A 72,089-nucleotide genomic window follows, 5' to 3' on the forward strand; every position below is an offset into this window, starting at 1 on the left:
GCAATTCAGCCGTTGAATCTTGGTAAAAAGTCATGATTTTGTAGATTTCGTGCTCTTCTTTGCGAATTCAAGCAAGAAAACAACGAAAATCGGCGAGAAATCGTCGTTTTGCATCGAAATATGCGGTTTTCTCTACGAATTTTGATGATTTCGTGCAGAATTCTGCTGTTTTCTTGCAATTCAGCCGTTGAATCTTGGTAAAAAGTGATGATTTTGTAGATTTCGTGCTCTTCTTTGCGAATTCAAGCCAGAAAACAACGAAAATCGGCAAGAAATCGTCGTTTTGCATCGAAATATGCGGTTTTCTCTAAGAACTTTGATGATTTCGTGCAGAATTCTGCTGTTTTCTTGCAATTCAGCCGTTGAATCTTGGTAAAAAGTGATGATTTTGTAGATTTCGTGCTCTTCTGTGCGAATTCAAGCCAGAAAACAACGAAAATCGGCGAGAAATCGTCGTTTTGCATCGAAATATGCGGTTTTCTCTAAGAATTTTGACGATTTCGTGCAGAATTCTGCTGTTTACTTGCAATTCAGCCGTTGAATCTTGGTAAAAAGTCATGATATTGTAGATTTCGTGCTCTTCTTTGCGAATTCAAGATAGAAAACAACGAAAATCAGCGAGAAATCGTCGTTTTGCATCGAAATATGCGGTTTTCTCTAAGAATTTTGATGATTTCGTGCAGAATTCTGCTGTTTTCTTGCAATTCAGCCGTTGAATCTTGGTAAAAAGTTATGATTTTGTAGATTTCGTGCTCTTCTTTGCAAATTCATGCCAGAAAACAACGAAAATCGGCGAGAAATCGTCGATTTGCATCGAAATATGCGGTTTTCTGTAAGAATTTTGATGATTTCGTGCAGAATTCTGCTGTTTTCTTGCAATTCAGCCGTTGAATCTTGGTAAAAAGTCATGATTTTGTAGATTTCGTGCTCTTCTTTGCGAATTCAAGCGAGAAAACAACGAAAATCGGCGAGAAATCGTCGTTTTGCATCGAAATATGCGGTTTTCTGTAAGAATTTTGATGATTTCGTGCAGAATTCTGCTGTTTTCTTGCAATTCAGCCGTTGAATCTAGGTAAAAAGTCATGATTTTATAGATTTCGTGCTCTTCTTGGCGAATTCAAGATAGAAAACAACGAAAATCGGCGAGAAATCGTTGTTTTGCATCGAAATATGCAGTTTTCTCTAAGAATTTTGATGATTTCGGGCAGAATTCTGCTGTTTTCTTGCAATTCAGCCGTTGAATCTTGGTAAAAAGTCATGATTTTGTAGATTTCGTGCTCTTCTTTGCGAATTCAAGATAGAAAACAACGAAAATCAGCGAGAAATCGTCGTTTTGCATCGAAATATGCGGTTTTCTCTAAGAATTTTGATGAGAATTTTGACGATTTCGTGCAGAATTCTGCTGTTTACTTGCAATTCAGTCGTTGAATCTTGGTAAAAAGTCATGATTTTGTAGATTTCGTGCTCTTCTTTGCGAATTCAAGATAGAAAACAACGAAAATCAGCGAGAAATCGTCGTTTTGCATCGAAATATGCGGTTTTCTCTAAGAATTTTGATGATTTCGTGCAGAATTCTGCTGTTTTCTTGCAATTCAGCCGTTGAATCTTGGTAAAAAGTCATGATTTTGTAGATTTCGTGCTCTTCTTTGCAAATTCATGCCAGGAAACAACGAAAATCGGCGAGAAATCGTCGTTTTGCATCTAAATATGCGGTTTTCTGTAAGAATTTTGATGATTTCGTGCAGAATTCTGCTGTTTTCTCGCAATTCAGCCGTAGAATCTTGGTAAAAAGTGATGATTTTGTACATTTCGTGCTCTTCTTTGCGAATTCAAGCCAGAAAACAACGAAAATCGGCGAGAAATCGTCGTTTTGCATCGAAATATGCGGTTTTCTGTAAGAATTTGTTTGATTTCGTGCAGAATTCTGCTGTTTTCTTGCAATTCAGCCGTTGAATCTTGGTAAAAATCATGATTTTGTAGATTCCGTGCTCTTCTTTGCGAATTCAAGATAGAAAACAACGAAAATCGTCGAGAAATCGTTGTTTTGCATCGAAATATGCAGTTTTCTCTAAGAATTTTGATGATTTCGTGCAGAATTCTGCTGTTTTCTTGCAATTCAGCTGTTGAATCTTGGTAAAAAGTCATGATTTTGTAGATTTCGTGCTCTTCTTTGCGAATTCAAGCCAGAAAACAACGAAAATCGGCGAGAAATCGTCGTTTTGCATCGAAATATGCGGTTTTCTGTAAGAATTTTGATGATTTCGTGCAGAATTCTGCTGTTATCTTGCAATTCAGCCGTTGAAGCTTGGTAAAAAGTCATGATTTTGTAGATTTCGTGCTCTTCTTTGCGAATTCAAGCCAGAAAACAACGAAAATCGGCGAGAAATAATCGTTTTGCATCGAAATATGCGGTTTTCTGTAAGAATTTTGATGATTTCGTGCAGAATTCTGCTGTTTTCTTGCAATTCAGCCGTTGAATCTTAGTAAAAAGTCATGATTTTGTAGATTTCGTGCTCTTCTTTGCGAATTCAAGCCAGAAAACAACGAAAATCGGCGAGAAATCGTCGTTTTGCATCGAAATATGCGGTTTTCTGTAAGAATTTGTTTGATTTCGTGCAGAATTCTGCTGTTTTCTTGCAATTCAGCCGTTGAATCTTGGTAAAAATCATGATTTTGTAGATTCCGTGCTCTTCTTTGCGAATTCAAGATAGAAAACAACGAAAATCAGCGAGAAATTGTCGTTTTGCATCGAAATATGCGGTTTTCTCTAAGAATTTTGATGATTTCGTGCAGAATTCTGCTGTTTTCTTGCAATTCAGCCGTTGAATCTTGGTAAAAAGTGATGATTTTGTAGATTTCGTGCTCTTCTTTGCGAATTCAAGCCAGAAAACAACGAAAATCGGCGAGAAATCGTCGTTTTGCATCGAAATATGCGGTTTTCTTTAAGAATTTTGATGATTTCGTGCAGAATTCTACTGTTTTCTTGCAATTCAGCCGTTGAATCTTGGTAAAAAGTGATGATTTTGTAGATTTCGTGCTTTTCTTTGCGAATTCAAGCCAGAAAACAACGAAAATCGGCGAGAAATCGTCGTTTTGCATCGAAATATGCGGTTTTCTCTAAGAATTTTGACGATTTCGTGCAGAATTCTGCTGTTTACTTGCAATTCAGCCGTTGAATCTTGGTAAAAAGTCATGATTTTGTAGATTTCGTGCTCTTCTTTGCGAATTCAAGATAGAAAACAACGAAAATCAGCGAGAAATCGTCGTTTTGCATCGAAATATGCGGTTTTCTCTAAGAATTTTGATGAGAATTTTGACGATTTCGTGCAGAATTCTGCTGTTTACTTGCAATTCAGCCGTTGAATCTTGGTAAAAAGTCATGATTTTGTAGATTTCGTGCTCTTCTTTGCGAGTTCAAGATAGAAAACAACGAAAATCAGCGAGAAATCGTCGTTTTGCATCGAAATATGCGGTTTTCTCTAAGAATTTTGATGATTTCGTGCAGAATTCTGCTGTTTTCTTGCAATTCAGCCGTTGAATCTTGGTAAAAAGTCATGATTTTGTAGATTTCGTGCTCTTCTTTGCAAATTCATGCCAGAAAACAACGAAAATCGGCGAGAAATCGTCGTTTTGCATCTAAATATGCGGTTTTCTGTAAGAATTTTGATGATTTCGTGCAGAATTCTGCTGTTTTCTCGCAATTCAGCCGTAGAATCTTGGTAAAAAGTGATGATTTTGTACATTTCGTGCTCTTCTTTGCCAATTCAAGCCAGAAAACAACGAAAATCGGCGAGAAATCGTTGTTTTGCATCGAAATATGCGGTTTTCTGTAAGAATTTTGATGATTTCGTGCAGAATTCTGCTGTTTTCTTGCAATTCAGCCGTTGAATCTTGGTAAAAAGTCATGATTTTGTAGATTTCGTGCTCTTCTTTGCGAATTCAAGCCAGAAAACAACGAAAATCGGTGAGAAATCGTCGATTTGCATCGAAAAATGCGGTTTTCTGTAAGAATTTTGATGATTTCGTGCAGAATTCTGCTGTTTTCTTGCAATTCAGCCGTAGAATCTTGGTAAAAAGTGATGATTTTGTAGATTTCGTGCTCTTCTTTGCGAATTCAAGGCAGAAAACAACGAAAATCGGCGAGAAATCGTCGTTTTGCATCGAAATATGAGGTTTTCTGTAAGAATTTTGATGATTTCGTGCAGAATTCTGCTGTTATCTTGCAATTCAGCCGTTGAATCTTGGTAAAAAGTCATGATTTTGTAGATTTCGTGCTCTTCTTTGCGAATTCAAGCAAGAAAACAACGAAAATCGGCGAGAAATCGTCGTTTTGCATCGAAATATGCGGTTTTCTCTAAGAATTTTGATGATTTCGTGCAGAATTCTGCTGTTTTCTTGCAATTCAGCCGTTGAATCTTGGTAAAAAGTGATGATTTTGTAGATTTCATGCTCTTCTTTGCGAATTCAAGCCAGAAAACAACGAAAATCGGCAAGAAATCGTCGTTTTGCATCGAAATATGCGGTTTTCTCTAAGAACTTTGATGATTTCGTGCAGAATTCTGCTGTTTTCTTGCAATTCAGCCGTTGAATCTTGGTAAAAAGTGATGATTTTGTAGATTTCGTGCTCTTCTGTGCGAATTCAAGCCAGAAAACAACGAAAATCGGCGAGAAATCGTCGTTTTGCATCGAAATATGCGGTTTTCTCTAAGAATTTTGATGATTTCGTGCAGAATTCTGCTGTTTTCTTGCAATTCAGCCGTTGAATCTTGGTAAAAAGTTATGATTTTGTAGATTTCGTGCTCTTCTTTGCAAATTCATGCCAGAAAACAACGAAAATCGGCGAGAAATCGTCGTTTTGCATCGAAATATGCGGTTTTCTGTAAGAATTTTGATGATTTCGTGCAGAATTCTGCTGTTTTCTTGCAATTCAGCCGTTGAATCTTGGTAAAAAGTCATGATTTTGTAGATTTCGTGCTCTTCTTTGCGAATTCAAGCGAGAAAACAACGAAAATCGGCGAGAAATCGTCGTTTTGCATCGAAATATGCGGTTTTCTGTAAGAATTTTGATGATTTCGTGCAGAATTCTGCTGTTTTCTTGCAATTCAGCCGTTGAATCTAGGTAAAAAGTCATGATTTTATAGATTTCGTGCTCTTCTTGGCGAATTCAAGATAGAAAACAACGAAAATCGGCGAGAAATCGTTGTTTTGCATCGAAATATGCAGTTTTCTCTAAGAATTTTGATGATTTCGGGCAGAATTCTGCTGTTTTCTTGCAATTCAGCCGTTGAATCTTGGTAAAAAGTCATGATTTTGTAGATTTCGTGCTCTTCTTTGCGAATTCAAGATAGAAAACAACGAAAATCAGCGAGAAATCGTCGTTTTGCATCGAAATATGCGGTTTTCTCTAAGAATTTTGATGAGAATTTTGACGATTTCGTGCAGAATTCTGCTGTTTACTTGCAATTCAGTCGTTGAATCTTGGTAAAAAGTCATGATTTTGTAGATTTCGTGCTCTTCTTTGCGAATTCAAGATAGAAAACAACGAAAATCAGCGAGAAATCGTCGTTTTGCATCGAAATATGCGGTTTTCTCTAAGAATTTTGATGATTTCGTGCAGAATTCTGCTGTTTTCTTGCAATTCAGCCGTTGAATCTTGGTAAAAAGTCATGATTTTGTAGATTTCGTGCTCTTCTTTGCAAATTCATGCCAGGAAACAACGAAAATCGGCGAGAAATCGTCGTTTTGCATCTAAATATGCGGTTTTCTGTAAGAATTTTGATGATTTCGTGCAGAATTCTGCTGTTTTCTCGCAATTCAGCCGTAGAATCTTGGTAAAAAGTGATGATTTTGTACATTTCGTGCTCTTCTTTGCGAATTCAAGCCAGAAAACAACGAAAATCGGCGAGAAATCGTTGTTTTGCATCGAAATATGCGGTTTTCTGTAAGAATTTTGATGATTTCGGGCAGAATTCTGCTGTTTTCTTGCAATTCAGCCGTTGAATCTTGGTAAAAAGTCATGATTTTGTAGATTTCGTGCTCTTCTTTGCGAATTCAAGATAGAAAACAACGAAAATCAGCGAGAAATCGTCGTTTTGCATCGAAATATGCGGTTTTCTCTAAGAATTTTGATGAGAATTTTGACGATTTCGTGCAGAATTCTGCTGTTTACTTGCAATTCAGCCGTTGAATCTTGGTAAAAAGTCATGATTTTGTAGATTTCGTGCTCTTCTTTGCGAATTCAAGATAGAAAACAACGAAAATCAGCGAGAAATCGTCGTTTTGCATCGAAATATGCGGTTTTCTCTAAGAATTTTGATGATTTCGTGCAGAATTCTGCTGTTTTCTTGCAATTCAGCCGTTGAATCTTGGTAAAAAGTCATGATTTTGTTGATTTCGTGCTCTTCTTTGCAAATTCATGCCAGAAAACAACGAAAATCGGCGAGAAATCGTCGTTTTGCATCTAAATATGCGGTTTTCTGTAAGAATTTTGATGATTTCGTGCAGAATTCTGCTGTTTTCTCGCAATTCAGCCGTAGAATCTTGGTAAAAAGTGATGATTTTGTACATTTCGTGCTCTTCTTTGCGAATTCAAGCCAGAAAACAACGAAAATCGGCGAGAAATCGTTGTTTTGCATCGAAATATGCGGTTTTCTGTAAGAATTTTGATGATTTCGTGCAGAATTCTGCTGTTTTCTTGCAATTCAGCCGTTGAATCTTGGTAAAAAGTCATGATTTTGTAGATTTAGTGCTCTTCTTTGCGAATTCAAGCCAGAAAACAACGAAAATCGGTGAGAAATCGTCGATTTGCATCGAAAAATGCGGTTTTCTGTAAGAATTTTGATGATTTCGTGCAGAATTCTGCTGTTTTCTTGCAATTCAGCCGTAGAATCTTGGTAAAAAGTGATGATTTTGTAGATTTCGTGCTCTTCTTTGCGAATTCAAGGCAGAAAACAACGAAAATCGGCGAGAAATCGTCGTTTTGCATCGAAATATGAGGTTTTCTGTAAGAATTTTGATGATTTCGTGCAGAATTCTGCTGTTTTCTTGCAATTCAGCCGTTGAATCTTGGTAAAAAGTCATGATTTTGTAGATTTCGTGCTCTTCTTTGCGAATTCAAGCAAGAAAACAACGAAAATCGGCGAGAAATCGTCGTTTTGCATCGAAATATGCGGTTTTCTCTAAGAATTTTGATGATTTCGTGCAGAATTCTGCTGTTTTCTTGCAATTCAGCCGTTGAATCTTGGTAAAAAGTGATGATTTTGTAGATTTCGTGCTCTTCTTTGCGAATTCAAGCCAGAAAACAACGAAAATCGGCAAGAAATCGTCGTTTTGCATCGAAATATGCGGTTTTCTCTAAGAATTTTGATGATTTCGTGCAGAATTCTGCTGTTTTCTTGCAATTCAGCCGTTGGGTCTTGGTAAAAAGTGATGATTTTGTAGATTTCGTGCTCTTCTGTGCGAATTCAAGCCAGAAAACAACGAAAATCGGCGAGAAATCGTCGTTTTGCATCGAAATATGCGGTTTTCTCTAAGAATTTTGACGATTTCGTGCAGAATTCTGCTGTTTACTTGCAATTCAGCCGTTGAATCTTGGTAAAAAGTCATGATATTGTAGATTTCGTGCTCTTCTTTGCGAATTCAAGATAGAAAACAACGAAAATCAGCGAGAAATCGTCGTTTTGCATCGAAATATGCGGTTTTCTCTAAGAATTTTGATGATTTCGTGCAGAATTCTGCTGTTTTCTTGCAATTCAGCCGTTGAATCTAGGTAAAAAGTCATGATTTTATAGATTTCGTGCTCTTCTTGGCGAATTCAAGATAGAAAACAACAAAAATCGGCGAGAAATCGTTGTTTTGCATCGAAATATGCAGTTTTCTCTAAGAATTTTGATGATTTCGGGCAGAATTCTGCTGTTTTCTTGCAATTCAGCCGTTGAATCTTGGTAAAAAGTCATGATTTTGTAGATTTCGTGCTCTTCTTTGCGAATTCAAGCCAGAAAACAACGAAAATCGGCGAGAAATCGTCGTTTTGCATCGAAATATGCGGTTTTCTGTAAGAATATTGATGATTTCGTGCAGAATTCTGCTGTTTTCTTGCAATTCAGCCGTTGAATCTTGGTAAAAAGTCATGATTTTGTAGATTTCGTGCTCTTCTTTGCGAATTCAAGCGAGAAAACAACGAAAATCGGCGAGAAATCGTCGTTTTGCATCGAAATATGCGGTTTTCTGTAAGAATTTTGATGATTTCGTGCAGAATTCTGCTATTTTCTTGCAATTCAGCCGTTGAATCTAGGTAAAAAGTCATGATTTTATAGATTTCGTGCTCTTCTTGGCGAATTCAAGATAGAAAACAACGAAAATCGGCGAGAAATCGTTGTTTTGCATCGAAATATGCAGTTTTCTCTAAGAATTTTGATGATTTCGGGCAGAATTCTGCTGTTTTCTTGCAATTCAGCCGTTGAATCTTGGTAAAAAGTCATGATTTTGTAGATTTCGTGCTCTTCTTTGCGAATTCAAGCCAGAAAACAACGAAAATCGGCGAGAAATCGTCGTTTTGCATCGAAATATGCGGTTTTCTGTAAGAATATTGATGATTTCGTGCAGAATTCTGCTGTTTTCTTGCAATTCAGCCGTAGAATCTTGTTAAAAAGTGATGATTTTGTAGATTTCGTGCTCTTCTTTGCGAATTCAAGCCAGAAAACAACGAAAATCGGCGAGAAATCGTTGTTTTGCATCGAAATATGCGGTTTTCTGTAAGAATTTTGATGATTTCGTGCAGAATTCTGCTGTTTTCTTGCAATTCAGCGGTTGAATCTTGGTAAAAAGTCATGATTTTGTAGATTTCGTACTCTTCTTTGCGAATTCAAGCCAGAAAACAACGAAAATCGGCGAGAAATCGTCGTTTTGCATCGAAATATGCGGTTTTCTGTAAGAATTTTGATGATTTCGTGCAGAATTCTGCTGTTTTCTTGCAATTCAGCCGTTGAATCTTGGTAAAAAGTCATGATTTTGTAGATTTCGTGCTTTTCTTTGCAAATTCAAGCCAGAAAACAACGAAAATCGGCGAGAAATCGTTGTTTTGCATCGAAATATGCGGTTTTCTGTAAGAATTTTGATGATTTTGTGCAGAATTCTGCTGTTTTCTTGCAATTCAGCCGTTGAATCTTGGTAAAAAGTTATGATTTTGTAGATTTCGTGCTCTTCTTTGCGAATTCAAGCCAGAAAACAACGAAAATCGGTGAGAAATCGTCGATTTGCATCGAAAAATGCGGTTTTCTGTAAGAATTTTGATGATTTCGTGCAGAATTCTGCGGTTTTCTTGCAATTCAGCTGTTGAATCTTAGTAAAAAGTCATGATTTTGTAGATTTCGTGCTCTTCTTTGCGAATTCAAGCCAGAAAACAACGAAAATCGGCGAGAAATCGTCGTTTTGCATCGAAATATGCGGTTTTCTGTAAGAATTTTGATGATTTCGTGCAGAATTCTGCTGTTTTCTTGCAATTCAGCCGTTGAATCTTGGTAAAAAGTCATGATTTTGTAGATTTCGTGCTCTTCTTTGCAAATTCATGCCAGAAAACAACGAAAATCGGCGAGAAATCGTGGTTTTGCATCGAAATATGCGGTTTTCTGTAAGAATTTTGATGATTTCGTGCAGAATTCTGCTGTTTTCTTGCAATTCAGCCGTTGAATCTTGGTAAAAAGTCATGATTTTGTAGATTTCGTGCTCTTCTTTGCGAATTCAAGCGAGGAAAACAACGAAAATCGGCGAGAAATCGTCGTTTTGCATCGAAATATGCGGTTTTCTGTAAGAATTTTGATGATTTCGTGCAGAATTCTGCTGTTTTCTTGCAATTCAGCCGTTGAATCTAGGTAAAAAGTCATGATTTTATAGATTTCGTGCTCTTCTTGGCGAATTCAAGATAGAAAACAACGAAAATCGGCGAGAAATCGTTGTTTTGCATCGAAATATGCAGTTTTCTCTAAGAATTTTGATGATTTCGGGCAGAATTCTGCTGTTTTCTTGCAATTCAGCCGTTGAATCTTGGTAAAAAGTCATGATTTTGTAGATTTCGTGCTCTTCTTTGCGAATTCAAGCCAGAAAACAACGAAAATCGGCGAGAAATCGTTGTTTTGCATCGAAATATGCGGTTTTCTGTAAGAATTTTGATGATTTCGTGCAGAATTCTGCTGTTTTCTTGCAATTCAGCGGTTGAATCTTGGTAAAAAGTCATGATTTTGTAGATTTCGTACTCTTCTTTGCGAATTCAAGCCAGAAAACAACGAAAATCGGCGAGAAATCGTCGTTTTGCATCGAAATATGCGGTTTTCTGTAAGAATTTTGATGATTTCGTGCAGAATTCTGCTGTTTTCTTGCAATTCAGCCGTTGAATCTTGGTAAAAAGTCATGATTTTGTAGATTTCGTGCTCTTCTTTGCGAATTCAAGCCAGAAAACAACGAAAATCGGCGAGAAATCGTTGTTTTGCATCGAAATATGCGGTTTTCTGTAAGAATTTTGATGATTTTGTGCAGAATTCTGCTGTTTTCTTGCAATTCAGCCGTTGAATCTTGGTAAAAAGTTATGATTTTGTAGATTTCGTGCTCTTCTTTGCGAATTCAAGCCAGAAAACAACGAAAATCGGTGAGAAATCGTCGATTTGCATCGAAAAAATGCGGTTTTCTGTAAGAATTTTGATGATTTCGTGCAGAATTCTGCGGTTTTCTTGCAATTCAGCCGTTGAATCTTAGTAAAAAGTCATGATTTTGTAGATTTCGTGCTCTTCTTTGCGAATTCAAGCCAGAAAACAACGAAAATCGGCGAGAAATCGTCGTTTTGCATCGAAATATGCGGTTTTCTGTAAGAATTCTACAAAATCTAATTCTACGAAATCTACAAAATCATGACTTTTTACCAAGATTCAACCGCTGAATTGCAAGAAAACAGCAGAATTCTGCACGAAATCATCAAAATTCTTACAGAAAACCGCATATTTCGATGCAAAACAACGATTTCTCGCCGATTTTCGTTGTTTTCTGGCTTGAATTCGCAAAGAAGAGCACGAAATCTACAAAATCATGACTTTTTACCAAGATTCAACGGCTGAATTGCAAGAAAACAGCAGAATTCTGCCCGAAATCATCAAAATTCTTAGAGAAAACTGCATATTTCGATGCAAAACAACGATTTCTCGCCGATTTTCGTTGTTTTCTATCTTGAATTCGCCAAGAAGAGCACGAAATCTATAAAATCATGACTTTTTACCTAGATTCAACGGCTGAATTGCAAGAAAACAGCAGAATTCTGCACGAAATCATCAAAATTCTTACAGAAAACCGCATATTTCGATGCAAAACGACGATTTCTCGCCGATTTTCGTTGTTTTCCTCGCTTGAATTCGCAAAGAAGAGCACGAAATCTACAAAATCATGACTTTTTACCAAGATTCAACGGCTGAATTGCAAGAAAACAGCAGAATTCTGCACGAAATCATCAAAATTCTTACAGAAAACCGCATATTTCGATGCAAAACAACGATTTCTCGCCGATTTTCGTTGTTTTCTGGCATGAATTTGCAAAGAAGAGCACGAAATCTACAAAATCATGACTTTTTACCAAGATTCAACGGCTGAATTGCAAGAAAACAGCAGAATTCTGCACAAAATCATCAAAATTCTTACAGAAAACCGCATATTTCGATGCAAAACAACGATTTCTCGCCGATTTTCGTTGTTTTCTGGCTTGAATTTGCAAAGAAAAGCACGAAATCTACAAAATCATGACTTTTTACCAAGATTCAACGGCTGAATGCAAGAAAACAGCAGAATTCTGCACGAAATCATCAAAATTCTTACAGAAAACCGCATATTTCGATGCAAAACGACGATTTCTCGCCGATTTTCGTTGTTTTCTGGCTTGAATTCGCAAAGAAGAGTACGAAATCTACATAATCATGACTTTTTACCAAAATTCAACCGCTGAATTGCAAGAAAACAGCAGAATTCTGCACGAAATCATCAAAATTCTTACAGAAAACCGCATATTTCGATGCAAAACAACGATTTCTCGCCGATTTTCGTTGTTTTCTGGCTTGAATTCGCAAAGAAGAGCACGAAATCTACAAAATCATCACTTTTTAACAAGATTCTACGGCTGAATTGCAAGAAAACAGCAGAATTCTGCACGAAATCATCAATATTCTAACAGAAAACCGCATATTTCGATGCAAAACGACGATTTCTCGCCGATTTTCGTTGTTTTCTGGCTTGAATTCGCAAAGAAGAGCACGAAATCTACAAAATCATGACTTTTTACCAAGATTCAACGGCTGAATTGCAAGAAAACAGCAGAATTCTGCCCGAAATCATCAAAATTCTTAGAGAAAACTGCATATTTCGATGCAAAACAACGATTTCTCGCCGATTTTCGTTGTTTTCTATCTTGAATTCGCCAAGAAGAGCACGAAATCTATAAAATCATGACTTTTTACCTAGATTCAACGGCTGAATTGCAAGAAAACAGCAGAATTCTGCACGAAATCATCAAAATTCTTACAGAAAACCGCATATTTCGATGCAAAACGACGATTTCTCGCCGATTTTCGTTGTTTTCTCGCTTGAATTCGCAAAGAAGAGCACGAAATCTACAAAATCATGACTTTTTACCAAGATTCAACGGCTGAATTGCAAGAAAACAGCAGAATTCTGCACGAAATCATCAATATTCTTACAGAAAACCGCATATTTCGATGCAAAACGACGATTTCTCGCCGATTTTCGTTGTTTTCTGGCTTGAATTCGCAAAGAAGAGCACGAAATCTACAAAATCATGACTTTTTACCAAGATTCAACGGCTGAATTGCAAGAAAACAGCAGAATTCTGCCCGAAATCATCAAAATTCTTAGAGAAAACTGCATATTTCGATGCAAAACAACGATTTCTCGCCGATTTTCGTTGTTTTCTATCTTGAATTCGCCAAGAAGAGCACGAAATCTATAAAATCATGACTTTTTACCTAGATTCAACGGCTGAATTGCAAGAAAACAGCAGAATTCTGCACGAAATCATCAAAATTCTTAGAGAAAACCGCATATTTCGATGCAAAACGACGATTTCTCGCTGATTTTCGTTGTTTTCTATCTTGAATTCGCAAAGAAGAGCACGAAATCTACAATATCATGACTTTTTACCAAGATTCAACGGCTGAATTGCAAGTAAACAGCAGAATTCTGCACGAAATCGTCAAAATTCTTAGAGAAAACCGCATATTTCGATGCAAAACGACGATTTCTCGCCGATTTTCGTTGTTTTCTGGCTTGAATTCGCACAGAAGAGCACGAAATCTACAAAATCATCACATTTTACCAAGATTCAACGGCTGAATTGCAAGAAAACAGCAGAATTCTGCACGAAATCATCAAAATTCTTACAGAAAACCGCATATTTCGATGCAAAACGACGATTTCTCGCCGATTTTCGTTGTTTTCTGGCATGAATTTGCAAAGAAGAGCACGAAATCTACAAAATCATGACTTTTTACCAAGATTCAACGGCTGAATTGCAAGAAAACAGCAGAATTCTGCACGAAATCATCAAAATTCTTAGAGAAAACCGCATATTTCGATGCAAAACGACGATTTCTCGCTGATTTTCGTTGTTTTCTATCTTGAATTCGCAAAGAAGAGCACGAAATCTACAATATCATGACTTTTTACCAAGATTCAACGGCTGAATTGCAAGTAAACAGCAGAATTCTGCACGAAATCGTCAAAATTCTTAGAGAAAACCGCATATTTCGATGCAAAACGACGATTTCTCGCCGATTTTCGTTGTTTTCTGGCTTGAATTCGCACAGAAGAGCACGAAATCTACAAAATCATCACTTTTTACCAAGATTCAACGGCTGAATTGCAAGAAAACAGCAGAATTCTGCACGAAATCATCAAAATTCTTAGAGAAAACCGCATATTTCGATGCAAAACGACGATTTCTTGCCGATTTTCGTTGTTTTCTGGCTTGAATTCGCAAAGAAGAGCACGAAATCTACAAAATCATCACTTTTTACCAAGATTCAACGGCTGAATTGCAAGAAAACAGCAGAATTCTGCACGAAATCATCAAAATTCTTAGAGAAAACCGCATATTTCGATGCAAAACGACGATTTCTCGCCGATTTTCGTTGTTTTCTTGCTTGAATTCGCAAAGAAGAGCACGAAATCTACAAAATCATGACTTTTTACCAAGATTCAACGGCTGAATTGCAAGAAAACAGCAGAATTCTGCACGAAATCATCAAAATTCTTACAGAAAACCTCATATTTCGATGCAAAACGACGATTTCTCGCCGATTTTCGTTGTTTTCTGCCTTGAATTCGCAAAGAAGAGCACGAAATCTACAAAATCATCACTTTTTACCAAGATTCTACGGCTGAATTGCAAGAAAACAGCAGAATTCTGCACGAAATCATCAAAATTCTTACAGAAAACCGCATTTTTCGATGCAAATCGACGATTTCTCACCGATTTTCGTTGTTTTCTGGCTTGAATTCGCAAAGAAGAGCACGAAATCTACAAAATCATGACTTTTTACCAAGATTCAACGGCTGAATTGCAAGAAAACAGCAGAATTCTGCACGAAATCATCAAAATTCTTACAGAAAACCGCATATTTCGATGCAAAACATCGATTTCTCGCCGATTTTCGTTGTTTTCTGGCTTGAATTCGCAAAGAAGAGCACGAAATGTACAAAATCATCACTTTTTACCAAGATTCTACGGCTGAATTGCGAGAAAACAGCAGAATTCTGCACGAAATCATCAAAATTCTTACAGAAAACCGCATATTTAGATGCAAAACGACGATTTCTCGCCGATTTTCGTTGTTTTCTGGCATGAATTTGCAAAGAAGAGCACGAAATCTACAAAATCATGACTTTTTACCAAGATTCAACGGCTGAATTGCAAGAAAACAGCAGAATTCTGCACGAAATCATCAAAATTCTTAGAGAAAACCGCATATTTCGATGCAAAACGACGATTTCTCGCCGATTTTCGTTGTTTTCTTGCTTGAATTCGCAAAGAAGAGCACGAAATCTACAAAATCATCACTTTTCACCAAGATTCAACGGCTGAATTGCAAGTAAACAGCAGAATTCTGCACGAAATCGTCAAAATTCTCATCAAAATTCTTAGAGAAAACCGCATATTTCGATGCAAAACGACGATTTCTCGCTGATTTTCGTTGTTTTCTATCTTGAATTCGCAAAGAAGAGCACGAAATCTACAAAATCATGACTTTTTACCAAGATTCAACGGCTGAATTGCAAGAAAACAGCAGAATTCTGCCCGAAATCATCAAAATTCTTAGAGAAAACTGCATATTTCGATGCAAAACAACGATTTCTCGCCGATTTTCGTTGTTTTCTATCTTGAATTCGCCAAGAAGAGCACGAAATCTATAAAATCATGACTTTTTACCTAGATTCAACGGCTGAATTGCAAGAAAACAGCAGAATTCTGCACGAAATCATCAAAATTCTTACAGAAAACCGCATATTTCGATGCAAAACGACGATTTCTCGCCGATTTTCGTTGTTTTCTCGCTTGAATTCGCAAAGAAGAGCACGAAATCTACAAAATCATGACTTTTTACCAAGATTCAACGGCTGAATTGCAAGAAAACAGCAGAATTCTGCACGAAATCATCAAAATTCTTACAGAAAACCGCATATTTCGATGCAAAACGACGATTTCTCGCCGATTTTCGTTGTTTTCTGGCATGAATTTGCAAAGAAGAGCACGAAATCTACAAAATCATAACTTTTTACCAAGATTCAACGGCTGAATTGCAAGAAAACAGCAGAATTCTGCACGAAATCATCAAAATTCTTAGAGAAAACCGCATATTTCGATGCAAAACGACGATTTCTCGCTGATTTTCGTTGTTTTCTATCTTGAATTCGCAAAGAAGAGCACGAAATCTACAATATCATGACTTTTTACCAAGATTCAACGGCTGAATTGCAAGAAAACAGCAGAATTCTGCACGAAATCATCAAAATTCTTAGAGAAAACCGCATATTTCGATGCAAAACGACGATTTCTTGCCGATTTTCGTTGTTTTCTGGCTTGAATTCGCAAAGAAGAGCACGAAATCTACAAAATCATCACTTTTTACCAAGATTCAACGGCTGAATTGCAAGAAAACAGCAGAATTCTGCACGAAATCATCAAAATTCTTAGAGAAAACCACATATTTCGATGCAAAACGACGATTTCTCGCCGATTTTCGTTGTTTTCTTGCTTGAATTCGCAAAGAAGAGCACGAAATCTACAAAATCATGACTTTTTACCAAGATTCAACGGCTGAATTGCAAGAAAACAGCAGAATTCTGCACGAAATCATCAAAATTCTTACAGAAAACCTCATATTTCGATGCAAAACGACGATTTCTCGCCGATTTTCGTTGTTTTCTGCCTTGAATTCGCAAAGAAGAGCACGAAATCAACAAAATCATCACTTTTTTACCAAAATTCTACGGCTGAATTGCAAGAAAACAGCAGAATTCTGCACGAAATCATCAAAATTCTTAGAGAAAACCGCATATTTCGATGCAAAACGACGATTTCTTGCCGATTTTCGTTGTTTTCTGGCTTGAATTCGCAAAGAAGAGCACGAAATCTACAAAATCATCACTTTTTACCAAGATTCAACGGCTGAATTGCAAGAAAACAGCAGAATTCTGCACGAAATCATCAAAATTCTTAGAGAAAACCGCATATTTCGATGCAAAACGACGATTTCTCGCCGATTTTCGTTGTTTTCTTGCTTGAATTCGCAAAGAAGAGCACGAAATCTACAAAATCATGACTTTTTACCAAGATTCAACGGCTGAATTGCAAGAAAACAGCAGAATTCTGCACGAAATCATCAAAATTCTTACAGAAAACCTCATATTTCGATGCAAAACGACGATTTCTCGCCGATTTTCGTTGTTTTCTGCCTTGAATTCGCAAAGAAGAGCACGAAATCTACAAAATCATCACTTTTTACCAAGATTCTACGGCTGAATTGCAAGAAAACAGCAGAATTCTGCACGAAATCATCAAAATTCTTACAGAAAACCGCATTTTTCGATGCAAATCGACGATTTCTCACCGATTTTCGTTGTTTTCTGGCTTGAATTCGCAAAGAAGAGCACGAAATCTACAAAATCATGACTTTTTACCAAGATTCAACGGCTGAATTGCAAGAAAACAGCAGAATTCTGCACGAAATCATCAAAATTCTTACAGAAAACCGCATATTTCGATGCAAAACATCGATTTCTCGCCGATTTTCGTTGTTTTCTGGCTTGAATTCGCAAAGAAGAGCACGAAATGTACAAAATCATCACTTTTTACCAAGATTCTACGGCTGAATTGCGAGAAAACAGCAGAATTCTGCACGAAATCATCAAAATTCTTACAGAAAACCGCATATTTAGATGCAAAACGACGATTTCTCGCCGATTTTCGTTGTTTTCTGGCATGAATTTGCAAAGAAGAGCACGAAATCTACAAAATCATGACTTTTTACCAAGATTCAACGGCTGAATTGCAAGAAAACAGCAGAATTCTGCACGAAATCATCAAAATTCTTAGAGAAAACCGCATATTTCGATGCAAAACGACGATTTCTCGCCGATTTTCGTTGTTTTCTTGCTTGAATTCGCAAAGAAGAGCACGAAATCTACAAAATCATCACTTTTCACCAAGATTCAACGGCTGAATTGCAAGTAAACAGCAGAATTCTGCACGAAATCGTCAAAATTCTCATCAAAATTCTTAGAGAAAACCGCATATTTCGATGCAAAACGACGATTTCTCGCTGATTTTCGTTGTTTTCTATCTTGAATTCGCAAAGAAGAGCACGAAATCTACAAAATCATGACTTTTTACCAAGATTCAACGGCTGAATTGCAAGAAAACAGCAGAATTCTGCCCGAAATCATCAAAATTCTTAGAGAAAACTGCATATTTCGATGCAAAACAACGATTTCTCGCCGATTTTCGTTGTTTTCTATCTTGAATTCGCCAAGAAGAGCACGAAATCTATAAAATCATGACTTTTTACCTAGATTCAACGGCTGAATTGCAAGAAAACAGCAGAATTCTGCACGAAATCATCAAAATTCTTACAGAAAACCGCATATTTCGATGCAAAACGACGATTTCTCGCCGATTTTCGTTGTTTTCTCGCTTGAATTCGCAAAGAAGAGCACGAAATCTACAAAATCATGACTTTTTACCAAGATTCAACGGCTGAATTGCAAGAAAACAGCAGAATTCTGCACGAAATCATCAAAATTCTTACAGAAAACCGCATATTTCGATGCAAAACGACGATTTCTCGCCGATTTTCGTTGTTTTCTGGCATGAATTTGCAAAGAAGAGCACGAAATCTACAAAATCATAACTTTTTACCAAGATTCAACGGCTGAATTGCAAGAAAACAGCAGAATTCTGCACGAAATCATCAAAATTCTTAGAGAAAACCGCATATTTCGATGCAAAACGACGATTTCTCGCTGATTTTCGTTGTTTTCTATCTTGAATTCGCAAAGAAGAGCACGAAATCTACAATATCATGACTTTTTACCAAGATTCAACGGCTGAATTGCAAGAAAACAGCAGAATTCTGCACGAAATCATCAAAATTCTTAGAGAAAACCGCATATTTCGATGCAAAACGACGATTTCTTGCCGATTTTCGTTGTTTTCTGGCTTGAATTCGCAAAGAAGAGCACGAAATCTACAAAATCATCACTTTTTACCAAGATTCAACGGCTGAATTGCAAGAAAACAGCAGAATTCTGCACGAAATCATCAAAATTCTTAGAGAAAACCACATATTTCGATGCAAAACGACGATTTCTCGCCGATTTTCGTTGTTTTCTTGCTTGAATTCGCAAAGAAGAGCACGAAATCTACAAAATCATGACTTTTTACCAAGATTCAACGGCTGAATTGCAAGAAAACAGCAGAATTCTGCACGAAATCATCAAAATTCTTACAGAAAACCTCATATTTCGATGCAAAACGACGATTTCTCGCCGATTTTCGTTGTTTTCTGCCTTGAATTCGCAAAGAAGAGCACGAAATCAACAAAATCATCACTTTTTACCAAAATTCTACGGCTGAATTGCAAGAAAACAGCAGAATTCTGCACGAAATCATCAAAATTCTTACAGAAAACCGCATTTTTCGATGCAAATCGACGATTTCTCACCGATTTTCGTTGTTTTCTATCTTGAATTCGCCAAGAAGAGCACGAAATCTACAAAATCATGACTTTTTACCAAGATTCTACGGCTGAATTGCAAGAAAACAGCAGAATTCTGCACGAAATCATCAAAATTCTTACAGAAAACCGCATATTTCGTTGCAAAACAACGATTTCTCGCCGATTTTCGTTGTTTTCTGGCTTGAATTCGCAAAAAAGAGCACGAAATCTACAAAATCATCACTTTCTACCAAGATTCTACGGCTGAATTGCAAGAAAACAGCAGAATTCTGCACGAAATCATCAAAATTCTTACAGAAAACCGCATATTTCGATGCAAAACGACGATTTCTCGCCGATTTTCGTTGTTTTCTGGCTTGAATTCGCAAAGAAGAGCACGAAATCTACAAAATCATCACTTTTTACCAAGATTCTACGGCTGAATTGCAAGAAAACAGCAGAATTCTGCACGAAATCATCAAAATTCTTAGAGAAAACTGCATATTTCGATGCAAAACAACGATTTCTCGCCGATTTTCGTTGTTTTCTATCTTGAATTCGCCAAGAAAAGCACGAAATCTACAAAATCATGACTTTTTACCAAGATTCAACGGCTGAATTGCAAGAAAACAGCAGAATTCTGCACGAAACCGTCAAAATTCTTAGAGAAAACCGCATATTTCGATGCAAAACGACGATTTCTCGCCGATTTTCGTTGTTTTCTGGCTTGAATTCGCATAGAAGAGCACGAAATCTACAAAATCATCACTTTCTACCAAGATTCTACGGCTGAATTGCAAGAAAACAGCAGAATTCTGCACGAAATCATCAAAATTCTTACAGAAAACCGCATATTTCGATGCAAAACGACGATTCCTCGCCGATTTTCGTTGTTTTCTGGCTTGAATTCGCAAAGAAGAGCACGAAATCTACAAAATCATGACTTTTTACCAAGATTCAACGGCTGAATTGCAAGAAAACAGCAGAATTCTGCACGAAATCATCAAAATTCTTAGAGAAAACTGCATATTTCGATGCAAAACAACGATTTCTCGCCGATTTTCGTTGTTTTCTATCTTGAATTCGCCAAGAAGAGCACAAAATCTACAAAATCATGACTTTTTACCTAGATTCAACGGCTGAATTGCAAGAAAACAGCAGAATTCTGCACGAAATCATCAAAATTCTTACAGAAAACCGCATATTTCGATGCATAACGACGATTTCTCGCCGATTTTCGTTGTTTTCTGGCTTGAATTCGCAAAGAAGAGCACGAAATCTACAAAATCATGACTTTTTACCAAGATTCAACAGCTGAATTGCAAGAAAACAGCAGAATTCTGCACGAAATCATCAAAATTCTTACAGAAAACCGCATATTTCGATGCAAAACGACGATTCCTCGCCGATTTTCGTTGTTTTCTGGCTTGAATTCGCAAAGAAGAGCACGAAATCTACAAAATCATGACTTTTTACCAAGATTCAACGGCTGAATTGCAAGAAAACAGCAGAATTCTGCACGAAATCATCAAAATTCTTAGAGAAAACCGCATATTTCGATGCAAAACGACGATTTCTCGCTGATTTTCGTTGTTTTCTATCTTGAATTCGCAAAGAAGAGCACGAAATCTACAAAATCATGACTTTTTACCAAGATTCAACGGCTGAATTGCAAGTAAACAGCAGAATTCTGCACGAAATCGTCAAAATTCTTAGAGAAAACCGCATATTTCGATGCAAAACGACGATTTCTCGCCGAGTTTCGTTGTTTTCTGGCTTGAATTCGCAAAGAAGAGCACGAAATCTACAAAATCATCACTTTTTACCAAGATTCAACGGCTGAATTGCAAGAAAACAGCAGAATTCTGCACGAAATCATCAAAATTCTTAAAGAAAACCGCATATTTCGATGCAAAATGACGATTTCTTGCCGATTTTCGTTGTTTTCTGGCTTGAATTCGCAAAGAAGAGCACGAAATATACAAAATCATCACTTTTTACCAAGATTCAACGGCTGAATTGCAAGAAAACAGCAGAATTCTGCACGAAATCATCAAAATTCTTAGAGAAAACCGCATACTTCGATGCAAAACGACGATTTCTCGCTGATTTTCGTTGTTTTCTATCTTGAATTCGCAAAGATGAGCACGGAATCTACAAAATCATGATTTTTACCAAGATTCAACAGCTGAATTGCAAGAAAACAGCAGAATTCTGCACGAAATGATCAAAATTCCTACAGAAAACCGCATATTTCGATGCAAAACGACGATTTCTCGCCGATTTTCGTTGTTTTCTGGCTTGAATTCGCAAAGAAGAGCACGAAATCTACAAAATCATCACTTTTTACCAAGATTCAACGGCTGAATTGCAAGAAAACAGCAGAATTCTGCACGAAATCATCAAAATTCTTGCAGAAAACCGCATATTTCGATGCAAAACGACGATTTCTCGCCGATTTTCGTTGTTTTCTGGCTTGAATTGATGATTTCGAGCAGAATTCTGCTGTTTTCTTGCAATTCAGCCGTAGAATCTTGGTAATAAGTGATGATTTTGTAGATTTCGTGCTCTTCTTTGCGAATTCAAGCCAGAAAACAACGAAAATCGGCAAGAAATCGTTGTTTTGCATCGAAATATGCGGTTTTCTGTAAGAATTTTGATGATTGCGTGCAGAATTTTGCTGTTTTCTTGCAATTCAGCCGTTGAATCTTGGTAAAAAGTCATGATTTTGTAGATTTCGTGCTCTTCTTTGCGAATTCAAGCCAGAAAACAACGAAAATCGGCGAGAAATCGTCGTTTTGCATCGAAATATGCGGTTTTCTCTAAGAATTTTGACGATTTCGTGCAGAATTCTGCTGTTTTCTTGCAATTCAGCCGTTGAATCTTGGTAAAAAGTCATGATTTTGTAGATTTCGTGTTCTTCTTGGCGAATTCAAGATAGAAAACAACGAAAATCGTCGAGAAATCGTTGTTTTGCATCGAAATATGCAGTTTTCTCTAAGAATTTTGATGATTTCGTGCAGAATTCTGCTGTTTTCTTGCAATTCAGCTGTTGAATCTTGGTAAAAAGTCATGATTTTGTAGATTTCGTGCTCTTCTTTGCGAATTCAAGCCAGAAAACAACGAAAATCGGCGAGAAATCGTCGTTTTGCATCGAAATATGCGGTTTTCTGTAAGAATTTTGATGATTTCGTGCAGAATTCTGCTGTTATCTTGCAATTCAGCCGTTGAAGCTTGGTAAAAAGTCATGATTTTGTAGATTTCGTGCTCTTCTTTGCGAATTCAAGCCAGAAAACAACGAAAATCGGCGAGAAATAATCGTTTTGCATCGAAATATGCGGTTTTCTGTAAGAATTTTGATGATTTCGTGCAGAATTCTGCTGTTTTCTTGCAATTCAGCCGTTGAATCTTGGTAAAAAGTGATGATTTTGTAGATTTCGTGCTCTTCTTTGCGAATTCAAGCCAGAAAACAACGAAAATCGGCGAGAAATCGTCGTTTTGCATCGAAATATGCGGTTTTCTGTAAGAATTTTGATCATTTCGTGCAGAATTCTGCTGTTTTCTTGCAATTCAGCCGTTGAATCTTGGTAAAAATCATGATTTTGTAGATTTCGTGCTCTTCTTTGCGAATTCAAGCCAGAAAACAACGAAAATCGGCGAGAAATCGTCGTTTTGCATCGAAATATGCGGTTTTCTGTAAGAATTTTGATGATTTCGTGCAGAATTCTGCTGTTTTCTTGCAATTCAGCCGTTGAATCTTGGTAAAAATCATGATTTTGTAGATTCCGTGCTCTTCTTTGCGAATTCAAGATAGAAAACAACGAAAATCAGCGAGAAATCGTCGTTTTGCATCGAAATATGCGGTTTTCTCTAAGAATTTTGATGATTTCGTGCAGAATTCTGCTGTTTTCTTGCAATTCAGCCGTTGAATCTTGGTAAAAAGTGATGATTTTGTAGATTTCGTGCTCTTCTTTGCGAATTCAAGCCAGAAAACAACGAAAATCGGCGAGAAATCGTCGTTTTGCATCGAAATATGCCGTTTTCTCTAAGAATTTTGACGATTTCGTGCAGAATTCTGCTGTTTACTTGCAATTCAGCCGTTGAATCTTGGTAAAAAGTCATGATTTTGTAGATTTCGTGCTCTTCTTTGCGAATTCAAGATAGAAAACAACGAAAATCAGCGAGAAATCGTCGTTTTGCATCGAAATATGCGGTTTTCTCTAAGAATTTTGATGAGAATTTTGACGATTTCGTGCAGAATTCTGCTGTTTACTTGCAATTCAGCCGTTGAATCTTGGTAAAAAGTCATGATTTTGTAGATTTCGTGCTCTTCTTTGCGAATTCAAGATAGAAAACAACGAAAATCAGCGAGAAATCGTCGTTTTGCATCGAAATATGCGGTTTTCTCTAAGAATTTTGATGATTTCGTGCAGAATTCTGCTGTTTTCTTGCAATTCAGCTGTTGAATCTTGGTAAAAAGTCATGATTTTGTAGATTTCGTGCTCTTCTTTGCAAATTCATGCCAGAAAACAACGAAAATCGGCGAGAAATCGTCGTTTTGCATCTAAATATGCGGTTTTCTGTAAGAATTTTGATGATTTCGTGCAGAATTCTGCTGTTTTCTTGCAATTCAGATGTAGAATCTTGGTAAAAAGTGATGATTTTGTACATTTCGTGCTCTTCTTTGCGAATTCAAGCCAGAAAACAACGAAAATCGGCGAGAAATCGTTGTTTTGCATCGAAATATGCGGTTTTCTGTAAGAATTTTGATGATTTCGTGCAGAATTCTGCTGTTTTCTTGCAATTCAGCCGTTGAATCTTGGTAAAAAGTCATGATTTTGTAGATTTCGTGCTTTTCTTTGCGAATTCAATCCAGAAAACAACGAAAATCGGCGAGAAATCGTTGTTTTGCATCGAAATATACGGTTTTCTGTAAGAATTTTGATGATTTCGTGCAGAATTTTGCTGTTATCTTGCAATTCAGCCGTTGAAGCTTGGTAAAAAGTCATGATTTTGTAGATTTCGGGCTCTTCTTTGCGAATTCAAGCCAGAAAACAACGAAAATCGGCGAGAAATAATCGTTTTGCATCGAAATATGCGGTTCTCTGTAAGAATTTTGATGATTTCGTGCAGAATTCTGCTGTTTTCTTGCAATTCAGCCGTTGAATCTTGGTAAAAAGTGATGATTTTGTAGATTTCGTGCTCTTCTTTGCGAATTCAAGCCAGAAAACAACGAAAATCGGCGAGAAATCGTCGTTTTGCATCGAAATATGCGGTTTTCTGTAAGAATTTGTTTGATTTCGTGCAGAATTCTGCTGTTTTCTTGCAATTCAGCCGTTGAATCTTGGTAAAAATCATGATTTTGTAGATTCCGTGCTCTTCTTTGCGAATTCAAGATAGAAAACAACGAAAATCAGCGAGAAATTGTCGTTTTGCATCGAAATATGCGGTTTTCTCTAAGAATTTTGATGATTTCGTGCAGAATTCTGCTGTTTTCTTGCAATTCAGCCGTTGAATCTTGGTAAAAAGTGATGATTTTGTAGATTTCGTGCTCTTCTTTGCGAATTCAAGCCAGAAAACAACGAAAATCGGCGAGAAATCGTCGTTTTGCATCGAAATATGCGGTTTTCTTTAAGAATTTTGATGATTTCGTGCAGAATTCTACTGTTTTCTTGCAATTCAGCCGTTGAATCTTGGTAAAAAGTGATGATTTTGTAGATTTCGTGCTTTTCTTTGCGAATTCAAGCCAGAAAACAACGAAAATCGGCGAGAAATCGTCGTTTTGCATCGAAATATGCGGTTTTCTCTAAGAATTTTGACGATTTCGTGCAGAATTCTGCTGTTTACTTGCAATTCAGCCGTTGAATCTTGGTAAAAAGTCATGATTTTGTAGATTTCGTGCTCTTCTTTGCGAATACAAGATAGAAAACAACGAAAATCAGCGAGAAATCGTCGTTTTGCATCGAAATATGCGGTTTTCTCTAAGAATTTTGATGAGATTTTTGACGATTTCGTGCAGAATTCTGCTGTTTACTTGCAATTCAGCCGTTGAATCTTGGTAAAAAGTCATGATTTTGTAGATTTCGTGCTCTTCTTTGCGAGTTCAAGATAGAAAACAACGAAAATCAGCGAGAAATCGTCGTTTTGCATCGAAATATGCGGTTTTCTCTAAGAATTTTGATGATTTCGTGCAGAATTCTGCTGTTTTCTTGCAATTCAGCCGTTGAATCTTGGTAAAAAGTCATGATTTTGTAGATTTCGTGCTCTTCTTTGCAAATTCATGCCAGAAAACAACGAAAATCGGCGAGAAATCGTCGTTTTGCATCTAAATATGCGGTTTTCTGTAAGAATTTTGATGATTTCGTGCAGAATTCTGCTGTTTTCTCGCAATTCAGCCGTAGAATCTTGGTAAAAAGTGATGATTTTGTACATTTCGTGCTCTTCTTTGCCAATTCAAGCCAGAAAACAACGAAAATCGGCGAGAAATCGTTGTTTTGCATCGAAATATGCGGTTTTCTGTAAGAATTTTGATGATTTCGTGCAGAATTCTGCTGTTTTCTTGCAATTCAGCCGTTGAATCTTGGTAAAAAGTCATGATTTTGTAGATTTCGTGCTCTTCTTTGCGAATTCAAGCCAGAAAACAACGAAAATCGGTGAGAAATCGTCGATTTGCATCGAAAAATGCGGTTTTCTGTAAGAATTTTGATGATTTCGTGCAGAATTCTGCTGTTTTCTTGCAATTCAGCCGTAGAATCTTGGAAAAAAGTGATGATTTTGTAGATTTCGTGCTCTTCTTTGCGAATTCAAGGCAGAAAACAACGAAAATCGGCGAGAAATCGTCGTTTTGCATCGAAATATGAGGTTTTCTGTAAGAATTTTGATGATTTCGTGCAGAATTCTGCTGTTTTCTTGCAATTCAGCCGTTGAATCTTGGTAAAAACTCATGATTTTGTAGATTTCGTGCTCTTCTTTGCGAATTCAAGCAAGAAAACAACGAAAATCGGCGAGAAATCGTCGTTTTGCATCGAAATATGCGGTTTTCTCTAAGAATTTTGATGATTTCGTGCAGAATTCTGCTGTTTTCTATCTAAATCTACAATATCATGACTTTTTACCAAGATTCAACGGCTGAATTGCAAGTAAACAGCAGAATTCTGCACGAAATCGTCAAAATTCTTAGAGAAAACCGCATATTTCGATGCAAAACGACGATTTCTCGCCGATTTTCGTTGTTTTCTGGCTTGAATTCGCACAGAAGAGCACGAAATCTACAAAATCATCACTTTTTACCAAGATTCAACGGCTGAATTGCAAGAAAACAGCAGAATTCTGCACGAAATCATCAAAATTCTTAGAGAAAACCGCATATTTCCTTGCAAAACGACGATTTCTTGCCGATTTTCGTTGTTTTCTGGCTTGAATTCGCAAAGAAGAGCACGAAATCTACAAAATCATCACTTTTTACCAAGATTCAACGGCTGAATTGCAAGAAATCAGCAGAATTCTGCACGAAATCATCAAAATTCTTAGAGAAAACCGCATATTTCGATGCAAAACGACGATTTCTCGCCGATTTTCGTTGTTTTCTTGCTTGAATTCGCAAAGAAGAGCACGAAATCTACAAAATCATGACTTTTTACCAAGATTCAACGGCTGAATTGCAAGAAAACAGCAGAATTTTGCACGAAATCATCAAAATTCTTACAGAAAACCGCATTTTTCGATGCAAATCGACGATTTCTCACCGATTTTCGTTGTTTTCTGGCTTGAATTCGCAAAGAAGAGCACGAAATCTACAAAATCATGACTTTTTACCAAGATTCAACGGCTGAATTGCAAGAAAACAGCAGAATTCTGCACGAGTTGTTTTCTATCTTGAATTCGCAAAGAAGAGCACGAAATCTACAAAATCATGACTTTTTACCAAGATTCAACGGCTGAATTGCAAGTAAACAGCAGAATTCTGCACGAAATCGTCAAAATTCTCATCAAAATTCTTAGAGAAAACCGCATATTTCGATGCAAAACGACGATTTCTCGCTGATTTTCGTTGTTTTCTATCTTGAATTCGCAAAGAAGAGCACGAAATCTACAAAATCATGACTTTTTACCAAGATTCAACGGCTGAATTGCAAGAAAACAGCAGAATTCTGCCCGAAATCATCAAAATTCTTAGAGAAAACTGCATATTTCGATGCAAAACAACGATTTCTCGCCGATTTTCGTTGTTTTCTATCTTGAATTCGCCAAGAAGAGCACGAAATCTATAAAATCATGACTTTTTACCTAGATTCAACGGCTGAATTGCAAGAAAACAGCAGAATTCTGCACGAAATCATCAAAATTCTTACAGAAAACCGCATATTTCGATGCAAAACGACGATTTCTCGCCGATTTTCGTTGTTTTCTCGCTTGAATTCGCAAAGAAGAGCACGAAATCTACAAAATCATGACTTTTTACCAAGATTCAACGGCTGAATTGCAAGAAAACAGCAGAATTCTGCACGAAATCATCAAAATTCTTACAGAAAACCGCATATTTCGATGCAAAACGACGATTTCTCGCCGATTTTCGTTGTTTTCTGGCATGAATTTGCAAAGAAGAGCACGAAATCTACAAAATCATAACTTTTTACCAAGATTCAACGGCTGAATTGCAAGAAAACAGCAGAATTCTGCACGAAATCATCAAAATTCTTAGAGAAAACCGCATATTTCGATGCAAAACGACGATTTCTCGCTGATTTTCGTTGTTTTCTATCTGAAAATCAGCGAGAAATCGTCGTTTTGCATCGAAATATGCGGTTTTCTCTAAGAATTTTGATGATTTCGTGCAGAATTCTGCTGTTTTCTTGCAATTCAGCCGTTGAATCTTGGTAAAAAGTCATGATTTTGTAGATTTCGTGCTCTTCTTTGCAAATTCATGCCAGAAAACAACGAAAATCGGCGAGAAATCGTCGTTTTGCATCTAAATATGCGGTTTTCTGTAAGAATTTTGATGATTTCGTGCAGAATTCTGCTGTTTTCTCGCAATTCAGCCGTAGAATCTTGGTAAAAAGTGATGATTTTGTACATTTCGTGCTCTTCTTTGCGAATTCAAGCCAGAAAACAACGAAAATCGGCGAGAAATCGTTGTTTTGCATCGAAATATGCGGTTTTCTGTAAGAATTTTGATGATTTCGGGCAGAATTCTGCTGTTTTCTTGCAATTCAGCCGTTGAATCTTGGTAAAAAGTCATGATTTTGTAGATTTCGTGCTCTTCTTTGCGAATTCAAGATAGAAAACAACGAAAATCAGCGAGAAATCGTCGTTTTGCATCGAAATATGCGGTTTTCTCTAAGAATTTTGATGAGAATTTTGACGATTTCGTGCAGAATTCTGCTGTTTACTTGCAATTCAGCCGTTGAATCTTGGTAAAAAGTCATGATTTTGTAGATTTCGTGCTCTTCTTTGCGAATTCAAGATAGAAAACAACGAAAATCAGCGAGAAATCGTCGTTTTGCATCGAAATATGCGGTTTTCTCTAAGAATTTTGATGATTTCGTGCAGAATTCTGCTGTTTTCTTGCAATTCAGCCGTTGAATCTTGGTAAAAAGTCATGATTTTGTAGATTTCGTGCTCTTCTTTGCAAATTCATGCCAGAAAACAACGAAAATCGGCGAGAAATCGTCGTTTTGCATCTAAATATGCGGTTTTCTGTAAGAATTTTGATGATTTCGTGCAGAATTCTGCTGTTTTCTCGCAATTCAGCCGTAGAATCTTGGTAAAAAGTGATGATTTTGTACATTTCGTGCTCTTCTTTGCGAATTCAAGCCAGAAAACAACGAAAATCGGCGAGAAATCGTTGTTTTGCATCGAAATATGCGGTTTTCTGTAAGAATTTTGATGATTTCGTGCAGAATTCTGCTGTTTTCTTGCAATTCAGCCGTTGAATCTTGGTAAAAAGTCATGATTTTGTAGATTTCGTGCTCTTCTTTGCAAATTCAAGCCAGAAAACAACGAAAATCGGTGAGAAATCGTCGATTTGCATCGAAAAATGCGGTTTTCTGTAAGAATTTTGATGATTTCGTGCAGAATTCTGCTGTTTTCTTGCAATTCAGCCGTAGAATCTTGGTAAAAAGTGATGATTTTGTGGATTTCGTGCTCTTCTTTGCGAATTCAAGGCAGAAAACAACGAAAATCGGCGAGAAATCGTCGTTTTGCATCGAAATATGAGGTTTTCTGTAAGAATTTTGATGATTTCGTGCAGAATTCTGCTGTTTTCTTGCAATTCAGCCGTTGAATCTTGGTAAAAAGTCATGATTTTGTAGATTTCGTGCTCTTCTTTGCGAATTCAAGCAAGAAAACAACGAAAATCGGCGAGAAATCGTCGTTTTGCATCGAAATATGCGGTTTTCTCTAAGAATTTTGATGATTTCGTGCAGAATTCTGCTGTTTTCTTGCAATTCAGCCGTTGAATCTTGGTAAAAAGTGATGATTTTGTAGATTTCGTGCTCTTCTTTGCGAATTCAAGCCAGAAAACAACGAAAATCGGCAAGAAATCGTCGTTTTGCATCGAAATATGCGGTTTTCTCTAAGAATTTTGATGATTTCGTGCAGAATTCTGCTGTTTTCTTGCAATTCAGCCGTTGAATCTTGGTAAAAAGTGATGATTTTGTAGATTTCGTGCTCTTCTGTGCGAATTCAAGCCAGAAAACAACGAAAATCGGCGAGAAATCGTCGTTTTGCATCGAAATATGCGGTTTTCTCTAAGAATTTTGACGATTTCGTGCAGAATTCTGCTGTTTACTTGCAATTCAGCCGTTGAATCTTGGTAAAAAGTCATGATATTGTAGATTTCGTGCTCTTCTTTGCGAATTCAAGATAGAAAACAACGAAAATCAGCGAGAAATCGTCGTTTTGCATCGAAATATGCGGTTTTCTCTAAGAATTTTGATGATTTCGTGCAGAATTCTGCTGTTTTCTTGCAATTCAGCCGTTGAATCTTGGTAAAAAGTCATGATTTTGTAGATTTCGTGCTCTTCTTTGCAAATTCATGCCAGAAAACAACGAAAATCGGCGAGAAATCGTCGTTTTGCATCGAAATATGCGGTTTTCTGTAAGAATTTTGATGATTTCGTGCAGAATTCTGCTGTTTTCTTGCAATTCAGCCGTTGAATCTTGGTAAAAAGTCATGATTTTGTAGATTTCGTGCTCTTCTTTGCGAATTCAAGCGAGAAAACAACGAAAATCGGCGAGAAATCGTTGTTTTGCATCGAAATATGCGGTTTTCTGTAAGAATTTTGATGATTTCGTGCAGAATTCTGCTGTTTTCTTGCAATTCAGCCGTTGAATCTAGGTAAAAAGTCATGATTTTATAGATTTCGTGCTCTTCTTGGCGAATTCAAGATAGAAAACAACGAAAATCGGCGAGAAATCGTTGTTTTGCATCGAAATATGCAGTTTTCTCTAAGAATTTTGATGATTTCGGGCAGAATTCTGCTGTTTTCTTGCAATTCAGCCGTTGAATCTTGGTAAAAAGTCATGATTTTGTAGATTTCGTGCTCTTCTTTGCGAATTCAAGCCAGAAAACAACGAAAATCGGCGAGAAATCGTCGTTTTGCATCGAAATATGCGGTTTTCTGTAAGAATATTGATGATTTCGTGCAGAATTCTGCTGTTTTCTTGCAATTCAGCCGTTGAATCTTGGTAAAAAGTCATGATTTTGTAGATTTCGTGCTCTTCTTTGCGAATTCAAGCGAGAAAACAACGAAAATCGGCGAGAAATCGTCGTTTTGCATCGAAATATGCGGTTTTCTGTAAGAATTTTGATGATTTCGTGCAGAATTCTGCTGTTTTCTTGCAATTCAGCCGTTGAATCTAGGTAAAAAGTCATGATTTTATAGATTTCGTGCTCTTCTTGGCGAATTCAAGATAGAAAACAACGAAAATCGGCGAGAAATCGTTGTTTTGCATCGAAATATGCAGTTTTCTCTAAGAATTTTGATGATTTCGGGCAGAATTCTGCTGTTTTCTTGCAATTCAGCCGTTGAATCTTGGTAAAAAGTCATGATTTTGTAGATTTCGTGCTCTTCTTTGCGAATTCAAGCCAGAAAACAACGAAAATCGGCGAGAAATCGTCGTTTTGCATCGAAATATGCGGTTTTCTGTAAGAATATTGATGATTTCGTGCAGAATTCTGCTGTTTTCTTGCAATTCAGCCGTAGAATCTTGTTAAAAAGTGATGATTTTGTAGATTTCGTGCTCTTCTTTGCGAATTCAAGCCAGAAAGCAACGAAAATCGGCGAGAAATCGTTGTTTTGCATCGAAATATGCGGTTTTCTGTAAGAATTTTGATGATTTCGTGCAGAATTCTGCTGTTTTCTTGCAATTCAGCGGTTGAATCTTGGTAAAAAGTCATGATTTTGTAGATTTCGTACTCTTCTTTGCGAATTCAAGCCAGAAAACAACGAAAATCGGCGAGAAATCGTCGTTTTGCATCGAAATATGCGGTTTTCTGTAAGAATTTTGATGATTTCGTGCAGAATTCTGCTGTTTTCTTGCAATTCAGCCGTTGAATCTTGGTAAAAAGTCATGATTTTGTAGATTTCGTGCTTTTCTTTGCAAATTCAAGCCAGAAAACAACGAAAATCGGCGAGAAATCGTTGTTTTGCATCGAAATATGCGGTTTTCTGTAAGAATTTTGATGATTTTGTGCAGAATTCTGCTGTTTTCTTGCAATTCAGCCGTTGAATCTTGGTAAAAAGTTATGATTTTGTAGATTTCGTGCTCTTCTTTGCGAATTCAAGCCAGAAAACAACGAAAATCGGTGAGAAATCGTCGATTTGCATCGAAAAATGCGGTTTTCTGTAAGAATTTTGATGATTTCGTGCAGAATTCTGCGGTTTTCTTGCAATTCAGCTGTTGAATCTTAGTAAAAAGTCATGATTTTGTAGATTTCGTGCTCTTCTTTGCGAATTCAAGCCAGAAAACAACGAAAATCGGCGAGAAATCGTCGTTTTGCATCGAAATATGCGGTTTTCTGTAAGAATTTTGATGATTTCGTGCAGAATTCTGCTGTTTTCTTGCAATTCAGCCGTTGAATCTTGGTAAAAAGTCATGATTTTGTAGATTTCGTGCTCTTCTTTGCAAATTCATGCCAGAAAACAACGAAAATCGGCGAGAAATCGTTGTTTTGCATCGAAATATGCGGTTTTCTGTAAGAATTTTGATGATTTCGTGCAGAATTCTGCTGTTTTCTTGCAATTCAGCCGTTGAATCTTGGTAAAAAGTCATGATTTTGTAGATTTCGTGCTCTTCTTTGCGAATTCAAGCGAGAAAACAACGAAAATCGGCGAGAAATCGTCGTTTTGCATCGAAATATGCGGTTTTCTGTAAGAATTTTGATGATTTCGTGCAGAATTCTGCTGTTTTCTTGCAATTCAGCCGTTGAATCTAGGTAAAAAGTCATGATTTTATAGATTTCGTGCTCTTCTTGGCGAATTCAAGATAGAAAACAACGAAAATCGGCGAGAAATCGTTGTTTTGCATCGAAATATGCAGTTTTCTCTAAGAATTTTGATGATTTCGGGCAGAATTCTGCTGTTTTCTTGCAATTCAGCCGTTGAATCTTGGTAAAAAGTCATGATTTTGTAGATTTCGTGCTCTTCTTTGCGAATTCAAGCCAGAAAACAACGAAAATCGGCGAGAAATCGTTGTTTTGCATCGAAATATGCGGTTTTCTGTAAGAATTTTGATGATTTCGTGCAGAATTCTGCTGTTTTCTTGCGATTCAGCGGTTGAATCTTGGTAAAAAGTCATGATTTTGTAGATTTCGTACTCTTCTTTGCGAATTCAAGCCAGAAAACAACGAAAATCGGCAAGAAATCGTCGTTTTGCATCGAAATATGCGGTTTTCTGTAAGAATTTTGATGATTTCGTGCAGGATTCTGCTGTTTTCTTGCAATTCAGCCGTTGAATCTTGGTAAAAAGTCATGATTTTGTAGATTTCGTGCTCTTCTTTGCGAATTCAAGCCAGAAAACAACGAAAATCGGCGAGAAATCGTTGTTTTGCATCGAAATATGCGGTTTTCTGTAAGAATTTTGATGATTTTGTGCAGAATTCTGCTGTTTTCTTGCAATTCAGCCGTTGAATCTTGGTAAAAAGTTATGATTTTGTAGATTTCGTGCTCTTCTTTGCGAATTCAAGCCAGAAAACAACGAAAATCGGTGAGAAATCGTCGATTTGCATCGAAAAATGCGGTTTTCTGTAAGAATTTTGATGATTTCGTGCAGAATTCTGCGGTTTTCTTGCAATTCAGCCGTTGAATCTTAGTAAAAAGTCATGATTTTGTAGATTTCGTGCTCTTCTTTGCGAATTCAAGCCAGAAAACAACGAAAATCGGCGAGAAATCGTCGTTTTGCATCGAAATATGCGGTTTTCTGTAAGAATTCTACAAAATCTAATTCTACGAAATCTACAAAATCATGACTTTTTACCAAGATTCAACCGCTGAATTGCAAGAAAACAGCAGAATTCTGCACGAAATCATCAAAATTCTTACAGAAAACCGCATATTTCGATGCAAAACAACGATTTCTCGCCGATTTTCGTTGTTTTCTGGCTTGAATTCGCAAAGAGGAGCACGAAATCTACAAAATCATGACTTTTTACCAAGATTCAACGGCTGAATTGCAAGAAAACAGCAGAATTCTGCCCGAAATCATCAAAATTCTTAGAGAAAACTGCATATTTCGATGCAAAACAACGATTTCTCGCCGATTTTCGTTGTTTTCTATCTTGAATTCGCCAAGAAGAGCACGAAATCTAAAAAATCATGACTTTTTACCTAGATTCAACGGCTGAATTGCAAGAAAACAGCAGAATTCTGCACGAAATCATCAAAATTCTTACAGAAAACCGCATATTTCGATGCAAAACGACGATTTCTCGCCGATTTTCGTTGTTTTCTCGCTTGAATTCGCAAAGAAGAGCACGAAATCTACAAAATCATGACTTTTTACCAAGATTCAACGGCTGAATTGCAAGAAAACAGCAGAATTCTGCACGAAATCATCAAAATTCTTACAGAAAACCGCATATTTCGATGCAAAACAACGATTTCTCGCCGATTTTCGTTGTTTTCTGGCATGAATTTGCAAAGAAGAGCACGAAATCTACAAAATCATGACTTTTTACCAAGATTCAACGGCTGAATTGCAAGAAAACAGCAGAATTCTGCACGAAATCATCAAAATTCTTACAGAAAACCGCATATTTCGATGCAAAACGACGATTTCTCGCCGATTTTCGTTTGTTTTCTGGCTTGAATTCGCAAAGAAGAGCACGAAATCTACAAAATCATGACTTTTTACTAAGATTCAACAGCTGAATTGCAAGAAAACCGCAGAATTCTGCACGAAATCATCAAAATTCTTACAGAAAACCGCATTTTTCGATGCAAATCGACGATTTCTCACCGATTTTCGTTGTTTTCTGGCTTGAATTCGCAAAGAAGAGCACGAAATCTACAAAATCATAACTTTTTACCAAGATTCAACGGCTGAATTGCAAGAAAACAGCAGAATTCTGCACAAAATCATCAAAATTCTTACAGAAAACCGCATATTTCGATGCAAAACAACGATTTCTCGCCGATTTTCGTTGTTTTCTGGCTTGAATTTGCAAAGAAAAGCACGAAATCTACAAAATCATGACTTTTTACCAAGATTCAACGGCTGAATTGCAAGAAAACAGCAGAATTCTGCACGAAATCATCAAAATTCTTACAGAAAACCGCATATTTCGATGCAAAACGACGATTTCTCGCCGATTTTCGTTGTTTTCTGGCTTGAATTCGCAAAGAAGAGTACGAAATCTACAAAATCATGACTTTTTACCAAGATTCAACCGCTGAATTGCAAGAAAACAGCAGAATTCTGCACGAAATCATCAAAATTCTTACAGAAAACCGCATATTTCGATGCAAAACAACGATTTCTCGCCGATTTTCGTTGTTTTCTGGCTTGAATTCGCAAAGAAGAGCACGAAATCTACAAAATCATCACTTTTTAACAAGATTCTACGGCTGAATTGCAAGAAAACAGCAGAATTCTGCACGAAATCATCAATATTCTTACAGAAAACCGCATATTTCGATGCAAAACGACGATTTCTCGCCGATTTTCGTTGTTTTCTGGCTTGAATTCGCAAAGAAGAGCACGAAATCTACAAAATCATGACTTTTTACCAAGATTCAACGGCTGAATTGCAAGAAAACAGCAGAATTCTGCCCGAAATCATCAAAATTCATAGAGAAAACTGCATATTTCGATGCAAAACAACGATTTCTCGCCGATTTTCGTTGTTTTCTATCTTGAATTCGCCAAGAAGAGCACGAAATCTATAAAATCAAGACTTTTTACCTAGATTCAACGGCTGAATTGCAAGAAAACAGCAGAATTCTGCACGAAATCATCAAAATTCTTACAGAAAACCGCATATTTCGATGCAAAACGACGATTTCTCGCCGATTTTCGTTGTTTTCTCGCTTGAATTCGCAAAGAAGAGCACGAAATCTACAAAATCATGACTTTTTACCAAGATTCAACGGCTGAATTGCAAGAAAACAGCAGAATTCTGCACGAAATCATCAATATTCTTACAGAAAACCGCATATTTCGATGCAAAACGACGATTTCTCGCCGATTTTCGTTGTTTTCTGGCTTGAATTCGCAAAGAAGAGCACGAAATCTACAAAATCATGACTTTTTACCAAGATTCAACGGCTGAATTGCAAGAAAACAGCAGAATTCTGCCCGAAATCATCAAAATTCTTAGAGAAAACTGCATATTTCGATGCAAAACAACGATTTCTCGCCGATTTTCGTTGTTTTCTATCTTGAATTCGCCAAGGAGAGCACGAAATCTATAAAATCATGACTTTTTACCTAGATTCAACGGCTGAATTGCAAGAAAACAGCAGAATTCTGCACGAAATCATCAAAATTCTTACAGAAAACCGCATATTTCGATGCAAAACGACGATTTCTCGCCGATTTTCGTTGTTTTCTCGCTTGAATTCGCAAAGAAGAGCACGAAATCTACAAAATCATGACTTTTAACCAAGATTCAACGGCTGAATTGCAAGAAAACAGCAGAATTCTGCACGAAATCATCAAAATTCTTACAGAAAACCGCATATTTCGATGCAAAACGACGATTTCTCGCCGATTTTCGTTGTTTTCTGGCATGAATTTGCAAAGAAGAGCACGAAATCTACAAAATCATGACTTTTTACCAAGATTCAACGGCTGAATTGCAAGAAAACAGCAGAATTCTGCACGAAATCATCAAAATTCTTAGAGAAAACCGCATATTTCGATGCAAAACGACGATTTCTCGCTGATTTTCGTTGTTTTCTATCTTGAATTCGCAAAGAAGAGCACGAAATCTACAATATCATGACTTTTTACCAAGATTCAACGGCTGAATTGCAAGTAAACAGCAGAATTCTGCACGAAATCGTCAAAATTCTTAGAGAAAACCGCATATTTCGATGCAAAACGACGATTTCTCGCCGATTTTCGTTGTTTTCTGGCTTGAATTCGCACAGAAGAGCACGAAATCTACAAAATCATCACTTTTTACCAAGATTCAACGGCTGAATTGCAAGAAAACAGCAGAATTCTGCACGAAATCATCAAAATTCTTAGAGAAAACCGCATATTTCGATGCAAAACGACGATTTCTTGCCGATTTTCGTTGTTTTCAGGCTTGAATTCGCAAAGAAGAGCACGAAATCTACAAAATCATCACTTTTTACCAAGATTCAACGGCTGAATTGCAAGAAAACAGCAGAATTCTGCACGAAATCATCAAAATTCTTAGAGAAAACCGCATATTTCGATGCAAAGCGACGATTTCTCGCCGATTTTCGTTGTTTTCTTGCTTGAATTCGCAAAGAAGAGCACGAAATCTACAAAATCATGACTTTTTACCAAGATTCAACGGCTGAATTGCAAGAAAACAGCAGAATTCTGCACGAAATCATCAAAATTCTTACAGAAAACCTCATATTTCGATGCAAAACGACGATTTCTCGCCGATTTTCGTTGTTTTCTGCCTTGAATTCGCAAAGAAGAGCACGAAATCTACAAAATCATCACTTTTTACCAAGATTCTACGGCTGAATTGCAAGAAAACAGCAGAATTCTGCACGAAATCATCAAAATTCTTACAGAAAACCGCATTTTTCGATGCAAATCGACGATTTCTCACCGATTTTCGTTGTTTTCTGGCTTGAATTCGCAAAGAAGAGCACGAAATCTACAAAATCATGACTTTTTACCAAGATTCAACGGCTGAATTGCAAGAAAACAGCAGAATTCTGCACGAAATCATCAAAATTCTTACAGAAAACCGCATATTTCGATGCAAAACAACGATTTCTCGCCGATTTTCGTTGTTTTCTGGCTTGAATTCGCAAAGAAGAGCACGAAATGTACAAAATCATCACTTTTTACCAAGATTCTACGGCTGAATTGCGAGAAAACAGCAGAATTCTGCACGAAATCATCAAAATTCTTACAGAAAACCGCATATTTAGATGCAAAACGACGATTTCTCGCCGATTTTCGTTGTTTTCTGGCATGAATTTGCAAAGAAGAGCACGAAATCTACAAAATCATGACTTTTTACCAAGATTCAACGGCTGAATTGCAAGAAAACAGCAGAATTCTGCACGAAATCATCAAAATTCTTAGAGAAAACCGCATATTTCGATGCAAAACGACGATTTCTCGCTGATTTTCGTTGTTTTCTATCTTGAATTCGCAAAGAAGGGCACGAAATCTACAAAATCATGACTTTTTACCAAGATTCAACGGCTGAATTGCAAGTAAACAGCAGAATTCTGCACGAAATCGTCAAAATTCTCATCAAAATTCTTAGAGAAAACCGCATATTTCGATGCAAAACGACGATTTCTCGCTGATTTTCGTTGTTTTCTATCTTGAATTCGCAAAGAAGAGCACGAAATCTACAAAATCATGACTTTTTACCAAGATTCAACGGCTGAATTGCAAGAAAACAGCAGAATTCTGCCCGAAATCATCAAAATTCTTACAGAAAACCGCATATTTCGATGCAAAACAACGATTTCTCGCCGATTTTCGTTGCTTTCTGGCTTGAATTCGCAAAGAAGAGCACGAAATGTACAAAATCATCACTTTTTACCAAGATTCTACGGCTGAATTGCGAGAAAACAGCAGAATTCTGCACGAAATCATCAAAATTCTTACAGAAAACCGCATATTTAGATGCAAAACGACGATTTCTCGCCGATTTTCGTTGTTTTCTGGCATGAATTTGCAAAGAAGAGCACGAAATCTACAAAATCATGTCTTTTTACCAAGATTCAACGGCTGAATTGCAAGAAAACAGCAGAATTCTGCACGAAATCATCAAAATTCTTAGAGAAAACCGCATATTTCGATGCAAAACGACGATTTCTCGCTGATTTTCGTTGTTTTCTATCTTGAATTCGCAAAGAAGAGCACGAAATCTACAAAATCATGACTTTTTACCAAGATTCAACGGCTGAATTGCAAGTAAACAGCAGAATTCTGCACGAAATCGTCAAAATTCTCATCAAAATTCTTAGAGAAAACCGCATATTTCGATGCAAAACGACGATTTCTCGCTGATTTTCGTTGTTTTCTATCTTGAATTCGCAAAGAAGAGCACGAAATCTACAAAATCATGACTTTTTACCAAGATTCAACGGCTGAATTGCAAGAAAACAGCAGAATTCTGCCCGAAATCATCAAAATTCTTAGAGAAAACTGCATATTTCGATGCAAAACAACGATTTCTCGCCGATTTTCGTTGTTTTCTATCTTGAATTCGCCAAGAAGAGCACGAAATCTATAAAATCATGACTTTTTACCTAGATTCAACGGCTGAATTGCAAGAAAACAGCAGAATTCTGCACGAAATCATCAAAATTCTTACAGAAAACCGCATATTTCGATGCAAAACGACGATTTCTCGCCGATTTTCGTTGTTTTCTGGCATGAATTTGCAAAGAAGAGCACGAAATCTACAAAATCATAACTTTTTACCAAGATTCAACGGCTGAATTGCAAGAAAACAGCAGAATTCTGCACGAAATCATCAAAATTCTTAGAGAAAACCGCATATTTCGATGCAAAACGACGATTTCTCGCTGATTTTCGTTGTTTTCTATCTTGAATTCGCAAAGAAGAGCACGAAATCTACAATATCATGACTTTTTACCAAGATTCAACGGCTGAATTGCAAGTAAACAGCAGAATTCTGCACGAAATCGTCAAAATTCTTAGAGAAAACCGCATATTTCGATGCAAAACGACGATTTCTCGCCGATTTTCGTTGTTTTCTGGCTTGAATTCGCACAGAAGAGCACGAAATCTACAAAATCATCACTTTTTACCAAGATTCAACGGCTGAATTGCAAGAAAACAGCAGAATTCTGCACGAAATTATCAAAATTCTTAGAGAAAACCGCATATTTCGATGCAAAACGACGATTTCTTGCCGATTTTCGTTGTTTTCTGGCTTGAATTCGCAAAGAAGAGCACGAAATCTACAAAATCATCACTTTTTACCAAGATTCAACGGCTGAATTGCAAGAAAACAGCAGAATTCTGCACGAAATCATCAAAATTCTTAGAGAAAACCGCATATTTCGATGCAAAACGACGATTTCTCGCCGATTTTCGTTGTTTTCTTGCTTGAATTCGCAAAGAAGAGCACGAAATCTACAAAATCATGACTTTTTACCAAGATTCAACGGCTGAATTGCAAGAAAACAGCAGAATTCTGCACGAAATCATCAAAATTCTTACAGAAAACCTCATATTTCGATGCAAAACGACGATTTCTCGCCGATTTTCGTTGTTTTCTGCCTTGAATTCGCAAAGAAGAGCACGAAATCTACAAAATCATCACTTTTTACCAAGATTCTACGGCTGAATTGCAAGAAAACAGCAGAATTCTGCACGAAATCATCAAAATTCTTACAGAAAACCGCATTTTTCGATGCAAATCGACGATTTCTCACCGATTTTCGTTGTTTTCTGGCTTGAATTCGCAAAGAAGAGCACGAAATCTACAAAATCATGATTTTTTACCAAGATTCAACGGCTGAATTGCAAGAAAACAGCAGAATTCTGCACGAAATCATCAAAATTCTTACAGAAAACCGCATATTTCGATGCAAAACAACGATTTCTCGCCGATTTTCGTTGTTTTCTGGCTTGAATTGGCAAAGAAGAGCACGAAATGTACAAAATCATCACTTTTTACCAAGATTCTACGGCTGAATTGCGAGAAAACAGCAGAATTCTGCACGAAATCATCAAAATTCTTACAGAAAACCGCATATTTAGATGCAAAACGACGATTTCTCGCCGATTTTCGTTGTTTTCTGGCATGAATTTGCAAAGAAGAGCACGAAATCTACAAAATCATGACTTTTTACCAAGATTCAACGGCTGAATTGCAAGAAAACAGCAGAATTCTGCACGAAATCATCAAAATTCTTAGAGAAAACCGCATATTTCGATGCAAAACGACGATTTCTCGCTGATTTTCGTTGTTTTCTATCTTGAACTCGCAAAGAAGAGCACGAAATCTACAAAATCATGACTTTTTACCAAGATTCAACGGCTGAATTGCAAGTAAACAGCAGAATTCTGGACGAAATCGTCAAAATTCTCATCAAAATTCTTAGAGAAAACCGCATATTTCGATGCAAAACGACGATTTCTCGCTGATTTTCGTTGTTTTCTATCTTGAATTCGCAAAGAAGAGCACGAAATCTACAAAATCATGACTTTTTACCAAGATTCAACGGCTGAATTGCAAGTAAACAGCAGAATTCTGCACGAAATCGTCAAAATTCTTAGAGAAAACCGCATATTTCGATGCAAAACGACGATTTCTCGCCGATTTTCGTTGTTTTCTGGCTTGAATTCGCAAAGAAAAGCACGAAATCTACAAAATCATCACTTTTTACCAAGATTCAACGGCTGAATTGCAAGAAAACAGTAGAATTCTGCACGAAATCATCAAAATTCTTAAAGAAAACCGCATATTTCGATGCAAAACGACGATTTCTCGCCGATTTTCGTTGTTTTCTGGCTTGAATTCGCAAAGAAGAGCACGAAATCTACAAAATCATCACTTTTTACCAAGATTCAACGGCTGAATTGCAAGAAAACAGCAGAATTCTGCACGAAATCATCAAAATTCTTAGAGAAAACCGCATATTTCGATGCAAAACGACAATTTCTCGCTGATTTTCGTTGTTTTCTATCTTGAATTCGCAAAGAAGAGCACGGAATCTACAAAATCATGATTTTTACCAAGATTCAACGGCTGAATTGCAAGAAAACAGCAGAATTCTGCACGAAATCATCAAAAATCTTACAGAAAACCGCATATTTCGATGCAAAACGACGATTTCTCGGCGATTTTCGTTGTTTTCTGGCATGAATTTGCAAAGAAGAGCACGAAATCTACAAAATCATCACTTTTTACCAAGATTCAACGGCTGAATTGCTAGAAAACAGCAGAATTCTGCACGAAATCATCAAAATTCTTAGAGAAAACCGCATATTTCGATGCAAAACGACGATTTCTCGCCGATTTTCGTTGTTTTCTGGCTTGAATTCGCAAAGAAGAGCACGAAATCTACAAAATCATGACTTTTTACCAAGATTCAACGGCTGAATTGCAAGAAAACAGCAGAATTCTGCACGAAATCATCAAAATTCTTAGAGAAAACCGCATATTTCGATGCAAAACGACGATTTCTCGCCGATTTTCGTTGTTTTCTGGCTTCAATTCGCAAAGAAGAGCACGAAATCTACAAAATCATCACTTTTTACCAAGATTCAACATCTGAATTGCAAGAAAACAGCAGAATTCTGCACGAAATCATCAAAATTCTTACAGAAAACCGCATATTTCGATGCAAAACGACGATTTCTCGCCGATTTTCGTTGTTTTCTCGCTTGAATTCGCCAAGAAGAGCACGAAATCTACAAAATCATGACTTTTTACCAAGATTCAACGGCTGAATTGCAAGTAAACAGCAGAATTCTGCACGAAATCGTCAAAATTCTTAGAGAAAACCGCATATTTCGATGCAAAACGACGATTTCTCGCCGAGTTTCGTTGTTTTCTGGCTTGAATTCGCAAAGAAGAGCACGAAATCTACAAAATCATCACTTTTTACCAAGATTCAACGGCTGAATTGCAAGAAAACAGCAGAATTCTGCACGAAATCATCAAAATTCTTAAAGAAAACCGCATATTTCGATGCAAAATGACGATTTCTTGCCGATTTTCGTTGTTTTCTGGCTTGAATTCGCAAAGAAGAGCACGAAATATACAAAATCATCACTTTTTACCAAGATTCAACGGCTGAATTGCAAGAAAACAGCAGAATTCTGCACGAAATCATCAAAATTCTTAGAGAAAACCGCATATTTCGATGCAAAACGACGATTTCTCGCTGATTTTCGTTGTTTTCTATCTTGAATTCGCAAAGATGAGCACGGAATCTACAAAATCATGATTTTTACCAAGATTCAACAGCTGAATTGCAAGAAAACAGCAGAATTCTGCACGAAATGATCAAAATTCCTACAGAAAACCGCATATTTCGATGCAAAACGAAGATTTCTCGCCGATTTTCGTTGTTTTCTGGCTTGAATTCGCAAAGAAGAGCACGAAATCTACAAAATCATCACTTTTTACCAAGATTCAACGGCTGAATTGCAAGAAAACAGCAGAATTCTGCACGAAATCATCAAAATTCTTGCAGAAAACCGCATATTTCGATGCAAAACGACGATTTCTCGCCGATTTTCGTTGTTTTCTGGCTTGAATTCGCAAAGAAGAGCACGAAATCTACAAAATCATGACTTTTTACCAAGATTCAACGGCTGAATTGCAAGAAAACAGCAGAATTCTGCACGAAATCATCAAAATTCTTACAGAAAACCGCATATTTCGATGCAAAACGACGATTTCTCGGCGATTTTCGTTGTTTTCTGGCATGAATTTGCAAAGAAGAGCACGAAATCTACAAAATTATGACTTTTTACCAAGATTCAACTGCTGAATTGCAAGAAAACAGCAGAATTCTGCACGAAATCATCAAAATTCTTAGAGAAAACCGCATATTTCGATGCAAAACAATGATTTCTCGCTGATTTTCGTTGTTTTCTGTCTTAAATTCGCAAAGAAGAGCACGAAATCTACAAAATCATGACTTTTTACCAAGATTCAACGGCTGAATTGCAAGAAAACAGCAGAATTCTGCACGAAATCATCAAAAATCTTACAGAAAACCGCATATTTCGATGCAAAACGACGATTTCTCGGCGATTTTCGTTGTTTTCTGGCATGAATTTGCAAAGAAGAGCACGAAATCTACAAAATCATGACTTTTTACCAAGATTCAACTGCTGAATTGCAAGAAAACAGCAGAATTCTGCACGAAATCATCAAAATTCTTAGAGAAAACCGCATATTTCGATGCAAAACAATGATTTCTCGCTGATTTTCGTTGTTTTCTGTATTAAATTCGCAAAGAAGAGCACGAAATCTACAAAATCATGACTTTTTACCAAGATTCAACGGCTGAATTGCAAGTAAACAGCAGAATTCTGCACGAAATCGTCAAAATTCTTAAGGAAAACCGCATATTTCGATGCAAAACGACGATTTCTCGCCGATTTTCGTTGTTTTCTGGCTTGAATTCGCAAAGAAGAGCACGAAATCTACAAAATCATGACTTTTTACCAAGATTCAACGGCAGAATTGCAAGAAAACAGCAGAATTCTGCACGAAATCATCAAAATTCTTACAGAAAACCGCATATTTCGATGCAAAACGACGATTTCTCGCCGATTTTCGTTGTTTTTTGGCTTGAATTCGCAAAGAAGAGCACGAAATCTACAAAATCATGACTTTTTACCAAGATTCAACGGCTGAATTGCAAGAAAACAGCAGAATTCTGCACGAAATCATCAAAATTCTTAGAGAAAACTGCATATTTCGATGCAAAACAACGATTTCTCGCCGATTTTCGTTGTTTTCTATCTTGAATTCGCCAAGAAGAGCACGAAATCTACAAAATCATGACTTTTTACCAAGATTCAACAGCTGAATTGCAAGAAAACAGCAGAATTCTGCACGAAATCATCAAAATTCTTACAGAAAACCGCATATTTCGATGCAAAACGACGATTCCTCGCCGATTTTCGTTGTTTTCTGGCTTGAATTCGCAAAGAAGAGCACGAAATCTACAAAATCATGACTTTTTACCAAGACTCAACGGCTGAATTGCAAGAAAACAGCAGAATTCTGCACGAAATCATCAAAATTCTTAGAGAAAACCGCATATTTCGATGCAAAACGACGATTTCTCGCTGATTTTCGTTGTTTTCTATCTTGAATTCGCAAAGAAGAGCACGAAATCTACAAAATCATGACTTTTTACCAAGATTCAACGGCTGAATTGCAAGTAAACAGCAGAATTCTGCACGAAATCGTCAAAATTCCGAGAAAACCGCATATTTCGATGCAAAACGACGATTTCTCGCCGATTTTCGTTGTTTTCTGGCTTGAATTCGCAAAGAAGAGCACGAAATCTACAAAATCATCAGTTTTTACCAAGATTCAACGGCTGAATTTCAAGAAAACAGCAGAATTCTGCACGAAATCATCAAAATTCTTAAAGAAAACCGCATATTTCGATGCAAAATGACGATTTCTTGCCGATTTTCGTTGTTTTCTGGCTTGAATTCGCAAAGAAGAGCACGAAATCTACAAAATCATGACTTTTTACCAAGATTCAACGGCTGAATTGCAAGTAAACAGCAGAATTCTACACGAAATCGTCAAAATTCTTAGAGAAAACCGCATATTTCGATGCAAAACGACGATTTCTCGCCGAGTTTCGTTGTTTTCTGGCTTGAATTCGCAAAGAAGAGCACGAAATCTACAAAATCATCACTTTTTACCAAGATTCAACGGCTGAATTGCAAGAAAACAGCAGAATTCTGCACGAAATCATCAAAATTCTTACAGAAAACCGCATATTTCGATGCAAAACGACGATTTCTCGCCGATTTTCGTTGTTTTCTGGCTTGAATTCGCAAAGAAGAGCACGAAATCTACAAAATCATCACTTTTTACCAAGATTCTACGGCTGAATTGCAAGAAAACAGCAGAATTCTGCACGAAATCATCAAAATTCTAACAGAAAACCGCATATTTCGTTGCAAAACAACGATTTCTCGCCGATTTTCGTTGTTTTCTGGCTTGAATTCGCAAAGAAGAGCACGAAATCTACAAAATCATCACTTTCTACCAAGATTCTACGGCTGAATTGCAAGAAAACAGCAGAATTCTGCACGAAATCGTCAAAATTCTTAGAGAAAACCGCATATTTCGATGCAAAACGACGATTTCTCGCCGATTTTCGTTGTTTTCTGGCTTGAATTTGCATAGAAGAGCACGAAATCTACAAAATCATCACTTTCTACCAAGATTCTACGGCTGAATTGCAAGAAAACAGCAGAATTCTGCACGAAATCATCAAAATTCTTACAGAAAACCGCATATTTCGATGCAAAACGACGATTCCTCGCCGATTTTCGTTGTTTTCTGGCTTGAATTCGCAAAGAAGAGCACGAAATCTACAAAATCATGACTTTTTACCAAGATTCAACGGCTGAATTGCAAGAAAACAGCAGAATTCTGCACGAAATCATCAAAATTCTTAGAGAAAACTGCATATTTCGATGCAAAACAACGATTTCTCGCCGATTTTCGTTGTTTTCTATCTTGAATTCGCCAAGAAAAGCACAAAATCTACAAAATCATGACTTTTTACCTAGATTCAACGGCTGAATTGCAAGAAAACAGCAGAATTCTGCACGAAATCATCAAAATTCTTACAGAAAACCGCATATTTCGATGCATAACGACGATTTCTCGCCGATTTTCGTTGTTTTCTGGCTTGAATTCGCAAAGAAGAGCACGAAATCTACAAAATCATGACTTTTTACCAAGATTCAACAGCTGAATTGCAAGAAAACAGCAGAATTCTGCACGAAATCATCAAAATTCTTACAGAAAACCGCATATTTCGATGCAAAACGACGATTCCTCGCCGATTTTCGTTGTTTTCTGGCTTGAATTCGCAAAGAAGAGCACGAAATCTACAAAATCATGACTTTTTACCAAGATTCAACGGCTGAATTGCAAGAAAACAGCAGAATTCTGCACGAAATCATCAAAATTCTTAGAGAAAACCGCATATTTCGATGCAAAACGACGATTTCTCGCTGATTTTCGTTGTTTTCTATCTTGAATTCGCAAAGAAGAGCACGAAATCTACAAAATCATGACTTTTTACCAAGATTCAACGGCTGAATTGCAAGTAAACAGCAGAATTCTGCACGAAATCGTCAAAATTCTTAGAGAAAACCGCATATTTCGATGCAAAACGACGATTTCTCGCCGAGTTTCGTTGTTTTCTGGCTTGAATTCGCAAAGAAGAGCACGAAATCTACAAAATCATCACTTTTTACCAAGATTCAACGGCTGAATTGCAAGAAAACAGCAGAATTCTGCACGAAATCATCAAATTTCTTAAAGAAAACCGCATATTTCGATGCAAAATGACGATTTCTTGCCGATTTTCGTTGTTTTCTGGCTTGAATTCGCAAAGAAGAGCACGAAATATACAAAATCATCACTTTTTACCAAGATTCAACGGCTGAATTGCAAGAAAACAGCAGAATTCTGCACGAAATCATCAAAATTCTTAGAGAAAACCGCATATTTCGATGCAAAACGACGATTTCTCGCTGATTTTCGTTGTTTTCTATCTTGAATTCGCAAAGATGAGCACGGAATCTACAAAATCTTGATTTTTACCAAGATTCAACAGCTGAATTGCAAGAAAACAGCAGAATTCTGCACGAAATGATCAAAATTCCTACAGAAAACCGCATATTTCGATGCAAAACGACGATTTCTCGCCGATTTTCGTTGTTTTCTGGCTTGAATTCGCAAAGAAGAGCACGAAATCTACAAAATCATCACTTTTTACCAAGATTCAACGGCTGAATTGCAAGAAAACAGCAGAATTCTGCACGAAATCATCAAAATTCTTGCAGAAAACCGCATATTTCGATGCAAAACGACGATTTCTCGCCGATTTTCGTTGTTTTCTGGCTTGAATTCGCAAAGAAGAGCACGAAATCTACAAAATCATGACTTTTTCCCAAGATTCAACGGCTGAATTGCAAGAAAACAGCAGAATTCTGCACGAAATCATCAAAATTCTTACAGAAAACCGCATATTTCGATGCAAAACGACGATTTCTCGGCGATTTTCGTTGTTTTCTGGCATGAATTTGCAAAGAAGAGCACGAAATCTACAAAATCATGACTTTTTACCAAGATTCAACTGCTGAATTGCAAGAAAACAGCAGAATTCTGCACGAAATCATCAAAATTCTTAGAGAAAACCGCATATTTCGATGCAAAACAATGATTTCTCGCTGATTTTCGTTGTTTTCTGTCTTAAATTCGCAAAGAAGAGCACGAAATCTACAAAATCATGACTTTTTACCAAGATTCAACGGCTGAATTGCAAGAAAACAGCAGAATTCTGCACGAAATCATCAAAATTCTTACAGAAAACCGCATATTTCGATGCAAAACGACGATTTCTCGGCGATTTTCGTTGTTTTCTGGCATGAATTTGCAAAGAAGAGCACGAAATCTACAAAATCATGACTTTTTACCAAGATTCAACTGCTGAATTGCAAGAAAACAGCAGAATTCTGCACGAAATCATCAAAATTCTTAGAGAAAACCGCATATTTCGATGCAAAACAATGATTTCTCGCTGATTTTCGTTGTTTTCTGTCTTAAATTCGCAAAGAAGAGCACGAAATCTACAAAATCATGACTTTTACCAAGATTCAACGGCTGAATTGCAAGTAAACAGCAGAATTCTGCACGAAATCGTCAAAATTCTTAAGGAAAACCGCATATTTCGATGCAAAACGACGATTTCTCGCCGATTTTCGTTGTTTTCTGGCTTGAATTCGCAAAGAAGAGCACGAAATCTACAAAATCATGACTTTTTACCAAGATTCAACGGCAGAATTGCAAGAAAACAGCAGAATTCTGCACGAAATCATCAAAATTCTTACAGAAAACCGCATATTTCGATGCAAAACGACGATTTCTCGCCGATTTTCGTTGTTTTTTGGCTTGAATTCGCAAAGAAGAGCACGAAATCTACAAAATCATGACTTTTTACCAAGATTCAACGGCTGAATTGCAAGAAAACAGCAGAATTCTGCACGAAATCATCAAAATTCTTAGAGAAAACTGCATATTTCGATGCAAAACAACGATTTCTCGCCGATTTTCGTTGTTTTCTATCTTGAATTCGCCAAGAAGAGCACGAAATCTACAAAATCATGACTTTTTACCAAGATTCAACAGCTGAATTGCAAGAAAACAGCAGAATTCTGCACGAAATCATCAAAATTCTTACAGAAAACCGCATATTTCGATGCAAAACGACGATTCCTCGCCGATTTTCGTTGTTTTCTGGCTTGAATTCGCAAAGAAGAGCACGAAATCTACAAAATCATGACTTTTTACCAAGATTCAACGGCTGAATTGCAAGAAAACAGCAGAATTCTGCACGAAATCATCAAAATTCTTAGAGAAAACCGCATATTTCGATGCAAAACGACGATTTCTCGCTGATTTTCGTTGTTTTCTATCTTGAATTCGCAAAGAAGAGCACGAAATCTACAAAATCATGACTTTTTACCAAGATTCAACGGCTGAATTGCAAGTAAACAGCAGAATTCTGCACGAAATCGTCAAAATTCTTAGAGAAAACCGCATATTTCGATGCAAAACGACGATTTCTCGCCGAGTTTCGTTGTTTTCTGGCTTGAATTCGCAAAGAAGAGCACGAAATCTACAAAATCATCACTTTTTACCAAGATTCAACGGCTGAATTGCAAGAAAACAGCAGAATTCTGCACGAAATCATCAAAATTCTTAAAGAAAACCGCATATTTCGATGCAAAATGACGATTTCTTGCCGATTTTCGTTGTTTTCTGGCTTGAATTCGCAAAGAAGAGCACGAAATATACAAAATCATCACTTTTTACCAAGATTCAACGGCTGAATTGCAAGAAAACAGCAGAATTCTGCACGAAATCATCAAAATTCTTAGAGAAAACCGCATATTTCGATGCAAAACGACGATTTCTCGCTGATTTTCGTTGTTTTCTATCTTGAATTCGCAAAGATGAGCACGGAATCTACAAAATCATGATTTTTACCAAGATTCAACAGCTGAATTGCAAGAAAACAGCAGAATTCTGCACGAAATGATCAAAATTCCTACAGAAAACCGCATATTTCGATGCAAAACGACGATTTCTCGCCGATTTTCGTTGTTTTCTGGCTTTAATTCGCAAAGAAGAGCACGAAATCTACAAAATCATCACTTTTTACCAAGATTCAACAGCTGAATTGCAAGAAAACAGCAGAATTCTGCACGAAATCATCAAAATTCTTGCAGAAAACCGCATATTTCGATGCAAAACGACGATTTCTCGCCGATTTTCGTTGTTTTCTGGCTTGAATTCCAAAGAAGAGCACGAAATCTACAAAATCATGACTTTTTCCCAAGATTCAACGGCTGAATTGCAAGAAAACAGCAGAATTCTGCACGAAATCATCAAAATTCTTACAGAAAACCGCATATTTCGATGCAAAACGACGATTTCTCGGCGATTTTCGTTGTTTTCTGGCATGAATTTGCAAAGAAGAGCACGAAATCTACAAAATCATGACTTTTTACCAAGATTCAACTGCTGAATTGCAAGAAAACAGCAGAATTCTGCACGAAATCATCAAAATTCTTAGAGAAAACCGCATATTTCGATGCAAAACAATGATTTCTCGCTGATTTTCGTTGTTTTCTGTCTTAAATTCGCAAAGAAGAGCACGAAATCTACAAAATCATGACTTTTTACCAAGATTCAACGGCTGAATTGCAAGAAAACAGCAGAATTCTGCACGAAATCATCAAAATTCTTACAGAAAACCGCATATTTCGATGCAAAACGACGATTTCTCGCCGATTTTCGTTGTTTTCTGGCATGAATTTGCAAAGAAGAGCACGAAATCTACAAAATCATGACTTTTTACCAAGATTCAACTGCTGAATTGCAAGAAAACAGCAGAATTCTGCACGAAATCATCAAAATTCTTAGAGAAAACCGCATATTTCGATGCAAAACAATGATTTCTCGCTGATTTTCGTTGTTTTCTGTCTTAAATTCGCAAAGAAGAGCACGAAATCTACAAAATCATGACTTTTTACCAAGATTCAACGGCTGAATTGCAAGTAAACAGCAGAATTCTGCACGAAATCGTCAAAATTCTTAAGGAAAACCGCATATTTCGATGCAAAACGACGATTTCTCGCCGAGTTTCGTTGTTTTCTGGCTTGAATTCGCAAAGAAGAGCACGAAATCTACAAAATCATCACTTTTTACCAAGATTCAACGGCTGAATTGCAAGAAAACAGCAGAATTCTGCACGAAATCATCAAAATTCTTAAAGAAAACCGCATATTTCGATGCAAAATGACGATTTCTTGCCGATTTTCGTTGTTTTCTGGCTTGAATTCGCAAAGAAGAGCACGAAATATACAAAATCATCACTTTTTACCAAGATTCAACGGCTGAATTGCAAGAAAACAGCAGAATTCTGCACGAAATCATCAAAATTCTTAGAGAAAACCGCATATTTCGATGCAAAACGACGATTTCTCGCTGATTTTCGTTGTTTTCTATCTTGAATTCGCAAAGATGAGCACGGAATCTACAAAATCATGATTTTTACCAAGATTCAACAGCTGAATTGCAAGAAAACAGCAGAATTCTGCACGAAATGATCAAAATTCCTACAGAAAACCGCATATTTCGATGCAAAACGACGATTTCTCGCCGATTTTCGTTGTTTTCTGGCTTTAATTCGCAAAGAAGAGCACGAAATCTACAAAATCATCACTTTTTACCAAGATTCAACAGCTGAATTGCAAGAAAACAGCAGAATTCTGCACGAAATCATCAAAATTCTTGCAGAAAACCGCATATTTCGATGCAAAACGACGATTTCTCGCCGATTTTCGTTGTTTTCTGGCTTGAATTCCAAAGAAGAGCACGAAATCTACAAAATCATGACTTTTTCCCAAGATTCAACGGCTGAATTGCAAGAAAACAGCAGAATTCTGCACGAAATCATCAAAATTCTTACAGAAAACCGCATATTTCGATGCAAAACGACGATTTCTCGGCGATTTTCGTTGTTTTCTGGCATGAATTTGCAAAGAAGAGCACGAAATCTACAAAATCATGACTTTTTACCAAGATTCAACTGCTGAATTGCAAGAAAACAGCAGAATTCTGCACGAAATCATCAAAATTCTTAGAGAAAACCGCATATTTCGATGCAAAACAATGATTTCTCGCTGATTTTCGTTGTTTTCTGTCTTAAATTCGCAAAGAAGAGCACGAAATCTACAAAATCATGACTTTTTACCAAGATTCAACGGCTGAATTGCAAGAAAACAGCAGAATTCTGCACGAAATCATCAAAATTCTTACAGAAAACCGCATATTTCGATGCAAAACGACGATTTCTCGCCGATTTTCGTTGTTTTCTGGCATGAATTTGCAAAGAAGAGCACGAAATCTACAAAATCATGACTTTTTACCAAGATTCAACTGCTGAATTGCAAGAAAACAGCAGAATTCTGCACGAAATCATCAAAATTCTTAGAGAAAACCGCATATTTCGATGCAAAACAATGATTTCTCGCTGATTTTCGTTGTTTTCTGTCTTAAATTCGCAAAGAAGAGCACGAAATCTACAAAATCATGACTTTTTACCAAGATTCAACGGCTGAATTGCAAGTAAACAGCAGAATTCTGCACGAAATCGTCAAAATTCTTAAGGAAAACCGCATATTTCGATGCAAAACGACGATTTCTCGCCGATTTTCGTTGTTTTCTGGCTTGAATTCGCAAAGAAGAGCACGAAATCTACAAAATCATGACTTTTTACCAAGATTCAACGGCAGAATTGCAAGAAAACAGCAGAATTCTGCACGAAATCATCAAAATTCTTACAGAAAACCGCATATTTCGATGCAAAACGACGATTTCTCGCCGATTTTCGTTGTTTTTTGGCTTGAATTCGCAAAGAAGAGCACGAAATCTACAAAATCATGACTTTTTACCAAGATTCAACGGCTGAATTGCAAGAAAACAGCAGAATTCTGCACGAAATCATCAAAATTCTTAGAGAAAACTGCATATTTCGATGCAAAACAACGATTTCTCGCCGATTTTCGTTGTTTTCTATCTTGAATTCGCCAAGAAGAGCACGAAATCTACAAAATCATGACTTTTTACCAAGATTCAACAGCTGAATTGCAAGAAAACAGCAGAATTCTGCACGAAATCATCAAAATTCTTACAGAAAACCGCATATTTCGATGCAAAACGACGATTCCTCGCCGATTTTCGTTGTTTTCTGGCTTGAATTCGCAAAGAAGAGCACGAAATCTACAAAATCATGACTTTTTACCAAGACTCAACGGCTGAATTGCAAGAAAACAGCAAAATTCTGCACGAAATCATCAAAATTCTTAGAGAAAACCGCATATTTCGATGCAAAACGACGATTTCTCGCTGATTTTCGTTGTTTTCTATCTTGAATTCGCAAAGAAGAGCACGAAATCTACAAAATCATGACTTTTTACCAAGATTCAACGGCTGAATTGCAAGTAAACAGCAGAATTCTGCACGAAATCGTCAAAATTCCGAGAAAACCGCATATTTCGATGCAAAACGACGATTTCTCGCCGATTTTCGTTGTTTTCTGGCTTGAATTCGCAAAGAAGAGCACGAAATCTACAAAATCATCACTTTTTACCAAGATTCAACGGCTGAATTTCAAGAAAACAGCAGAATTCTGCACGAAATCATCAAAATTCTTAAAGAAAACCGCATATTTCGATGCAAAACCACGATTTCTTGCCGATTTTCGTTGTTTTCTGGCTTGAATTCGCAAAAAAGAGCACGAAATATACAAAATCATCACTTTTTACCAAGATTCAACGGCTGAATTGCAAGAAAACAGCAGAATTCTGCACGAAATCATCAAAATTCTTAGAGAAAACCGCATATTTCGATGCAAAACGACGATTTCTCGCTGATTTTCGTTGTTTTCTATCTTGAATTCGCAAAGAAGAGCACGGAATCTACAAAATCATGATTTTTACCAAGATTCAACAGCTGAATTGCAAGAAAACAGCAGAATTCTGCACGAAATGATCAAAATTCCTACAGAAAACCGCATATTTCGATGCAAAACGACGATTTCTCGCTGATTTTCGTTGTTTTCTGGCTTGAATTCGCAAAGAAGAGCACGAAATCTACAAAATCATCACTTTTTACCAAGATTCAACGGCTGAATTGCAAGAAAACAGCAGAATTCTGCACGAAATCATCAAAATTCTTACAGAAAACCGCATATTTCGATGCAAAACGACGATTTCTCGCCGATTTTCGTTGTTTTCTGGCTTGAATTCGCAAAGAAGAGCACGAAATCTACAAAATCATCACTTTTTACCAAGAGTCTACGGCTGAATTGCAAGAAAACAGCAGAATTCTGCACGAAATCATCAAAATTCTTACAGAAAACCGCATATTTCGTTGCAAAACAACGATTTCTCGCCGATTTTCGTTGTTTTCTGGCTTGAATTCGCAAAGAAGAGCACGAAATCTACAAAATCATCACTTTCTACCAAGATTCTACGGCTGAATTGCAAGAAAACAGCAGAATTCTGCACGAAATCATCAAAATTCTTACAGAAAACCGCATATTTCGATGCAAAACGACGATTTCTCGCCGATTTTCGTTGTTTTCTGGCTTGAATTCGCAAAGAAGAGCACGAAATCTACAAAATCATCACTTTTTACCAAGATTCTACGGCTGAATTGCAAGAAAACAGCAGAATTCTGCACGAAATCATCAAAATTCTTAGAGAAAACTGCATATTTCGATGCAAAACAACGATTTCTCGCCGATTTTCGTTGTTTTCTATCTTGAATTCGCCAAGAAAAGCACGAAATCTACAAAATCATGACTTTTTACCAAGATTCAACGGCTGAATTGCAAGAAAACAGCAGAATTCTGCACGAAATCGTCAAAATTCTTAGAGAAAACCGCATATTTCGATGCAAAACGACGATTTCTCGCCGATTTTCGTTGTTTTCTGGCTTGAATTCGCATAGAAGAGCACGAAATCTACAAAATCATCACTTTCTACCAAGATTCTACGGCTGAATTGCAAGAAAACAGCAGAATTCTGCACGAAATCATCAAAATTCTTACAGAAAACCGCATATTTCGATGCAAAACGACGATTTCTCGCCGATTTTCGTTGTTTTCTGGCTTGAATTCGCAAAGAAGAGCACGAAATCTACAAAATCATCACTTTTTACCAAGATTCTACGGCTGAATTGCAAGAAAACAGCAGAATTCTGCACGAAATCATCAAAATTCTTACAGAAAACCGCATATTTCGATGCAAAACGACGATTTCTCGCCGATTTTCGTTGTTTTCTGGCTTGAATTCGCAAAGAAGAGCACGAAATCTACAAAATCATCACTTTCTACCAAGATTCTACGGCTGAATTGCAAGAAAACAGCAGAATTCTGCACGAAATCATCAAAATTCTTACAGAAAACCGCATATTTCGATGCAAAACGACGATTTCTCGCCGATTTTCGTTGTTTTCTGGCTTGAATTCGCAAAGAAGAGCACGAAATCTACAAAATCATCACTTTTTACCAAGATTCTACGGCTGAATTGCAAGAAAACAGCAGAATTCTGCACGAAATCATCAAAATTCTTAGAGAAAACTGCATATTTCGATGCAAAACAACGATTTCTCGCCGATTTTCGTTGTTTTCTATCTTGAATTCGCCAAGAAAAGCACGAAATCTACAAAATCATGACTTTTTACCAAGATTCAACGGCTGAATTGCAAGAAAACAGCAGAATTCTGCACGAAATCGTCAAAATTCTTAGAGAAAACCGCATATTTCGATGCAAAACGACGATTTCTCGCCGATTTTCGTTGTTTTCTGGCTTGAATTCGCATAGAAGAGCACGAAATCTACAAAATCATCACTTTTTACCAAGATTCTACGGCTGAATTGCAAGAAAACAGCAGAATTCTGCACGAAATCATCAAAATTCTTAAAGAAAACCGCATATTTCGATGCAAAACCACGATTTCTTGCCGATTTTCGTTGTTTTCTGGCTTGAATTCGCAAAGAAGAGCACGAAATATACAAAATCATCACTTTTTACCAAGATTCAACGGCTGAATTGCAAGAAAACAGCAGAATTCTGCACGAAATCATCAATATTCGTAGAGAAAACCGCATATTTCGATGCAAAACGACGATTTCTCGATTTTCGTTGTTTTCTATCTTGAATTCGCAAAGAAGAGCACGGAATCTACAAAATCATGATTTTTACCAAGATTCAACAGCTGAATTGCAAGAAAACAGCAGAATTCTGCACGAAATGATCAAAATTCCTACAGAAAACCGCATATTTCGATGCATAACGACGATTTCTCGCTGATTTTCGTTGTTTTCTGGCTTGAATTCGCAAAGAAGAGCACGAAATCTACAAAATCATCACTTTTTACCAAGATTCAACGGCTGAATTGCAAGAAAACAGCAGAATTCTGCACGAAATCATCAAAATTCTCACAGAAAACCGCATATTTCGATGCAAAACGACGATTTCTCGCCGATTTTCGTTGTTTTCTGGCTTGAATTCGCAAAGAAGAGCACGAAATCTACAAAATCATCACTTTTTACCAAGATTCTACGGCTGAATTGCAAGAAAACAGCAGAATTCTGCACGAAATCATCAAAATTCTTACAGAAAACCGCATATTTCGTTGCAAAACAACGATTTCTCGCCGATTTTCGTTGTTTTCTGGCTTGAATTCGCAAAGAAGAGCACGAAATCTACAAAATCATCACTTTCTACCAAGATTCTACGGCTGAATTGCAAGAAAACAGCAGAATTCTGCACGAAATCATCAAAATTCTTACAGAAAACCGCATATTTCGATGCAAAACGACGATTTCTCGCCGATTTTCGTTGTTTTCTGGCTTGAATTCGCAAAGAAGAGCACGAAATCTACAAAATCATCACTTTTTACCAAGATTCTACGGCTGAATTGCAAGAAAACAGCAGAATTCTGCACGAAATCATCAAAATTCTTAGAGAAAACTGCATATTTCGATGCAAAACAACGATTTCTCGCCGATTTTCGTTGTTTTCTATCTTGAATTCGCCAAGAAAAGCACGAAATCTACAAAATCATGACTTTTTACCAAGATTCAACGGCTGAATTGCAAGAAAACAGCAGAATTCTGCACGAAATCGTCAAAATTCTTAGAGAAAACCGCATATTTCGATGCAAAACGACGATTTCTCGCCGATTTTCGTTGTTTTCTGGCTTGAATTCGCATAGAAGAGCACGAAATCTACAAAATCATCACTTTCTACCAAGATTCTACGGCTGAATTGCAAGAAAACAGCAGAATTCTGCACGAAATCATCAAAATTCTTACAGAAAACCGCATATTTCGATGCAAAACGACGATTTCTCGCCGATTTTCGTTGTTTTCTGGCTTGAATTCGCAAAGAAGAGCACGAAATCTACAAAATCATCACTTTTTACCAAGATTCTACGGCTGAATTGCAAGAAAACAGCAGAATTCTGCACGAAATCATCAAAATTCTTACAGAAAACCGCATATTTCGTTGCAAAACAACGATTTCTCGCCGATTTTCGTTGTTTTCTGGCTTGAATTCGCAAAGAAGAGCACGAAATCTACAAAATCATCACTTTCTACCAAGATTCTACGGCTGAATTGCAAGAAAACAGCAGAATTCTGCACGAAATCATCAAAATTCTTACAGAAAACCGCATATTTCGATGCAAAACGACGATTTCTCGCCGATTTTCGTTGTTTTCTGGCTTGAATTCGCAAAGAAGAGCACGAAATCTACAAAATCATCACTTTTTACCAAGATTCTACGGCTGAATTGCAAGAAAACAGCAGAATTCTGCACGAAATCATCAAAATTCTTAGAGAAAACTGCATATTTCGATGCAAAACAACGATTTCTCGCCGATTTTCGTTGTTTTCTATCTTGAATTCGCCAAGAAAAGCACGAAATCTACAAAATCATGACTTTTTACCAAGATTCAACGGCTGAATTGCAAGAAAACAGCAGAATTCTGCACGAAATCGTCAAAATTCTTAGAGAAAACCGCATATTTCGATGCAAAACGACGATTTCTCGCCGATTTTCGTTGTTTTCTGGCTTGAATTCGCATAGAAGAGCACGAAATCTACAAAATCATCACTTTCTACCAAGATTCTACGGCTGAATTGCAAGAAAACAGCAGAATTCTGCACGAAATCATCAAAATTCTTACAGAAAACCGCATATTTCGATGCAAAACGACGATTTCTCGCCGATTTTCGTTGTTTTCTGGCTTGAATTCGCAAAGAAGAGCACGAAAGCTACAAAATCATCACTTTTTACCAAGATTCTACGGCTGAATTGCAAGAAAACAGCAGAATTCTGCACGAAATCATCAAAATTCTTACAGAAAACCGCATATTTCGTTGCAAAACAACGATTTCTCGCCGATTTTCGTTGTTTTCTGGCTTGAATTCGCAAAGAAGAGCACGAAATCTACAAAATCATCACTTTCTACCAAGATTCTACGGCTGAATTGCAAGAAAACAGCAGAATTCTGCACGAAATCATCAAAATTCTTACAGAAAACCGCATATTTCGATGCAAAACGACGATTTCTCGCCGATTTTCGTTGTTTTCTGGCTTGAATTCGCAAAGAAGAGCACGAAATCTACAAAATCATCACTTTTTACCAAGATTCTACGGCTGAATTGCAAGAAAACAGCAGAATTCTGCACGAAATCATCAAAATTCTTACAGAAAACCGCATATTTCGATGCAAAACGACGATTTCTCGCCGATTTTCGTTGTTTTCTGGCTTGAATTCGCAAAGAAGAGCACGAAATCTACAAAATCATCACTTTTTACCAAGATTCTACGGCTGAATTGCAAGAAAACAGCAGAATTCTGCACGAAATCATCAAAATTCTTAGAGAAAACTGCATATTTCGATGCAAAACAACGATTTCTCGCCGATTTTCGTTGTTTTCTATCTTGAATTCGCCAAGAAAAGCACGAAATCTACAAAATCATGACTTTTTACCAAGATTCAACGGCTGAATTGCAAGAAAACAGCAGAATTCTGCACGAAATCGTCAAAATTCTTAGAGAAAACCGCATATTTCGATGCAAAACGACGATTTCTCGCCGATTTTCGTTGTTTTCTGGCTTGAATTCGCATTGAAGAGCACGAAATCTACAAAATCATCACTTTCTACCAAGATTCTACGGCTGAATTGCAAGAAAACAGCAGAATTCTGCACGAAATCATCAAAATTCTTACAGAAAACCGCATATTTCGATGCAAAACGACGATTTCTCGCCGATTTTCGTTGTTTTCTGGCTTGAATTCGCAAAGAAGAGCACGAAATCTACAAAATCATCACTTTTTACCAAGATTCTACGGCTGAATTGCAAGAAAACAGCAGAATTCTGCACGAAATCATCAAAATTCTCAGAGAAAACCGCATATTTCGATGCAAAACGACGATTTCTCGCCGATTTTTGTGGTTTTCTGGCTTGAATTCGCAAAATAGAGCACGAAATCTACAAAATCATGACTTTTTACCAAGATTCAACGGCTGAATTGCAAGAAAACAGCAGAATTCTGCACGAAATCATCAAAATTCTTACAGAAAACCGCATATTTCGATGCAAAACGACGATTTCTCGCCGATTTTCGTTGTTATCTGGCTTGAATTCGCAAAGAAGAGCACGAAATATACAAAATCATCACTTTTTACCAAGATTCTACGGCTGAATTGCAAGAAAACAGCAGAATTCTGCACGAAATCATCAAAATTCTTACAGAAAACCGCATATTTCGATGCAAAACAACGATTTCTCGCCGATTTTCGTTGTTTTCTGGCTTGAATTCGTAAAGAAGAGCACGAAATCTACAAAATCATCACTTTCTACCAAGATTCTACGGCTGAATTGCAAGAAAACAGCAGAATTCTGCACGAAATCATCAAAATTCTTACAGAAAACCGCATATTTCGATGCAAAACGACGATTTCTCGCCGATTTTCATTGTTTTCTGGCTTGAATTCGCAAAGAAGAGCACGAAATCTACAAAATCATCACATTTTACCAAGATTCTACGGCTGAATTGCAAGAAAACAGCAGAATTCTGCACGAAATCATCAAAATTCTTAGAGAAAACTGCATATTTCGATGCAAAACAACGATTTCTCGCCGATTTTCGTTGTTTTCTATCTTGAATTCGCCAAGAAAAGCACGAAATCTACAAAATCATGACTTTTTACCAAGATTCAACGGCTGAATTGCAAGAAAACAGCAGAATTCTGCACGAAATCGTCAAAATTCTTGGAGAAAACCGCATATTTCGATGCAAAACGACGATTTCTCGCCGATTTTCGTTGTTTTCTGGCTTGAATTCGCAAAGAAGAGCACGAAATCTACAAAATCATCACTTTTTACCAAGATTCAACGGCTGAATTGCAAGAAAACAGCAGAATTCTGCACGAAATCATCAAAATTCTCAGAGAAAACCGCATATTTCGATGCAAAACGACGATTTCTCGCCGATTTTTGTGGTTTTCTGGCTTGAATTCGCAAAATAGAGCACGAAATCTACAAAATCATGACTTTTTACCAAGATTTAACGGCTGAATTGCAAGAAAACAGCAGAATTCTGCACGAAATCATCAAAATTCTTACAGAAAACCGCATATTTCGATGCAAAACGACGATTTCTCGCCGATTTTCGTTGTTATCTGGCTTGAATTCGCAAAGAAGAGCACGAAATAAACAAAATCATCACTTTTTACCAAGATTCTACGGCTGAGTTGCAAGAAAACAGCAGAATTCTGCACGAAATCATCAAAATTCTTACAGAAAACCGCATATTTCGATGCAAAACAACGATTTTTCGCCGATTTTCGTTGTTTTCTGGCTTGAATTCGCAAAGAAGAGCACGAAATCTACAAAATCATCACTTTCTACCAAGATTCTACGGCTGAATTGCAAGAAAACAGCAGAATTCTGCACGAAATCATCAAAATTCTTACAGAAAACCGCATATTTCGATGCAAAACGACGATTTCTCGCCGATTTTCGTTGTTTTCTGGCTTGAATTCGCAAAGAAGAGCACGAAATCTACAAAATCATCACTTTTTACCAAGATTCTGCGGCTGAATTGCAAGAAAACAGCAGAATTCTGCACGAAATCATCAAAATTCTTAGAGAAAACTGCATATTTCGATGCAAAACAACGATTTCTCGCCGATTTTCGTTGTTTTCTATCTTGAATTCGCCAAGAAAAGCACGAAATCTACAAAATCATGACTTTTTACCAAGATTCAACGGCTGAATTGCAAGAAAACAGCAGAATTCTGCACGAAGTCGTTAAAATTCTTAGAGAAAACCGCATATTTCGATGCAAAACGACGATTTCTCGCCGATTTTCGTTGTTTTCTGGTTTGAATTCGCAAAGAAGAGCACGAAATCTACAAAATCATCACTTTTTACCAAGATTCAACGGCTGAATTGCAAGAAAACAGCAGAATTCTGCACGAAATCATCAAAATTCTCAGAGAAAACCGCATATTTCGATGCAAAACGACGATTTCTCGCCGATTTTTGTGGTTTTTTGGCTTGAATTCGCAAAATAGAGCACGAAATCTACAAAATCATGACTTTTTACCAAGATTCAACGGCTGAATTGCAAGAAAACAGCAAAATTCTGCACGAAATCATCAAAATTCTTACAGAAAACCGCATATCTCGATGCAAAACGATTATTTCTCGCCGATTTTCGTTGTTTTCTGGCTTGAATTCGTAAAGAAGAGCACGAAATCTACAAAATCATCACTTTCTACCAAGATTCTACGGCTGAATTGCAAGAAAACAGCAGAATTCTGCACGAAATCATCAAAATTCTTACAGAAAACCGCATATTTCGATGCAAAACGATTATTTCTCGCCGATTTTCGTTGTTTTCTGGCTTGAATTCGCAAAGAAGAGCACGAAATCTACAAAATCATGACTTTTTACCAAGCTTCAACGGCTGAATTGCAAGATAACAGCAGAATTCTGCACGAAATCATCAAAATTCTGACAGAAAACCGCATATTTCGATGCAAAACGACGATTTCTCGCCGATTTTCGTTGTTTTCTGGCTTGAATTCGCAAAGAAGAGCACGAAATCTACAAAATCATGACTTTTTACCAAGATTCAACAGCTGAATTGCAAGAAAACAGCAGAATTCTGCACGAAATCATCAAAATTCTTACAGAAAACCGCATATTTCGATGCAAAACGACGATTTCTCGCCGATTTTCGTTGTTTTCTGGCTTGAATTCGCAAAGAAGAGCACGAAATCTACAAAATCATCACTATTTACCAAGATTCAACGGCTGAATTGCAAGAAAACAGCAGAATTCTGCACGAAATCATCAAAATTCTCAGAGAAAACCGCATATTTCGATGCAAAACGACGATTTCTCGCCGATTTTTGTGGTTTTTTGGCTTGAATTCGCAAAATAGAGCACGAAATCTACAAAATCATGACTTTTTACCAAGATTCAACGGCTGAATTGCAAGAAAACAGCAAAATTCTGCACGAAATCATCAAAATTCTTACAGAAAACCGCATATTTCGATGCAAAACGATTATTTCTCACCGATTTTCGTTGTTTTCTGGCTTGAATTCGCAAAGAAGAGCACGAAATCTACAAAATCATGACTTTTTACTAAGATTCAACGGCTGAATTGCAAGAAAACAGCAGAATTCTGCACGAAATCATAAAAATTCTTAGAGAAAACTGCATATTTCGATGCAAAACAACGATTTCTCGCCGATTTTCGTTGTTTTCTATCTTGAATTCGCCAAGAAGAGCACGAAATCTACAAAATCATGACTTTTTACCAAGATTCAACGGCTGAATTGCAAGAAAACAGCAGAATTCTGCACGAAATCGTCAAAATTCTTAGAGAAAACCGCATATTTCGATGCAAAACGACGATTTCTCGCCGATTTTCGTTGTTTTCTGGCTTGAATTCGCAAAGAAGAGCACGAAATCTACAAAATCATCACTTTTTACCAAGATTCAACGGCTGAATTGCAAGAAAACAGCAGAATTCTGCACGAAATCATCAAAATTCTTAGAGAAAACCGCATATTTCGATGCAAAACGACGATTTCTCGCCGATTTTCGTGGTTTTCTGGCTTGAATTCGCAAAGAAGAGCACGAAATCTACAAAATCATGACTTTTTTCCAAGAGTCAACGGCTGAATTGCAAGAAAACAGCAGAATTTTGCACGAAATCATCAAAATTCTTACAGAAAACCGCATATTTCGATGCAAAACGATTATTTCTCGCCGATTTTCGTTGTTTTCTGGCTTGAATTCGCAAAGAAGAGCACGAAATCTACAAAATCATGACTTTTTACCAAGATTCAACGGCTGAATTGCAGGAAAACCGCAGAATTCTGCACGAAATCATCAAAATTCTTACAGAAAACCGCATTTTTCGATGCAAATCGACGATTTCTCTCCGATTTTCGTTGTTTTCTGGCTTGAATTCGCAAAGAAGAGCACGAAATCTACAAAATCATGACTTTTTACCAAGATTCAACCGCTGAATTGCAAGAAAACAGCAGAATTCTGCACGAAATCATCAAAATTCTTACAGAAAACCGCATATTTCGATGCAAAACGACGATTTCTCGGCGATTTTCGTTGTTTTCTGGCATGAATTTGCAAAGAAGAGCACGAAATCTACAAAATCATGACTTTTTACCAAGATTCAACTGCTGAATTGCAAGAAAACAGCAGAATTCTGCACGAAATCATCAAAATTCTTAGAGAAAACCGCATATTTCGATGCAAAACAATGATTTCTCGCTGATTTTCGTTGTTTTCTGTCTTAAATTCGCAAAGAAGAGCACGAAATCTACAAAATCATGACTTTTTACCAAGATTCAACGGCTGAATTGCAAGTAAACAGCAGAATTCTGCACGAAATCGTCAAAATTCTTAAGGAAAACCGCATATTTCGATGCAAAACGACGATTTCTCGCCGATTTTCGTTGTTTTCTGGCTTGCATTCGCAAAGAAGAGCACGAAATCTACAAAATCATGACTTTTTACCAAAATTCAACGGCTGAATTGCAAGAAAACAGCAGAATTCTGCACGAAATCATCAAAATTCTTAGAGAAAACTGCATATTTCGATGCAAAACAACGATTTCTCGCCGATTTTCTTTGTTTTCTATCTTGAATTCGCCAAGAAGAGCACGAAATCTACAAAATCATGACTTTTTACCTAGATTCAACGGCTGAATTGGAAGAAAACAGCAGAATTCTGCACGAAATCATCAAAATTCTTACAGAAAACCGCATATTTCGATGCATAACGACGATTTCTCGCCGATTTTCGTTGTTTTCTGGCTTGAATTCGCAAAGAAGAGCACGAAATCTACAAAATCATGACTTTTTACCAAGATTCAACAGCTGAATTGCAAGAAAACTGCGGAATTCTGCACGAAATTATCAAAATTCTTACAGAAAACCGCATATTTCGATGCAAAACGACGATTCCTCGCCGATTTTCGTTGTTTTCTGGCTTGAATTCGCAAAGAAGAGCACGAAATCTACAAAATCATGACTTTTTACCAAGATTCAACGGCTGAATTGCAAGAAAACAGCAGAATTCTGCACGAAATCATCAAAATTCTTAGAGAAAACCGCATATTTCGATGCATAACGACGATTTCTCGCTGATTTTCGTTGTTTTCTATCTTGAATTCGCAAAGAAGAGCACGAAATCTACAAAATCATGACTTTTTACCAAGATTCAACGGCTGAATTGCAAGTAAACAGCAGAATTCTGCACGAAATCGTCAAAATTCTTAGAGAAAACCGCATATTTCGATGCAAAACGACGATTTCTCGCCGATTTTCGTTGTTTTCTGGCTTGAATTCGCAAAGTAGAGCACGAAATCTACAAAATCATCACTTTCTACCAAGATTCTACGGCTGAATTGCAAGAAAACAGCAGAATTCTGCACGAAATCATCAAAATTCTTACAGAAAACCGCATATTTCGATGCAAAACGACGATTTCTCGCCGATTTTCGTTGTTTTCTGGCTTGAATTCGCAAAGAAGAGCACGAAATCTACAAAATCATCACTTTTTACCAAGATTCAACGGCTGAATTGCAAGAAAACAGCAGAATTCTGCACGAAATCATCAAAATTCTCAGAGAAAACCGCATATTTCGATGCAAAACGACGATTTCTCGCCGATTTTTGTGGTTTTTTGGCTTGAATTCGCAAAATAGAGCACGAAATCTACAAAATCATGACTTTTTACCAAGATTCAACGGCTGAATTGCAAGAAAACAGCAAAATTCTGCACGAAATCATCAAGATTCTTACAGAAAACCGCATATTTCGATGCAAAACGATTATTTCTCGCCGATTTTCGTTGTTTTCTGGCTTGAATTCGCAAAGAAGAGCACGAAATCTACAAAATCATGACTTTTTACTAAGATTCAACGGCTGAATTGCAAGAAAACAGCAGAATTCTGCACGAAATCATAAAAATTCTTAGAGAAAACTGCATATTTCGATGCAAAACAACGATTTCTCGCCGATTTTCGTTGTTTTCTATCTTGAATTCGCCAAGAAGAGCACGAAATCTACAAAATCATGACTTTTTACCAAGATTCAACGGCTGAATTGCAAGAAAACAGCAGAATTCTGCACGAAATCGTCAAAATTCTTAGAGAAAACCGCATATTTCGATGCAAAACGACGATTTCTCGCCGATTTTCGTTGTTTTCTGGCTTGAATTCGCAAAGAAGAGCACGAAATCTACAAAATCATCACTTTTTACCAAGATTCAACGGCTGAATTGCAAGAAAACAGCAGAATTCTGCACGAAATCATCAAAATTCTTAGAGAAAACCGCATATTTCGATGCAAAACGACGATTTCTCGCCGATTTTCGTGGTTTTCTGGCTTGAATTCGCAAAGAAGAGCACGAAATCTACAAAATCATGACTTTTTACCAAGATTCAACAGCTGAATTGCAAGAAAACAGCGGAATTCTGCACGAAATTATCAAAATTCTTACAGAAAACCGCATATTTCGATGCAAAACGACGATTCCTCGCCGATTTTCGTTGTTTTCTGGCTTGAATTCGCAAAGAAGAGCACGAAATCTACAAAATCATGACTTTTTACCAAGATTCAACGGCTGAATTGCAAGAAAACAGCAGAATTCTGCACGAAATCATCAAAATTCTTAGAGAAAACCGCATATTTCGATGCATAACGACGATTTCTCGCTGATTTTCGTTGTTTTCTATCTTGAATTCGCAAAGAAGAGCACAAAATCTACAAAATCATGACTTTTTACCAAGATTCAACGGCTGAATTGCAAGTAAACAGCAGAATTCTGCACGAAATCGTCAAAATTCTTAGAGAAAACCGCATATTTCGATGCAAAACGACGATTTCTCGCCGATTTTCGTTGTTTTCTGGCTTGAATTCGCACAGAAGAGCACGAAATCTACAAAATCATGACTTTTTACCAAGATTCAACGGCTGAATTGCAAGAAAACAGCAGAATTCTGCACGAAATCATCAAAATTCTTACAGAAAACCGCATATTTCGATGCAAAACGACGATTTCTCGGCGATTTTCGTTGTTTTCTGGCATGAATTTGCAAAGAAGAGCACGAAATCTACAAAATCATGACTTTTTACCAAGATTCAACTGCTGAATTGCAAGAAAACAGCAGAATTCTGCACGAAATCATCAAAATTCTTAGAGAAAACCGCATATTTCGATGCAAAACGACGATTTCTCGCTGATTTTTGTTGTTTTCTATCTTGAATTCGCAAAGAAGAGCACGGAATCTACAAAATCATGATTTTTACCAAGATTCAACAGCTGAATTGCAAGAAAACAGCAGAATTCTGCACGATAAAGAAAACCGCATATTTCGATGCAAAACGACGATTTCTTGCCGATTTTCGTTGTTATCTGGCTTGAATTCGCAAAGAAGAGCACGAAATATACAAAATCATCACTTTTTACCAAGATTCTACGGCTGAATTGCAAGAAAACAGCAGAATTCTGCACGAAATCATCAAAATTCTTACAGAAAACCGCATATTTCGATGCAAAACAACGATTTCTCGCCGATTTTCGTTGTTTTCTGGCTTGAATTCGTAAAGAAGAGCACGAAATCTACAAAATCATCACTTTCTACCAAGATTCTACGGCTGAATTGCAAGAAAACAGCAGAATTCTGCACCAAATCATCAATTCGATGCAAAACGACGATTTCTCGCCGATTTTCGTTGTTTTCTGGCTTGAATTCGCAAAGAAGAGCACGAAATCTACAAAATCATGACTTTTTACCAAGATTCAACGGCTGAATTGCAAGAAAACAGCAGAATTCTGCACGAAATCATCAAAATTCTTACAGAAAACCGCATATTTCGATGCAAAACAACGATTTCTCGCCGATTTTCGTTGTTTTCTGGCTTGAATTCGCAAAGAAGAGCACGAAATGTACAAAATCATCACTTTTTACCAAGATTCTACGGCTGAATTGCGAGAAAACAGCAGAATTCTGCACGAAATCATCAAAATTCTTACAGAAAACCGCATATTTAGATGCAAAACGACGATTTCTCGCCGATTTTCGTTGTTTTCTGGCATGTATTTGCAAAGAAGAGCACGAAATCTACAAAATCATGACTTTTTACCAAGATTCAACGGCTGAATTGCAAGAAAACAGCAGAATTCTGCACGAAATCATCAAAATTCTTAGAGAAAACCGCATATTTCGATGCAAAACGACGATTTCTCGCTGATTTTCGTAGTTTTCTATCTTGAATTCGCAAAGAAGAGCACGAAATCTACAAAATCATGACTTTTTACCAAGATTCAACGGCTGAATTGCAAGTAAACAGCAGAATTCTGCACGAAATCGTCAAAATTCTCATCAAAATTCTTAGAGAAAACCGCATATTTCGATGCAAAACGACGATTTCTCGCTGATTTTCGTTGTTTTCTATCTTGAATTCGCAAAGAAGAGCACGAAATCTACAAAATCATGACTTTTTACCAAGATTCAACGGCTGAATTGCAAGTAAACAGCAGAATTCTGCACGAAATCGTCAAAATTCTTAGAGAAAACCGCATATTTCGATGCAAAACGACGATTTCTCGCCGATTTTCGTTGTTTTCTGGCTTGAATTTGCAAAGAAGAGCACGAAATCTACAAAATCATCACTTTTTACCAAGATTCAACGGCTGAATTGCAAGAAAACAGCAGAATTCTGCACGAAATCATCAAAATTCTTAGAGAAAACCGCATATTTCGATGCAAAACGACAATTTCTCGCTGATTTTCGTTGTTTTCTATCTTGAATTCGCAAAGAAGAGCACGGAATCTACAAAATCATGATTTTTACCAAGATTCAACGGCTGAATTGCAAGAAAACAGCAGAATTCTGCACGAAATCATCAAAATTCTTACAGAAAACCGCATATTTCGATGCAAAACGACGATTTCTCGCCGATTTTCGTTGTTTTCTGGCTTGAATTCGCAAAGAAGAGCACGAAATCTACAAAATCATGACTTTTTACCAAGATTCAACGGCTGAATTGCAAGAAAACAGCAGAATTCTGCACGAAATGATCAAAATTCTTACAGAAAACCGCATATTTCGATGCAAAACGACGATTTCTCGCCGATTTTCGTTGTTTTCTGGCTTGAATTCGCAAAGAAGCGCACGAAATCTACAAAATCATCACTTTTTACCAAGATTCAACGGCTGAATTGCAAGAAAACAGCAGAATTCTGCACGAAATCATCAAAATTCTTACAGAAAACCGCATATTTCGATGCAAAACGATTATTTCTCGCCGATTTTCGTTGTTTTCTGGCTTGAATTCGCAAAGAAGAGCACGAAATCTACAAAATCATGACTTTTTACCAAGCTTCAACGGCTGAATTGCAAGATAACAGCAGAATTCTGCACGAAATCATCAAAATTCTTTCAGAAAACCGCATATTTCGATGCAAAACGACGATTTCTCGCCGATTTTCGTTGTTTTCTGGCTTGAATTCGCAAAGAAGAGCACGAAATCTACAAAATCATGACTTTTTACCAAGATTCTACGGCTGAATTGCAAGAAAACAGCAGAATTCTGCTCGAAATCATCAAAATTCTTACAGAAAACCGCATATTTCGATGCAAAACAACGATTTCTCGCCGATTTTCGTTGTTTTCTGGCTTGAATTCGCAAAGAAGAGCACGAAATGTACAAAATCATCACTTTTTACCAAGATTCTACGGCTGAATTGCAAGAAAACAGCAGAATTCTGCACGAAATCATCAAAATTCTTACAGAAAACCGCATATTTAGATGCAAAACGACGACTTCTCGCCGATTTTCGTTGTTTTCTGGCTTGAATTCGCAAAGAAGAGCAGGAAATCTACAAAATCATGACTTTTTACCAAGATTCAACGGCTGAATTGCAAGAAAACAGCAGAATTCTGCACGAAATCATCAAAATTCTTAGAGAAAACTGCATATTTCGATGCAAAACAACGATTTCTCGCCGATTTTCGTTGTTTTCTATCTTGAATTCGCCAAGAAGAGCACGAAATCTACAAAATCATGACTTTTTACCAAGATTCAACGGCTGAATTGCAAGAGAACAACAGAATTCTGCACGAAATCATCAAAATTCTTACAGAAAACCGCATATTTCGATGCAAAACGATTATTTCTCGCCGATTTTCGTTGTTTTCTGGCTTGAATTCGCAAAGAAGAGCACGAAATCTACAAAATCATGACTTTTTACCAAGCTTCAACGGCTGAATTGCAAGATAACAGCAGAATTCTGCTCGAAATCATCAAAATTCTTACAGAAAACCGCATATTTCGATGCAAAACGACGATTTTTCGCCGATTTTCGTTGTTTTCTGGCTTGAATTCGCAAAGAAGAGCACGAAATCTACAAAACCATCACTTTTTACCAAGATTCTACGGCTGAATTGCAAGAAAACAGCAGAATTCTGCACGAAATCATCAAAATTCTTACAGAAAACCGCATATTTTGATGCAAAACAACGATTTCTCGCCGATTTTCGTTGTTTTCTGGTTTGAATTCGCAAAGAAGAGCACGAAATCTACAAAATCATTACTTTTTACCAAGATTCTACGGCTGAATTGCAAGCAAACAACAGAATTCTGCACGAAATCATCAAAATTCTTACAGAAAACCGCATATTTCGATGCAAAACGATTATTTCTCGCCGATTTTCGTTGTTTTCTGGCTTGAATTCGCAAAGAAGAGCACGAAATCTACAAAATCATGACTTTTTACCAAGCTTCAACGGCTGAATTGCAAGATAACAGCAGAATTCTGCACGAAATCATCAAAATTCTTACAGAAAACCGCATATTTCGATGCAAAACGACGATTTCTCGCCGATTTTCGTTGTTTTCTGGCTTGAATTCGCAAAGAAGAGCACGAAATCTACAAAATCATGACTTTTTACCAAGATTCAACAGCTGAATTGCAAGAAAACAGCAGAATTCTGCACGAAATCATCAAAATTCTTAGAGAAAACTGCATATTTCGATGCAAAACAACGATTTCTCGACGATTTTCGTTGTTTTCTATCTTGAATTCGCCAAGAAGAACACGAAATCTACAAAATCATGACTTTTTACCAAGATTCAACGGCTGAATTGCAAGAAAACAGCAGAATTCTGCACGAAATCGTCAAAATTCTTAGAGAAAACCGCATATTTCGATGCAAAACGACGATTTCTCGCCGATTTTCGTTGTTTTCTGGCTTGAATTCGCAAAGAAGAGCACGAAATCTACAAAATCATGACTTTTTACCAAGATTCAACGGCTGAATTGCAAGAAAACAGCAAAATTCTGCACGCAATCATCAAAATTCTTACAGAAAACCGCATATTTCGATGCAAAACAACGATTTCTTGCCGATTTTCGTTGTTTTCTGGCTTGAATTCGCAAAGAAGAGCACGAAATCTACAAAATCATCACTTTTTACCAAGATTCTACGGCTGAATTGCAAGAAAACAGCAGAATTCTGCTCGAAATCATCAAAATTCTTACAGAAAACCGCATATTTCGATGCAAAACGACGATTTCTCGCCGATTTTCGTTGTTTTCTGGCTTGAATTCGCAAAGAAGAGCACGAAATCTACAAAATCATCACTTTTTACCAAGATTCTACGGCTGAATTGCAAGAAAACAGCAGAATTCTGCACGAAATCATCAAAATTCTTACAGAAAACCGCATATCTCGATGCAAAACAACGATTTCTCGCCGATTTTCGTTGTTTTCTGGTTTGAATTCGCAAAGAAGAGCACGAAATCTACAAAATCATCACTTTTTACCAAGATTCTACGGCTGAATTGCAAGCAAACAGCAGAATTCTGCACGAAATCATCAAAATTCTTACAGAAAACCGGATATTTCGAAGCAAAACGACGATTTCTCGCCGATTTTCGTTGTTTTCTGGCTTGAATTCGCAAAGAAGAGCACGAAATCTACAAAATCATGACTTTTTACCAAGATTCAACGGCTGAATTGCAAGAAAACAGCAGAATTCTGCACGAAATCATCAAAATTCTTAGAGAAAACTGCATATTTCGATGCAAAACAACGATTTCTCGCCGATTTTCGTTGTTTTCTATCTTGAATTCGCCAAGAAGAGCACGAAATCTACAAAATCATGACTTTTTACCAAGATTCAACGGCTGAATTGCAAGAAAACAGCAGAATTCTGCACGAAATCGTCAAAATTCTTAGAGAAAACCGCATATTTCGATGCAAAACGACGATTTCTCGCCGATTTTCGTTGTTTTCTGGCTTGAATTCGCAAAGAAGAGCACGAAATCTACAAAATCATCACTTTTTACCAAGATTCAACGGCTGAATTGCAAGAAAACAGCAGAATTCTGCACGAAATCATCAAAATTCTTACAGAAAACCGCATATTTCGATGCAAAACGATTATTTCTCGCCGATTTTCGTTGTTTTCTGGCTTGAATTCGCAAAGAAGAGCCCGAAATCTACAAAATCATGACTTTTTACCAAGCTTCAACGGCTGAATTGCAAGATAACAGCAGAATTCTGCACGAAATCATCAAAATTCTTACAGAAAACCGCATATTTCGATGCAAAACGACGATTTCTCGCCAATTTTCGTTGTTTTCTGGCTTGAATTCCCAAAGAAGAGCACGAAATCTACAAAATCATGACTTTTTACCAAGATTCAACGGCTGAATTGCAAGAAAACAGCAG

This window comes from Gnatocerus cornutus, unplaced genomic scaffold, assembly GCF_029298725.1.
Source record: "Gnatocerus cornutus isolate USDA-ARS CGAHR unplaced genomic scaffold, icGnaCorn1.1 ctg00000064.1, whole genome shotgun sequence".
NCBI classification, from domain to species: domain Eukaryota; kingdom Metazoa; phylum Arthropoda; class Insecta; order Coleoptera; family Tenebrionidae; genus Gnatocerus; species Gnatocerus cornutus.